At 47.4% G+C, this 72,089-nt stretch overlaps 1 long non-coding RNA gene across 2 annotated transcripts; it reads left to right on the top strand.

Moving 5' to 3' along the window:
• The first annotated feature begins 39,932 nt into the window (after positions 1-39,932).
• LOC135050649 (uncharacterized) lies at positions 39,933-60,573 on the top strand. 2 transcript variants are annotated; one of them, XR_010241720.1, is made up of 3 exons: positions 39,933-40,053; positions 58,047-58,092; positions 60,324-60,573. It is a non-coding gene; the product is annotated as an uncharacterized LOC135050649 (long non-coding RNA). The 2 variants fall into 2 exon arrangements; XR_010241719.1 differs by lacking the exon at positions 39,933-40,053 and adding an exon at positions 52,338-52,471.
• Positions 60,574-72,089: the final 11,516 nt, after the last annotated feature.

Below are 72,089 nucleotides of genomic sequence, written 5' to 3'. Positions count from 1 at the left end.
AAGGGTTCTCTAGTCAGGGGTCAATCAAGAGAGGGGAGGGCTCGTGTGCAGGCTCTGTGTGTCCCTCCCCCTCTCTCTCACCACGCATGCACCGATCTCTGTGAAAAAGGTGCAGGTGCCACTTTCCTGGTGACCGCAGTGCACATGCACAGATATCTGGAAACATGTTCCCACAGAGGTAAGATTTTGAATGAGTGCCCATGATAGTAGTGAACCATTGCAATATACCAGTGATCTCCAACCCGTAGCTCGTGAGCTACTGGTAGCTTGCCGTAGTATTTTCTAGAGATGAGCGGGTTCGGTTTCTCGGAAACCGAAGCCCCCCCGAACTTCACCCTTTTTACACGGGTCCGAGGCAGGTTCGAACCTTCCCGCCTTGCTCGGCTAACCCGAGCGCGCCCGAACGTCAACATCCCGCTGTCGGATTCTCGCGAGATTCGGATTCTATATAAGCAGCCGCGCGTCGCCGCCATTTTCACTCGTGCATTGGAGATGATAGGGAGAGGACGTGGCTGGCGTCCTCTCCGTTTATTGTTTAACTTGATTGCTTTATTGCTTAATTGTGGGGAGGACTGGGGAGCAGCTGTTAGGAGGAGTACAGTGCAGAGTTTTGCTGATAAGTGACCACCAGTTTTTATCCGTTCTCTGCCTGAAAAAAACGCTCCATGCCATATCTGTGCTCAGTGTGCTGCATTATATATCTGTGCTGAGTGCTCACACTGCTTAATTGTGGGGACTGGGGAGCAGCTGTATTATATAGCAGGAGTACAGTGCAGAGTTTTGCTGACAGTGACCACCAGTATACGTTGTCTGCCTGAAAAACACTCCATATCTGTGCTCAGTGTGCTGCTTTATTGTGGGGACTGGGGACCACCAGTATAATTAATATTATATAGAAGGAGTACAGTGCAGAGTTTTGCTGACACAGTGACCACCAGTATACTATATATAGCAGTACGGCAGGCCACTGCTGTACCTACCTCTGTGTCGTCATTCATTAAGTATACTATCCATCTACATTCTATACCTGTGGTGCATTTTAGTTTTGCAGTTTGCTGACACAGTGACCACAGTATACTATATATAGCAGTACGTTAGGCCACTGCTGTACCTACCTCTGTGTCGTCATTCATTAAGTATACTATCCATCTACATTCTATACCTGTGGTGCATTTTAGTTTTGCAGTTTGCTGACACAGTGACCACCAGTATACTATATATAGCAGTATGGTAGGCCACTGCTGTACCTACCTCTGTGTCGTCATCCATTAAGTATACTATCCATCTACATTCTATACCTGTGGTGCATTTTAGTTTTGCAGTTTGCTGACACAGTGACCACCAGTATACTATATATAGCAGTACGGTAGGCCACTGCTGTACCTACCTCTGTGTCGTCATTCATTAAGTATACTATCCATCTACATTCTATACCTGTGGTGCATTTTAGTTTTGCAGTTTGCTGACACAGTGACCACCAGTATACTATATATAGCAGTACGGTAGGCCACTGCTGTACCTACCTCTGTGTCGTCATTCATTAAGTATACTATCCATCTACATTCTATACCTGTGGTGCATTTTAGTTTTGCAGTTTGCTGACACAGTGACCACCAGTATACTATATATAGCAGTACGGTAGGCCACTGCTGTACCTACCTCTGTGTCGTCATTCATTAAGTATACTATCCATCTACATTCTATACCTGTGGTGCATTTTAGTTTTGCAGTTTGCTGACACAGTGACCACCAGTATACTATATATAGCAGTACGGTAGGCCACTGCTGTACCTACCTCTGTGTCGTCATTCATTAAGTATACTATCCATCTACATTCTATACCTGTGGTGCATTTTAGTTTTGCAGTTTGCTGACACAGTGACCACCAGTATACTATATATAGCAGTACGGTAGGCCACTGCTGTACCTACCTCTGTGTCGTCATTCATTAAGTATACTATCCATCTACATTCTATACCTGTGGTGCATTTTAGTTTTGCAGTTTGCTGACACAGTGACCACCAGTATACTATATATAGCAGTACGGTAGGCCACTGCTTTACCTACCTCTGTGTCGTCATTCATTAAGTATACTATCCATCTACATTCTATACCTGTGGTGCGCCTCTTTTTTTCTTTGCATCATGTGCTGTTTGGGGACAATTTTTTTGAAGTGCCATCCTGTCTTGATTGACACTGCAGTGCCACTCCTAGATGGGCCAGGTGTTTGTGTCGGCCACTTGTGTCGCTTAGCTTAGCCATCCAGCGACCTCGGTGCAAATTGTAGGACTAAAAATAATATTGTGAGGTGTGAGGTGTTCAGAATAGACTGGAAATGAGTGGAAATTATGGTAATTGAGGTTAATAATACTATGGGATCAAAATGACCCCCAAATTCTATGATTTAAGCTGTTTTTTAGGGTTTTTTGAAAAACACACCCGAATCCGACAAAATTTTTTCGGTGAGGTGTTGCCAAAACGCGTCCGAATCCAAAACACGGCCGCGGAACCGAATCCAAAACCAAAACACAAAACCCGAAAAATTTCCGGTGCACATCACTAGTTGTTTTTTTATTAAAATGATAGGATACAACAGGTTAATGCCATCTTCATAAATTTAGAAGTGTGTATAAAATCCAGAGAGATTATTTCTTGATGTTTTCACAAAACTTCTAAAGTTAATGGTATAGTTTCTTTCTTCTCTTCATTGTGTCTGTGTTTGGGAGTTTCCTGGCTACCTTGGACTTTTCCTGCAAAGTGGACAATACGTTCCGAAGTCTGCTTGCACAGTAATGACATAGGCTATATTCTCTTCTTCAGGCTTTATCTTATGCATTAGAGGACCTCTCACACCAGTAATCTGCATGGGTTCTATGTCTAGTTTCTCTGTTCTGTAGTTTCAGACTGTGGTCAGACTAGGTTGGACAAATAACAGGGGAAAGGTAGGGCAACACATTGAAGTTAGTAGGAGCATACAATGGTGAGTCGTTGGTGAGAATTGGTACTCAGTGATCCTGTGCCCAATGTATGGGCATACAAAATAAGATTTAGGGTGACTGAAGGAGAAAAGGAGACACAGGAGCAAGGCACTGGTGATATGAAGTGTACAAGGGGGGAACAGGAGGGTGACCATAAGAGCTTACATACTATGGGGAAGGAGTAAACAGTTGGAGAGGGAACAGGGAATGACATATGGTGTAAGGGTAGGGGAGAATAAGAAAGTTATCAGGAGGGCTGGTACACTTTAAAAAAAGGTACATTTTAAGGGCACTCTCGGAGCTGGGGATATTGGCTGAGAATGACTGGGTGAGGAGTTAGTTCAATATGATGCATTAAGAATAGATTAAAGTGGGGAAATCGGAGATAGGGAAAGACTGAAAGGAGGAGGTTACAGTAGTCAAAAAAGCAAATAATGAGAGCATGTATGACACATTTGGTGGCATCAAGATTAAGGGAGGACCTGATTCTGGTTATGTTCCGTAGCTGAGTTGGGAAATGGCCTGAATGTGGGGAGCGAAGAAGAGAGCAGAGTTGAGGAAATGATAAGATCAAGGCACTGGACATGGATGAGAGAAGAGAGGGTGATATGAACAAAGATGGAGGGATTCTTGAATTGGGAAAACAGTAAGTTCAGTATTGACCATGTTAAGATCAAAGAGGATGGAGAGAGAGAAGAAGCACATGGGCATGAGAAGATCACTGGTGATCTTTAGTGAGGCAATTTCAGTGGTATGGAGGGAACGGAAGCCAGATTGAAGCAGGATGGGAAGTGAGTGGGTGTACAGGAACAAATTGAGGTTGATATAGACAATCCTTTCAAGGAATTTGGAGGCATAGGTGAGAAGAGATATAGAGTAGTTAAAGAGAAAGTCAGGTCAAATGAGGGTTTACTAGGGATGGGTAAGATAAGGGCATTTTTGATAGATGTGGGGCGGAGTCAGAAGAGAGGGTTGTTGACTGCACCCACAGCAGCTGGGGACAATGCAGAAAGGGCAGGTAGGATGGTGGCAGAGAATAGGTGCGGGGAAAGGACATAGTGATGTCTACGGATGGCTAAGAATTTTGGTAGTAAAATGGGTGGCAAAGTCAAGGGCAGAAAGGGAGGAGGGCAACAAAGGAGCAGGGGACAGATGGGGGAGTTAAAGGTAGAAAATAGTCAATGTGGGTTGGAGTATTGGGTGGAGATAAGAGATTTGGAGTACGTTTATATAGCATGAGACAGAGCAGAGTTGTAGGAAGCGAGTATGAACTTGAAATTTAGGTAGTCAGCATTATTTTCTCTAATAACATTCAGCTGTCCTAAAGCATGTATGAAACTATTGTGTGAGTTTATAGTGGCAAGTTTTGGGAGCAGACCAGCAAAGGCTGAGGGGTATATTTACTAAAATTCGTATTTTTCAGAATGAGGTTAAAGTTCAAACACGAATGACATCGCAAGTGTAAATTTGCAACTTTGTGAATTTATTACGACTAATTTACTAAGCTGTCGTATTCTGCATTTTCGTGCTTTCCGATGTCGATGTCATTCGTATTTTTTGGCAGTGTTTTACGGGAGTGAATAGTAAAACACTGCCGACATTAACACAATGAATCTCGGCCGGATCTGTGAGATCCGTGCAGGGCTTCATTGTGCACCTTTCGTGTAAAAAATAACATTATTACAAATCATTAAAAAAAAAATGTGTTGGATCCCCCCCCCCCCCCTAAGCTAAACCAGCCTCGGGCTCTTTGAGCCGGTCCTGGTTGACAAAATATGGGAAAAAAAATGTCAGGGGTCCCCCCATATTTAATCAACCAGCACCGGGCTCTGCGCCTGGTCCTGGTTCCAAAAATACGGGGGACAAAAAGCGTAGGGGTCCTCCGTATTTTTGAAACCAGCACCGGGCTCCACTAGCCAGGTACATAATGCCAAAGCAGGGGGACACTTTTATCTAGGTCCCTGCGGCCCTGGCATTACATACCCAACTAGTCACCCCTGGCCGGGGTACCCTGGAGGAGTGGGAACCCCTTAAATCAAGGGGTCCCCCCCTCCAGCCACCCAAGGGCCAGGGGTGAAGCCCAAGGCTGCCCCCCCATCCAAGGTCGGCGGATGGGGGGCTGATAGCCTTTTGGAAAAAAATTTAATATTGTTTTTAGTAGCAGTACTACAAGTCCCAGCAAGCCTCCCCCGCAAGCTGTTACTTGGAGAACCACAAGTACCAGCATGCGGTGGAAAACAGGGCCCGCTGGTACCTGTAGTACTACTACTAAAAAAATACCCCCCAAAAAACAGGACACACACACCGTGACAGTATAAGTTTATTACATACATGCACACCTCCAAACATACATACTTACCTATGTTCACACGAGGCTCGGTCCTCTTCTCCATGTAGAATCTCCACGTAGCACTCTCCTGATTGGCTGTGTGCTCCTGTAGTGTCTGTCAGGCTGCACACTGCAGAGATACAATGTATGCGCTCCATTGTATCCAATGGTGAGAACTTTGCGGTCAGTGGTGAGGTTACTTTCGGTCAACCGCTGACCGCAAAGTTTCCACTATTGGATACAATGGAGCGCATAGGCGCTACATTGTATCTCTGCAGTGTGCAGCCTGACAGACACTACAGGAGCACACAGCCAATCAGGAGAGTGCTACGACGTGGCGCTCCCTGATTGGCTGAAGGGACCCTCTTTGACAGGAGTCAGGGGGGGTCCTAGCAGTCGGGGAAAGGGGTCCCATGTGTAAACATGGGACCCCTTTCAGTGCGTGGTCGGGTTTCCGTTTTTTTGTTTTGCCAAGTACGTGGATTATACAAAGAACAGAAGGTACACTGGATTATGTGAGTATAATTTTTTTCACAGGTACCCCTAGGGTTCTACATGGAGAAGAGGACCGAGCCTCGTGTGAACATAGGTAAGTATGTATGTTTGGAGGTGTGCATGTATGTAATAAACTTATACTGTCACAGTGGGGTATATTTACTAAGCTCCCGATTTTGACCGTGATGCCGTTTTTTCATCAAAGTGTCATCTCGGTAAATCTCGGTCATTTACTAAACACTAATCACGGCAGTGATGAGGGCATTCGTAATTTTTTGCTAGTTTAGGTAAAAAATTACGAATGAATACACCATCGGTCAAAACGCGGCTGTTTAAGTATGAATCTCGGTCATTTACTAAGAAGTGCAAAGCAAAAAAACACAAAACACTGCCGTGAAAAATTACAACTCGTAAAAAAGTCCTAAAAAAAAACAGACCTGCTTTTTTTATCCGTGATTTGAGATGCATGCAGGGATCCATGAGATCCGTGCATGTATATCAGTGGGAAGGGGTGTGAAAGTGCTTATTTTTGCTAAAAAAATTGCGTGGGGTCCCCCCTCCTAAGCATAACCAGCCTCGGGCTCTTTGAGCCGATCCTGGTTGCAGAAATATGGGAATAAAAATGACAGGGGTTCCCCCATATTTAAGCAACCAGCATCGGGCTCTGCGCCTGGTCCTGGTCCCAAAAATACGGGGGACAAAAAGAGTAGGGGTCCCCCGTATTTTTAAAACCAGCACCGGGCTCCACTAGCTGGACAGATAATGCCACAGCCGGGGGTCACTTTTATACAGCGCCCTGCGGCCGTGGCATCAAAAATCCAACTAGTCACCCCTGGCCGGGGTACCCTGGGGGAGTGGGGACCCCTTCAATCAAGGGGTCCCCCCCCCCCAGCCACCCAAGGGCCAGGGGTGAAGCCCGAGGCTGTCCCCCCCCATCCAATGGGCTGCGGATGGGAGGGCTGATAGCCTTTGTTGTAAAATAAAAGATATTGTTTTTAGTAGCAGTACTACAAGTCCCAGCAAGCCTCCCCCGCATGCTGGTACTTGGAGAACCACAAGTACCAGCATGCGGCGGAAAAACGGGCCCGCTGGTACCTGTAGTACTACTACTAAAAAAATACCCAAAAAAAGACAAGACACACACACCGTGAAAGTATAATTTTATTACATACATACACACATACATACATACTTACCTATGGCCCCACGCAGGTCGGTCCTCTTGTCCAGTAGAATCCAAGGGTACCTGTTGAATAAATTATACTCACGAGATCCAGGGGTCCAGGCTCCTCGGCAAATCCAGGGGTAATCCACGTACTTGACAAAAAAAACAAAACGGTGTCCCGACCACGAACTGAAAGGGGACCCATGTTTGCACATGGGTCACCTTTCCACGAATGCCAGAAAGCCACTCTGACTTCTGTCTAAGTGGGTTTCTTCAACCAATCAGGGAGTGCCACGTTGTAGCACTCTCCTGATCAGCTGTGTGGTCCTGTCCTCACTGACAGGCAGCACACGGCAGTGTTACAATGTAGCGCCTATGCGCTACATTGTAACCAATGCTGGGAACTTTCAGCTCAGCGGTGACGTCACTTTAGGTCAACCGCAGGGCAGAAAGTTCCCAGCATTGGTTACAATGTAGCGCATAGGCGCTACATTGTAACACTGCCGTGTGCTGCCTGTCAGTGAGGACAAGAGCACACAGCTGATCAGGAGAGTGCTACAACGTGGCACTCCCTGATTGGCTGAAGAAACCCACTTAGACAGAAGTCAAAGTGGGTTTCTGGCATTCGTGGGAAGGTGACCCATGTGCAAACATGGGTCCCCTTTCAGTTCGTGGTCGGGATACCGTTTTTTTATTTTTAACAAGTACGTGGATTAACCCTGGATTTGCCGAGGAGCCTGGACCCCTGGATCTCGTGAGTATAATTTATTCAACAGGTACCCTTGGATTCTACTGGACAAGAGGACCGACCTGCGTGGGGCCATAGGTAAGTATGTATGTATGTGTGTATGTATGTAATAAAATTATACTTTCACGGTGTGTGTGTCTTGTCTTTTTTTGGGTATTTTTTTAGTAGTAGTACTACAGGTACCAGCGGGCCCGTTTTTCCGCCGCATGCTGGTACTTGTGGTTCTCCAAGTACCAGCATGCGGGGGAGGCTTGCTGGGACTTGTAGTACTGCTACTAAAAACAATATCTTTTATTTTACAACAAAGGCTATCAGCCCTCCCATCCGCAGCCCATTGGATGGGGGGGGACAGCCTCGGGCTTCACCCCTGGCCCTTGGGTGGCTGGGGGGGGGGACCCCTTGATTGAAGGGGTCCCCACTCCCCCAGGGTACCCCGGCCAGGGGTGACTAGTTGGATTTTTGATGCCACGGCCGCAGGGCGCTGTATAAAAGTGACCCCCGGCTGTCGCATTATCTGTCCAGCTAGTGGAGCCCGGTGCTGGTTTTAAAAATACGGGGGACCCCTACTCTTTTTGTCCCCCGTATTTTTGGGACCAGGACCAGGCGCAGAGCCCGATGCTGGTTGCTTAAATATGGGGGAACCCCTGTCATTTTTTCCCCCCATATTTTTGCAACCAGGATCGGCTCAAAGAGCCCGAGGCTGGTTATGCTTAGGAGGGGGGACCCCACGCATTTTTTTTTTATTTTACATTGTTTAATTAAATTAAAAAAAAATAAGAACCCCAGCACGGATCACACAGATCCGGCCGAGATTGATTGTAAAAAAAAAACGGCAGTGTTTTGCTAATCACTGCCGTAAAATTAGGTAAAAAAACACGAATGACATCGACATCGGAAGAAAAGAAAAACCCGAATACGACAGCTTAGTAAATCCATCGTAATCAATTCAAAAAGTTGCAGTTTTACACTGTCGATGTCATTCGTGATTGAACTTTGACCTTTTTTCGGAAATTACGAATCTTAGTAAATTTACCCCAGTGTGTGTGTGTCCTGTTTTTTTGGGGGTATTTTTTTAGTAGTAGTACTACAGGTACCAGCGGGCTCGCTTTTCCACCGCATGCTGGTACTTGTGATTCTCCAAGTACCAGCTTGCGGGGGAGGCTTGCTGGGACTTGTAGTACTGCTACTAAAAACAATATTCACATTTTTTTTAAAAGGCTATCAGCCCCCCATCCGCCGCCCTTGGATGGGGGGGACAGCCTCGGGCTTCACCCCTGGCCCTTGGGTGGCCGGAGGGGGGGGGACCCCATTGATTTAAGGGGTTCCCACTCCTCCAGGGTACCCCGGCCAGGGGTGACTAGTTGGGTATGTAATGCCAGGGCCGCAGGGACCTAGATAAAAGTGTCCCCCGGCTGTGGCATTATGTACCTGGCTAGTGGAGCCCGGTGCTTTTTGTCCCCCGTATTTTTGGAACCTGGACCAGGCACAGAGCCCAGTGCTGGTTGATTAAATATGGGGGAACCCCTGACATTTTTCCCCCCATATTTTTTCAACCAGGTCCGGCTCAAAGAGCCCGAGGCTGGTTTTGCTTAGTGGGGGGGGGGGGGGGGCATGCATTTTTTTCCAGAAAATGTAACACTTTCCCACCCCTTCCCACTGATAAACATGCACGGATCTCATGGATCCGTGCATGCCTCTCAGAACACGGTAAAAAAAAGCAGGTCTGTTTTAAATTTGCTTTTTTTTACGATTTGTCTTTTTTCACGGCAGTGTTTGGCTATTGCCGGCAGTGTTCGTGAAATACACTTTTTAGTAAATTACAGAGTTGTATCAAAAAACAGTCGTATTTGACCGATGGTGTATTCATTCGTATTTTTTTTCTTTGACTTCCAAAAAAATACGAATGCCCTCATCACTGCCGAGATTTGAGTTTAGTAAATTCCCGAGATGACACTTTGAAGAAAAAACACCATCTCGGTCAAAATCGGGACCTTAGTAAATATACCCCTGAGAGTGATGGCTGGAGCAGCAGAGTAGCGTGCGGAGAGGAAGGTTGAGTTGTAGAGTGGGACCGCTTGGCCATGGAAGGAAAGGGTAGAGATGGGTGAGAATAGGGTGCCCAGAGGGGAGGGGAAGAGAGTGTGGTCAAGAACAGCAATGCTGCTTTTAGTGAGCATGACCTTGGGAGGGTGGAAAGGTGAAAGGGGGAGGGAGCGGCCAAAGGAGAGATAGTGATCAAAGAGAGGCAGGGAAAAATTAGTAGCATCAGAGATTGAGAGGGGGATGAGGTCTATTTAGTAAGGAGAGTGGGAGGAGATCCATTGGGTGAGGTCAAGGAAGGAGGTGAAGGAAAGCAGTTTGGAAGGAGCGTCATACTTGGGATTGTCGAGCAGAATATTGATGTCACTCAGGACAAGAGACGTAAGGTCAGAGGAGAAGAAGTGCCGAAGACAGGCAGCAAAGTTATATATGCAAAATTTTAAATAATAGAGGCAAACAATACAAGGAAATACGGTGGAAATCAAACACTATAAAATACAAAGCTAGGGAAAATACTGATAAATAATGGTAAAATAGTCCAGGGCCAGATACAGGGTTCAGGATTTTAGATGCAGGTGGTATAAGAAAGAGCAAAGGTCCAGAGTGATAGGGCTTGAGGGAGATCAGAAAAGGGAGTCCAGAGTCATGCAGGACAGATGCCAGGGGAGACAAGTCAGGATCCAAGTAAAGTGAAGGTTGGCTGAGGGCTTCTTGAACTTAGGGTCCATGGGAATCCAAGGTGGACATCAAATATTTGACAGGGCTGTCCAGTGGTGGGCACCAGGAGTCTGCAGGCAGACAGCATTGTGGAACCGGATACAGGGGAAAAGGAGGGGGGGGGGTCATCATCGGGATGCAGGAAATGTACAGGTGAAACTCAGAAAGTTAGAATATTGTGCAAACGTTCATTTATTTCAGTAAGATAACTTAAAAGGTGTAACTAATATATTATATAGACTCATTACATGCAAAGTGAGATATTTCAAGCCTTTATTTGTTATAATTTTGATGATTGTGGTTTACAGCTTAACCCCAACCCCCAAATCCAAAATCTCAGAAAATTAGACTGACCTGAACCCCATAGAGAATCTATGGGGCATTGCCAAGAGAAAGATGAGAGACATTAGACCGAACAATGCAGAAGAGCTGAAGGCAGCTATTGAAGCATCCCGGTCTTCCATAACACCTCAGCAGTGACACAGGCTGATAGAATCCATGCCATGCCGCATTGAGGCAGTAATTCATACAAAAGGGGCCCAAACCAAGTACTGAGTACATATGCATGATTATACTTTTCAGAGGGCCGACATTTCTGTATTTAAAATCCTTTTTTTTTTTAAATTGATTTTATGTATTATTCTAATTTTCTGAGATTTTGGATTTGGGGTTATCTTAAACTGTAAGCCACAATCATCAAAATTATAATAAATAAAGGCTTGAAATATCTCACTTTGCATGTAATGAGTCTATATAACATATTAGTTACACCTTTTAAGCTGAATTACTGAAATAAATTAACTTTTGCACGATATTCTAATTTTCTGAGTTTTACCTGTAAGATAGGCCAAAGCCGATGCCTGGAGTGTAGGTTCCAAAGGCAGGTCAAAGGTGGGCAATCCAGATTCTATGCAGGATCCAGTTAGACCAGCATGGGGAAGCTCCTGGGCTAGAGCTGCGGGCTCAAGTAGCTGGCTGGATTCAGTATCAGATACCATGTGCTTGATGTGAATCAGAAGAAGGAGAGCAGGAACTGTTCCCAAAAGCCACGGCCTCACTCACGAGAATGGATCTGGCAACAGAAGATGGCAATCAGGATTGGAGGAAGGCATCGGGCGTCCAGAGGGAAGGAGAATATTGGTGGGGACATCAGGTGGACCAGCAAGCAGAGGACCTGGGTTACTCCAGAGATTACAGAGTCCAACTGGTGATGGTAATAATAATCATTTTATGTATATAGCACTCTTTCTCCCATAGGACTCAAGGCGCTTAACAGATAAAATGAGACGAAATATAGTACCAAAACATAATATAGTACAGGAACAAAGATATACAGAATAAAGCTTATCATTAAATACAGAGAGCATGGAGCTAATGCAGTGGGTATGACAGTCATTTTGGGTCATCAGTTGCAGGATTATTCATCCTACCCATGCCGAGTCCAAGTGAGGCAGACATTTTAGGTGCACTATGTAGAATTACACTTGGCAGAGTAGGGAATGCCTGGAACTGATGACACACATTTGGAGAGATAAAATCCTTGTTGATATCACCAGGCAGGACAGCCATGTTGGGTGCACTGAATTGGCGACAATGATAACTTAAATAAATATAACAGCCTATGTGGAATAAGTTGCAAATGGCAGACCAAACAATGACATAAGGTTACATGCTAGGCCAGGTGTATAAAATAGAGTGTGTGTGGGGAGGAGCGGGGCTGGGGGCTTACACAGAGTGGAGTCTACCATGAGATGCCTATCTCCTTTCTCTAACTGGGACATGGCCACCCTGGCATCCACCTCAACTATGGCCTGCACAGCAGAAACTTTGTCCTTGGTGATAGCAGACACAGGTCGAGCAGCAACGCTCCTTGTACTCCAGAGACCGTCTCCGGTTCCAAAATACTGCAAACCACTCAGACACAGTGGCTTGGGGCAGTGCTTCCCCAAAAGCAGCTCGCAGTCGGACAAAATTCCTTTGCTGTTACAGACCACTCTTATGGTCATAGAGGATCCCGGCTCTCCAGTGAGCGCCAAAACGAGTTTGTGAAGGAAGTGAATATGCTGACTTCGTCTGAGTGCAGTACTGCTTATATACAGTTCTGTGCCGTGACATTTCACAAAAACTTTAGTCAGAGATTACAGTTCAATACCAGACAGTAGTAGTTTGTGTCTACTCTACCTATGGATCCGTAAACTTACAGCACACCTTTTGTATTTGTAATGTTACTGAGTAATGTTTTGAGATTAAGGGGCAGATTCAATTAGGCACTGGACTTAATGGGTGGCTGCAGCTCTGCACTGAGCTATACAATTACTGCCGCTACCCCGCGCAGTAAGCCACAAAGGGAGCTCTTAACGCGGATAAGTGCACCTACGGGGCTTGCTGTGCAGGGTAATTACATAGATCCGGGCACTTAACCTCAGAGCTATGAGTTAACGCGCATTAGCCGCAGGCTTACTGAGCGCGGAAATTGCAAAGTAATTCAAAAGCTCAGGGCGTTAAACGTAGGAGCTGCAGCCAAGTGCTAAGTACCATGGCTAATTGAATCCGCCCCTAAGGAGAAGATTTATCAAAGCTTCTAAAGAGAACAATTAGAGATGTTGCTTGTAGCAACCAATCAGATTTTAGCTGTTGTTATCTACTTTAGTTCTTTCTATGAAACGATTGCTAGAATCTGACTGGTTGCTGCACGTCCACTTGTCCTCTTTAGAAAGTTTGCTAAAACTCCCCCTATATAAGGAAATAGAAAATATTTAACTTTTATTACAATTGTAACCAGTGCCGGTGCGAGGTTTCGTGTCACCCTAGGCAAAACTTCAGCCTACTCCCCCCCACACACACACAGGTGGCATCTTATAAATACACCTGCCGCTTGCTTGCATGGAATACATCAATACCCTTTTTTTTTATTGCATTATTTTTATTACCTAAATATAAATAAACTAGGTGATTCATCGCGCCCTACGGGCGCTCTTCACACCGTCGTAAGGGGCTACGCCCCCGTAATCTTGACAGAAAAGTGAAGGTGTAGAATAGGTGTTGTATACTTTGTTGTGGAGGAATGGGAGGTTTGTTCGTGGGTAGATGTAGTATGACAAAAGGGAATGTGATGGTGAATGGGTGAACACTGTCTTCTGTGTAGGAATTTGGTCTAGGGGTGTGGGCTTGGTGAGGTTTTAGTAGGTGTGGTAGTTGGTGGAGTGGGATGTGTGTGCTGTAGGGTGAGTTTGTTGGAAGGTGGCATGGGTGTGTGTTTTATGTTTTGGGTGCTTTGTGTAGGGTATTGCGGTGTGTGGTGTGTGGGTGGGAGTTTGAGGGGGTGGGGGGGGAGCATGAATTGGAATGTTGGTGCTTGTGTATGTGACGGGTGCATTGTGGGAAAAGTGTTGTGGTGATGGGTTGACAGAATGCGTGGCCTGTATAGGGAGGGAGGTGGGTGTGTAGTAGGGGTAGTGTGGTGTTGCAGGATTGTGGAGGGTGTGGAAGGTAATGTGGGTGTTGGAGTGCAATTGTAGAGGGGTAAGTGGTTGTGTGTGTGGGTTACTAAAAAGGGTTGAGTAGTGATGTATGGTGTTTGCGGAATAGCGTGGGGGGTGGGTGGCTGCTGCTATACTGGATGTATTGGTCTAGGGGTGAGGGATGGGGGTGGTGACAGGACGTGCAGTGTGTGATGGAGTTGTGGTTGTGGGTGGTAGGGGGATGGAGGTGGAGGTGTGCATGGGTGGAGTGTGTTAATATGTGATGAATGGGTGGAGGGTATTTTTTTTTGGGGGGGTAGGGGTGTGTGCAGGGAAGGTGTGGCACTGGGCATTAGGTGAAGGTAGAGGTAATTGTATTTGTGGGGGGTGAATGCAAACCCCCCCTACACCAACTTCCACATGCAGACACTGATGGGCCAGACACCCCCCACCCCGACTGCTGCATAAGTGAGCAGCATACACTTGCCACCCTAACCCCATAGCACCAAAGCCACCTGGGTCACAATCCCAGCAACACCTCCCACATCCACCCGTGGTAGGGCGACGTACCAGGGGTGGGTAGACAGCAGTACCCACAGTACCCCTCCGGTCATCTGTACAAAGCCACAACGTAGCATACCCACCTTCGCGGCACAGACAGGCGCAAGCAAGAACGCTGCAAACCCCCCCACCATGTGTTGGCTTGCAGGTGCGCGGCGGACTCACAGTGTCGGCAACAGGGGCGCCACACTGACGGTTCCTGGGCTCCCCACTACCCCACCACAAACTATCATACAGGCGACTCCATCCGACACTGTATCGGGAGCCCCCTTCAGCACAACGGCGGGACCCAGTGCACTTCCACAGCACCGTCAGCCGCACGTGTGTGGTTGCGGGTGACAGGCCTGTTGGCAGTCCTGGCCCCAGCGGTAGATGTAAAAATAAGAATTTACTTACCGATAATTCTATTTCTCGTAGTCCGTAGTGGATGCTGGGGACTCCGTAAGGACCATGGGGAATAGCGGCTCCGCAGGAGACTGGGCACATCTAAAGAAAGCTTTAGGACTATCTGGTGTGCACTGGCTCCTCCCCCTATGACCCTCCTCCAAGCCTCAGTTAGGATACTGTGTCCGGACGAGCGTACACAATAAGGAAGGATTTTGAATCCCGGGTAAGACTCATACCAGCCACACCAATCACACCGTACAACTTGTGATCTGAACCCAGTTAACAGCATGATAACAGAGGAGCCTCTAGAAAAGATGGCTCACTACAGCAATAACCCGATTTTTTGGTAACAATAACTATGTACCAGTATTGCAGACAATCCGCACTTGGGATGGGCGCCCAGCATCCACTACGGACTACGAGAAATAGAATTATCGGTAAGTAAATTCTTATTTTCTCTAACGTCCTAAGTGGATGCTGGGGACTCCGTAAGGACCATGGGGATTATACCAAAGCTCCCAAACGGGCGGGAGAGTGCGGATGACTCTGCAGCACCAATTGAGAGAACTCCAGGTCCTCCTCAGCCAGGGTATCAATTTTGTAGAATTTTACAAACGTATTTGCTCCTGACCAAGTAGCTGCTCGGCAAAGTTGTAAAGCCGAGACCCCTCGGGCAGCCGCCCAAGATGAGCCCACCTTCCTTGTGGAGTGGGCATTTACAGATTTTGGCTGTGGCAGGCCTGCCACAGAATGTGCAAGCTGAATTGTACTACAAATCCAACGAGCAATAGTCTGCTTAGAAGCAGGAGCACCCAGCTTGTTGGGTGCATACAGGATAAACAGCGAGTCAGATTTTCTGACTCCAGCCGTCCTGGAAACATATATTTTCAGGGCCCTGACAACGTCTAGCAACTTGGAGTCCTCCAAGTCCCTAGTAGCCGCAGGCACCACAATAGGTTGGTTCAGGTGAAACGCTGAAACCACCTTAGGGAGAAACTGAGGACGAGTCCTCAATTCCGCCCTGTCCGAATGGAAAATCAGATAAGGGCTTTTACAGGATAAAGCCGCCAATTCTGACACGCGCCTGGCCCAGGCCAGGGCCAACAGCATGACCACTTTCCATGTGAGATATTTTTACTCCACAGATTTAAGTGGTTCAAACCAATGTGACTTTTGGAACCCAAAAAACTACATTGAGATCCCAAAGTGCCACTGGAGGCACAAAAGGAGGCTGTATATGCAGTACCCCTTTTACAAACGTCTGAACTTCAGGGACTGAAGCTAGTTCTTTTTGGAAGAAAATTGACAGGGCCGAAATTTGAACCTTAATGGACCCCAATTTCAGGCCCATAGACACTCCTGTTTGCAGGAAATGTAGGAATCGACCCAGTTGAATTTCCTCCGTTGGGCCTTACTGGCCTCGCACCACGCAACATATTTTCGCCAAATGCGGTGATAATGTTTTGCGGTTACATCCTTCCTGGCTTTGATCAGGATAGGGATGACTTCATCCGGAATGCCTTTTTTCCTTCAGGATCCGGCGTTCAACCGCCATGCCGTCAAACGCAGCCGCGGTAAGTCTTGGAACAGACAGGGTCCTTGTTGGAGCAGGTCCCTTCTTAGAGGTAGAGGCCACGGATCCTCCGTGAGCATCTCTTGAAGTTCCGGTTACCAAGTCCTTCTTGGCCAATCCGGAGCCACGAATATAGTGCTTACTCCTCTCCATCTTATCAATCTCAGTACCTTGGGTATGAGAGGCAGAGGAGGGAACACATACACTGACTGGTACACCCACGGTGTTACCAGAGCGTCTACAGCTATTGCCTGAGGGTCCCTTGACCTGGCGCAATACCTGTCGAGTTTTTCCCAACGGTTTATAATCATGTGGAAGACTTCTGGGTGAAGTCCCCACTCTCCCGGGTGGAGGTCGTGCTGAGGAAGTCTGCTTCCCAGTTGTCCACTCCCGGAATGAATACTGCTGACAGTGCTATCACATGATTTTCCGCCCAGCGAAGAATCCTTGCAGCTTCTGCCATTGCCCTCCTGCTTCTTGTGCCACCCTGTCTGTTTACGTGGGTGACTGCCGTGATGTTGTCCGACTGGATCAACACCGGCTGACCTTGAAGCAGAGGTCTTGCTAAGCTTAGAGCATTGTAAATGTCCCTTAGCTTCAGGATATTTATGTGAAGTGATGTCTCCAGGCTTGACCATAAGCCCTGGATATTCCTTCCCTGTGTGACTGCTCCCCAGCCTTGCAGGCTGGCATCCGTGGTCACCAGGACCCAGTCCTGAATGCCGAATCTGCGGCCCTCTAGAAGATGAGCACTCTGCAACCACCACAGGAGGGACACCCTTGTCCTTGGTGACAGGGTTATCCGCTGATGCATCTGAAGATGCGACCCGGACCATTTGTCCAGCAGGTCCCACTGGAAAGTTCTTGCGTGGAATCTGCCGAATGGGATTGCTTCGTAGGAAGCCACCATTTTACCCAGAACCCTTGTGCATTGATGCACTGAGACTTGGCTCGGTTTTAGGAGGTTCCTGACTAGCTCGGATAACTCCCTGGCTTTCCCCTCCGGGAGAAACACCTTTTTCTGGACTGTGTCCAGGATCATCCCTAGGAACAGAAGACAAGTCGTCGGAACCAGCTGCGATTTTGGAATATTGAGAATCCAATCGTGCTGCCGCAACACTACCTGAGATAGTGCTACACCGACCTCCAACTGTTCCCTGGATCTTACCCTTATCAGGGAATCGTCCAAGTAAGGGATAACTAAAATTCCCTTCCTTCGAAGGAATATCATAATTTCGGCCATTACCTTGGTAAAGACCTGGGGTGCCGTGGACCATCCATACGGCAGCGTCTGAACTGATAGTGACAGTTCTGTACCATAAACCTGAGGTACCCTTGGTGAGAAGGGTAAATTTTGACATGAAGGTAAGCATCCTTGATGTCCCGAGACATCATGTAGTCCCCTTCTTCCAGGTTCGCAATCACTGCTCTGAGTGACTCAATCTTGAATTTGAACCTCTGTATGTAAGTGTTCAAAGATTTTAGATTTAGAATCGGTCTCACCGAGCCGTCCGGCTTCGGTACCACAACAGTGTGGAATAATACCCCGTTCCCTGTTGCAGGAGGGGTACCTTGATTATCACCTGCTGGGAATACAGCTTGTGAATGGCTTCCAAAACTGTCTCCCTGTCAGAAGGAGACATCGGTAAAGCTGACTTTAGGAAAACGGCGAGGGGGAGACGTCTCGAATTCTAATTTGTACCCCTGAGATATCACCTGAAGGATCCAGGGGTCTACTTGCGAGTGAGCCCACTGCGCGCTGAAATTCATTGAGACGGGCCCCCCACCATGCCTGATTCTGCTTGTAAAGCCCCAGCGTACTGAGAGCTTGGCAGAGGCGGGAGAGGGTTTCTGTTCCTGGGAACTGGCTGATTTCTGCAGCCTTTTTCCTCTCCCTCTGTCACGGGGCAGAAATGAGGAACATTTTGCCCGCTTGTCCACGAAAAGACTGCGCCTGATAATACGGCGTCTTCTCATGTTGAGAGGCGACCTGGGGTACAAACGTGGATTTCCCAGCTGTTGCCGTGGCCACCAGGTCTGAAAGACCGACCCCAAATAACTCCTCCCCTTATTAAGGCAATACTTCCAAATGCCGTTTGGAATACGCATCACCTGACCACTGACGTGTCCATAACCCTCTACTGGTAGAAATGGACAACGCACTTAGACTTGATGCCAGTCGGCAAATATTCCGCTGTGCATCACGCATATATAGAAATGCATCTTTTAAATGCTCTATAGGCAAAAATATACTGTCCCTATCTAGGGTATCAATATTTTCAGTCAGGGAATCCGACCACGCCAACCCAGCACTGCACATCCAGGCTGAGGCGATTGCTGGTCGCAGTATAACACCAGTATGTGTGTAAATACATTTTAGGATACCCTCCTGCTTTCTATCAGCAGGATCCTTAAGGGCGGCCATCTCAGGAGAGGGTAGAGCCCTTACAAGCGTGTGAGCGCTTTATCCACCCTAGGGGGTGTTTCCCAACGCACCCTAACCTCTGGCGGGAAAGGATATAATGCCAATAACATTTTAGAAATTATCAGTTGTTATCGGGGGAAAACCACGCATCATCACACACCTCATTTAATTTCTCAGATTCAGGAAAACTACAGGTAGTTTTTCCTCACCGAACATAATACCCCTTTTTGGTGGTACTCGTATTATCAGAAATGTGTAAAACATTTTTCATTGCCTCAATCATGTAACGTGTGGCCCTACTGGAAGTCACATTTGTCTCTTCACCGTCGACACTGGAGTCAGTATCCGTGTCAGCGTCTATATCTGCCATCTGAGGTAACGGGCGCTTTAGAGCCCCTGACGGCCTATGAGACGTCTGGACAGGCACAAGCTGAGTAGCCGGCTGTCTCATGTCAACCACTGTCTTTTATACAGAGCTGACACTGTCACGTAATTCCTTCCAACAGTTCATCCACTCAGGTGTCGACCCCCTAGGGGGTGACATCACTATTACAGGCAATCTGCTCCGTCTCCACATCATTTTTCTCCTCATACATGTCGACACAAACGTACCGACATACAGCACACACACAGGGAATGCTCTGATAGAGGACAGGACCCCACTAGCCCTTTGGGGAGACAGAGGGAGAGTTTGCCAGCACACACCAAAGCGCTATATATATACAGGGATAACCTTATATAAGTGTTTTTCCCCTTATAGCTGCTGTATTGTTAATACTGCGCCTAATTAGTGCCCCCCTCTCTTTTTTAACCCTTTCTGTAGTGTAGTGACTGCAGGGGAGAGCCAGGGGAGCTTCCCTCCAACGGAGCTGTGAGGGAAAATGGCGCCAGTGTGCTGAGGAGATAGGCTCCGCCCCTTTTTCGCGGACTTTTCTCCTGCTTTTTTATGGATTCTGGCAGGGGTTAAAATTCATCCATATAGCCCTGGGGGCTATATGTGATGTATTTTCGCCAGCCAAGGTGTTTTTATTGCTGCTCAGGGCGCCCCCCCCTAGCGCCCTGCACCCTCAGTGACCGAAGTGTGAAGTGTGCTGAGGAGCAATGGCGCACAGCTGCAGTGCTGTGCGCTACCTTGGTGAAGACAGGATGTCTTCTGCCGCCGATTTTCCGGACCTCTTCTGTCTTCTGGCTCTGTAAGGGGGCCGGCGGCGCGGCTCTGGGACCCATCCATGGCTGGGCCTGTGATCGTCCCTCTGGAGCTAATGTCCAGTAGCCTAAGAAGCCCAATCCACTCTGCACGCAGGTGAGTTCGCTTCTTCTCCCCTTAGTCCCTCGATGCAGTGAGCCTGTTGCCAGCAGGTCTCACTGAAAATAAAAAACCTAAACTAAAACTTTCACTAAGAAGCTCAGGAGAGCCCCTAGTGTGCACCCTTCTCGTTCGGGCACAAAGATCTAACTGAGGCTTGGAGGAGGGTCATAGGGGGAGGAGCCAGTGCACACCAGATAGTCCTAAAGCTTTCTTTAGATGTGCCCAGTCTCCTGCGGAGCCGCTATTCCCCATGGTCCTTACGGAGTCCCCAGCATCCACTTAGGACGTTAGAGAAAAGAAATGGCTCCCCTCGCAGCAGTATCCATCTGCACCCCCAGGCAACAACTAAACGGGCAGACAATAATAGATGGGCACCCCCCCCCCCCCACAATATCAGCCATCCTCCTCCCCCAATATCAGGCATCCTCCCCCCCCCCCCCACATAATATAAGCCTCCCCCAAAATATCAGCCATTCCCTTCTCTTCTCCCCCCTCCCCGCAATATCAGCCATCCTGCCAAGGTAGTAAGGGGGGAGGGGGGGGGGGGCGCTGCTGCTGGCTCGTAAGCCAGAGATCTTATTGTGTGGCTGAGTAGTTGGTGGCTGGGTGGGGGTGCGGGTGGATGGTGGTGGGAGGGGAGGGGGTTGGTTGAAATTTGCGCTGGCGGATCCGGGAGTGGGGGGGAGCCCTGTCGTCCGCACCCAGACAGTTGCGGGTGACGGGCGTGTGGAAGTGCAGAGGGAGCGGGCGTTGTAGTGAGGGAGGCTGGCGGTAGACTCTCGGCCAGCTGCTTGACATAGTTTGTGCTGCGGTAGTGGGGAGGGGGGGAGCGGTCTGTGCGGGCGGTGCGCGGACGGCGTTTTGACGTGAGTGTGTGCCCGGGGGGGGGGGCGGCTTCAATCTGACGGATGGTAGGGAGGGTTAGCGGCGTCCTCGGTTGCGGCTGTATGTTCGCCCGTGGTGGGGAAGGTGTGTGCAGATGAGGGGAGGGGTGGTGTGGGGTGCGCCTGGCTGGGTGCCCATGCTAATCTGACGGATGGTAGGGAGGGTTATCGGCAGCCTCGGTTGCGGCTGTATGTCCCGCCGTGGTGGGGAAGGTGTGTGCAGATGAGGGGTTGTGTGGGGTGCGCCTGCCTGGGTGGCCATGCTTACCTGGCAGTGTGGGCCGTCTGTGCACTGGGAATGGTGGGTGCAATCTCTGGCTGGTGCTCCCTTCTGCTAGTGGTGTGCTGACACTGGGACAGGCCAGGAGCTGCTAAGTCCGCCCAGGTCTGTGACTCCACCCAGCGTTAGAAATGCAGGCACAGAGTCACAGGGCTAATATATAGGAGATGAGGGCAGTCAGGAAACAGCTTTTTTATGTGTGTAAATTGTGTCCAGTTCTATGAGTCCCACTTAGGGGTTAATCCAATTAGCCACGATGATATCGCAGGAGCAAATCATCACGGCAGCGGCCACACTTTACAGCGGACCGAACTCGCTGAAAATTGCTCGCTGCCCCATACGGTAATGAGCAATTTTGTGCGAATCCAGACTGGGTACTGTTGCCGGAGTTTAAACGCTGTGGCAACGGCACTTCGCAGCTAACTGGATTTACCCCAATGTCTGTTCTTATAGCTGCACAAAGAATGTATTTTACAATATTCTCCTTAAGTATTAGTGATTTAATGCCTAATTCAGCAGTTTTTACTGTGTGATTTATACTGAATTAGACACCATATATGCCTTAAATTTGATAATTTATGTGAGCATATTCGATTGGGTGTGCAAATTTTGCGTTAAAAATTACCACGGCTATCGCAACCTTTTTTTCATTGCCGCAGGTATGGAAAACCTTGATACCTGTGGTATCCAATTGAAAAAAAAACTTGTGGTAATATTTACAGCAAAAATCCATGGGGGAATTTTTTTTTTTTTTAAATCAGGCTGTACTTTCCTCACCCCAAAATAAATGAATAAAGAAAACATTGCTGCCCTCTCCTTGCTGACCCAGCTCCGTTTGATCCAATAATCAGATGCAGCACTGCCGGACCTGGAGAGGACCGATGCTGAATCCACCTGCGAGAGGAGGAATAGGGGAAGACAGCTGAGAGAGAGAGCAGGAATAGGGGGAGACGGGAGAGAGAAAGGAAAAATAGGGGGAGACAGGAAAAAGAGGAGGAATAGGGTGAGAAGGGAAAGAGAGGTGGATGAGGGAAATAGGAAAAAATAAGAATTTACTTACCGATAATTCTATTTCTCGGAGTCCGTAGTGGATGCTGGGGTTCCTGAAAGGACCATGGGGAATAGCGGCTCCGCAGGAGACAGGGCACAAAAAGTAAAGCTTTAGGATCAGGTGGTGTGCACTGGCTCCTCCCCCTATGACCCTCCTCCAAGCCTCAGTTAGGATACTGTGCCCGGACGAGCGTACACAATAAGGAAGGATTTTGAATCCCGGGTAAGACTCATACCAGCCACACCAATCACACTGTACAACCTGTGATCTGAACCCAGTTAACAGTATGATAACAGCGGAGCCTCTGAAAAGATGGCTCACAACAATAATAACCCGATTTTTGTAACTATGTACAAGTAATGCAGATAATCCGCACTTGGGATGGGCGCCCAGCATCCACTACGGACTCCGAGAAATAGAATTATCGGTAAGTAAATTCTTATTTTCTCTATCGTCCTAGTGGATGCTGGGGTTCCTGAAAGGACCATGGGGATTATACCAAAGCTCCCAAACGGGCGGGAGAGTGCGGATGACTCTGCAGCACCGAATGAGAGAACTCCAGGTCCTCCTTAGCCAGGGTATCAAATTTGTAGGATTTTACAAACGTGTTTGCCCCTGACTAAATAGCCGCTCGGCAAAGTTGTAAAGCCGAGACCCCTCGGGCAGCCGCCCAAGATGAGCCCACCTTCCTTGTGGAATGGGCATTTACATATTTTGGCTGTGGCAGGCCTGCCACAGAATGTGCAAGCTGAATTGTATTACACATCCAACTAGCAATAGTCTGCTTAGAAGCAAGAGCACCCAGTTTGTTGGGTGCATACAGGATAACAGCAAGTCAGTTTTCCTGACTCCAGCCGTCCTGGAACCTATACTTTCAAGGCCCTGACAACATCCAGCAACTTGGAGTCCTCCAAGTCCCTAGTAGGCGCAAGGCACCACAATAAGCTGGTTCAGGTGAAACACTGACACCACCTTAGGGAGAGAACTGGGGACGAGTCCGCAGCTCTGCCCTGTCCGAATGGACAAACAGATATGGGCTTTTTTGAGAAAAAAACCCACCAATTTGACACTCGCCTGGCCCAGGCCAGGGCCAAGAGCATGGTCACTTTTCATGTGAGATGTTTCAAATCCACAGATTTGACTGGTTTTAAACCAATGTGATTTGAGGAATCCCAGAACTACGTTAAGATCCCACAGTGCCACTGGAGGCACAAAAGGGGGTTGTATATGCAATACTCCCTTGACAAACTTCTGGACTTCAGGAACTGAAGCCAATTCTTTCTGGAAGAAAATCGACAGGGCCGAAATTTGAACCTTAATGGGCCCCAATTTGAGGCCCATAGACACTCCTGTTTGCAGGAAATGCAGGAATCGACCGAGTTGAAATTTCTTCGTGGGGCCTTCCTGGCCTCACACCACGCAACATATTTTCGCCACATGTGGTGATAATGTTGTGCGGTCACCTCCTTCCTGGCTTTGACCAGGGTAGGAATGACCTCTTCCGGAATGCCTTTTTCCCTTAGGATCCGGCGTTCCACCGCCATGCCGTCAAACGCAGCTGCGGTAAGTCTTGGAACAGACATGGTACTTGCTGAAGCAAGTCCCTTCTTAGCGGCAGAGGCCATAAGTCCTCTGTGAGCATCTCTTGAAGTTCCGGGTACCAAGTCCTTCTTGGCCAATCCGGAGCCATGAGTATAGTTCTTACTCCTCTACGTCTTATAATTCTCAGTACCTTAGGTATGAGAAGCAGAGGAGGGAACACATACACCGACTGGTACACCCACGGTGTTACCAGAACGTCCACAGCTATTGCCTGAGGGTCTCTTGACCTGGCGCAATACCTGTCCCGTTTTTTGTTCAGACGGGACGCCATCATGTCCACCTTTGGTATTTCCCAACGGTTCACAATCATGTGGAAAAACTTCCCGATGAAGTTTCCACTCTCCCGGGTGGAGGTCGTGCCTGCTGAGGAAGTCTGCTTCCCAGTTTCCACTCCCGGAATGAAACACTGCTGACAGTGCTATCACATGATTTTCCGCCCAGCGAAAAGTCCATTGCCCTCCTGCTTCTTGTGCCGCCCTGTCTGTTTACGTGGGCGACTGCCGTGATGTTTTTCCCACTGGATCAATACCGGCTGACCTTGAAGCAGAGGTCTTGCTAAGCTTAGAGCATTATAAATTTACCCTTAGCTCCAGTATATTTATGTGGAGAAAAGTCTCCAGACTTGATCACACTCCCTGGAAATTTTTTCCTTGTGTGACTGCTCCCCAGCCTCTCGGGCTGGCCTCCGTGGTCACCAGCATCCAATCCTGAATGCCGAATCTGCGGCCCTCTAGAAGATGAGCACTCTGTAACCACCACAGGAGAGACACCCTTGTCCTTGGATATAGGGTTATCCGCTGATGCATCTGAAGATGCGATCCGGACCATTTGTCCAGCAGATCCCACTGAAAAGTTCTTGCGTGAAATCTGCCGAATGGAATTGCTTCGTAGGAAGCCACCATTTTTACCAGGACCCTTGTGCAATGATGCACTGACACTTTTCCTGGTTTTAGGAGGTTCTTGACTAGCTCGGATAACTCCCTGGCTTTCTCTTCCGGGAGAAACACCTTTTTCTGGACTGTGTCCAGAATCATCCCTAGGCACAGCAGACGTGTCGTCAGGATCAGCTGCGATTTTGGAATATTTAGAATCCATCCGTGCTGTTGTAGCAGTATCCGAGATAGTGCTACTCCGACCTCCAACTGTTCCCTGGACTTTGCCCTTATCAGGAGATCGTCCAAGTAAGGGGTAATTAAGACGCCTTTTCTTCGAAGAAGAATCATCATTTCGGCCATTACCTTGGTAAAGACCCGGGGTGCCGTGGACAATCCAAACGGCAGCGTCTGAAACTGACAGTGACAGTTCTATACCACGAACCTGAGGTACCCTTAGTGAGAAGGGCAAATTTGGGACATGGAGGTAAGCATCCCTGATGTCCCGGGACACTATATAGTCCCCTTCTTCCTGGTTCGTTATCACTGCTCTGAGTGACTCCATCTTGATTTGAACCCTTGTAAGTGTTCAAATTTTTTTAGATTTAGAATAGGTCTCACCTAGCCTTCTGGCTTCAGTACCACAATATAGTGTGGAATAATACCCCTTTCCTTGTTGTAGGAGGGGTAATTTGATTATCACCTGCTGGGAATACAGCTTGTGAATTTTTTCCCATACTGCCTCCTTGTCGGAGGGATACCTTGGTAAAGCAGACTTCAGGAGCCTGCGAGGGGGAAACGTTTCGACATTCCAATCTGTACCCCTGGGATACTACTTGTAGGATCCAGGGGTCCTGTACGGTCCCAGCGTCATGCTGAGAGCTTGGCAGAAGCGGTGGAAGGCTTCTGTTCCTGGGAATGGGCTGCCTGCTGCAGTCTTCTTCCCTTTCCTCTATCCCTGGGCAAATATGACTCTTATAGGGACGAAAGGACTGAGGCTGAAAAGACGGTGTCTTTTTCTGCAGAGATGTGACTTAGGGTAAAAACGGTGGATTTTCCAGCAGTTGCCGTGGCCACCAGGTCCGATGGACCGACCCCAAATAACTCCTCTTCCTTTATACGGCAATACACCTTTGTGCCGTTTGGAATCTGCATCACCTGACCACTGTCGTGTCCATAAACATCTTCTGGCAGATATGGACATCGCACTTACTCTTGATGCCAGAGTGCAAATATCCCTCTGTGCATCTCGCATATATAGAAATGCATCCTTTAAATGCTCTATAGTCAATAAAATACTGTCCCTGTCAAGGGTATCAATATTTTTAGTCAGGGAATCCGACCAAGCCACTCCAGCTCTGCACATCCAGGCTGAGGCGATCGCTGGTCGCAGTATAACACCAGTATGTGTGTATATACTTTTATATGATATTTTTCAGCCTCCTGTCAGCTGGCTCCTTGAGGACGGCCCTATCTATAGACGGTACCGCCACTTGTTTTGATAAGCGTGTGAGCGCCTTATCCACCCTAAGGGGTGTTTCCCAACGCGCCCTAACTTCTGGCGGGAAAGGGTATACCGCCAATAATTTTCTATCGGGGGGAACCCACGCATCATCACACACTTCATTTAATTTATCTGATTCAGGAAAAACTACAGGTAGTTTTTTCACATCCCACATAATACCCTCTTTTGTGGTACTTGTAGTATCAGAAATATGTAACACCTCCTTCATTGCCCTTAACGTGTGGCCCTAATAAGGAATACGTTTGTTTATTCACCGTCGACACTGGATTCAGTGTCCGTGTCTGTGTCTGTGTCGACCGACTAAGGTAAACGGGCGTTTTAAAACCCCTGACGGTGTTTTTGAGACGTCTGGACCTGTACTAATTGTTTGTCGGCCGTCTCATGTCGTCAACCGACCTTGCAGCGTGTTGACATTATCACGTAATTCCCTAAATAAGCCATCCATTCCGGTGTCGACTCCCTAGAGAGTGACATCACCATTACAGGCAATTGCTCCGCCTCCTCACCAACATCGTCCTCATACATGTCGACACACACGTACCGACACACAGCACACACACAGGGAATGCTCTGATAGAGGACAGGACCCACTAGCCCTTTGGAGAGACAGAGGGAGAGTTTGCCAGCACACACCAAAAAACGCTATAATTATATAGGGACAACCTTATATAAGTGTTTTCCCTTATAGCATCTTTTTATATATTTCTAACGCCAAATTAGTGCCCCCCCTCTCTGTTTTAACCCTGTTTCTGTAGTGCAGTGCAGGGGAGAGCCTGGGAGCCTTCCCTCCAGCCTTTCTGTGAGGGAAAATGGCGCTGTGTGCTGAGGAGATAGGCCCCGCCCCTTTTTCGGCGGGCTCGTCTCCCGCTCTTCAACGGATTCTGGCAGGGGTTAAATATCTCCATATAGCCCCCGGAGGCTATATGTGAGGTATTTTTTGCCAAAAAATAGGTTTACATTGCCTCCCAGGGCGCCCCCCTCCCAGCGCCCTGCACCCTCAGTGACTGCCGTGTGAAGTGTGCTGAGAGCAATGGCGCACAGCTGCAGTGCTGTGCGCTACCTTAAGAAGACTGAGGAGTCTTCTGCCGCCGATTCTTTCAGCATCTGCAAGGGGGCCGGCGGCGAGGCTCCGGTGACCATCCAGGCTGTACCTGTGATCGTCCCTCTGGAGCTAATGTCCAGTAGCCAAAGAAGCCAATCCATCCTGCACGCAGGTGAGTTCACTTCTTCTCCCCTAAGTCCCTCGTTGCAGTGATCCTGTTGCCAGCAGGACTCACTGTAAAATAAAAAAACCTAAGCTAAACTTTTCTAAGCAGCTCTTTAGGAGAGCCACCTAGATTGCACCCTTCTCGGCCGGGCACAAAAATCTAACTGAGGCTTGGAGGAGGGTCATAGGGGGAGGAGCCAGTGCACACCACCTGATCCTAAAGCTTTACTTTTTGTGCCCTGTCTCCTGCGGAGCCACTATTCCCCATGGTCCTTTCAGGAACCCCAGCATCCACTAGGACGATAGAGAAAGAGGAGGAACAGGGGGAGAAGGGAAAGAGGAGGAATAGGGGGAGAAGGGAAAGAGAGGAGGAATAGGGGGAGACGGGAAAGAGAGGAGGAATAGGGGGAGATGGGAAAGAGATGAGGAATAGGGGGAGATGGGAGAGAAGTACAAGGAGGAGATGGCAGCGAGAGATACCCAGTCAGAGTAGAAGACAGGAAGGTATTTCTGTACCTTCCTGTCTTCTGTCTGTAGTGTATTTCTGTTTAAGTGTAATGCACAGATAATGAAGTTATGAAAGGTACTTATAGTACAGAGATGAGTCCCTAGGTAGCAGATGCTGTCTGGGATCCAAAACTCTCCTCCCTGCAGCTGCAGCCCCATCACTGCTGGGTGGCAATGTCCAGAAATCTGTGGAGCATCGATGGCTGTAACTGACGCAGTCGTGCTGGCCTCGGCAGCCATGTTTCAATGGACATTCTGCTCTGCCATAGGGGGTGTTGGTACGTTGATACTGCAATTTGCGTTGCGGATGGGTCTCGCAGTAGGAAACTATAGATTGTGTCATTGGCATAATGTTGCAGTGTATACATATGTACAGTACATATATGTACATAAGGCCATAGTATGTAAATAGTATGTACATTTTTCCCTATAACATCACGAGAAGGCCGGTCAATGAATATATATATATATATATATATATATATTTATTATATCTCTATCTAGATAGATAGATATACAGATACACACAGCATTAGCAGCTAACCTCCTATACCGCCGCCCCCCCCCCCCCAATACATATGAGCGGCTGGAACCCCCGTTTTCCCATCCACAACAGTGGCAAGAGACACCCCACATTACACAGGAGTGGGGGCAAACCCCTCCCCCCTTCCAGCAGCGGAATCTTCCTTGTCCCACCACACATGGGACATGAGCAGCAACGCCCAGGCACCCCCTCTCTCCACAGCTGCAGCGGCGGTGGCCAGCGCATCCCCCGTACCTGACAATACACGAGTACGCGGCGCTGGCACACTTCTCCGTCCCCAGGGACACGCTCAGCGGCATCTCTCTCCAACCAACCCCCCCCCCCGCAATACTTCCCACAAGCAGGGATCTAGTGACAGCGGTGGATGTGGATGGTCAGACCCACAGCCGTCGCTGGCAAGCGCGATCTGTGAAAGAGAGATTAATTTTTCAGTATGAAAGTTGTAGTGGCGCCCTCAAGTGGCCGGCGCCCATAGGCAGCTGCCTAAAGTTGCCTAGTGGTGGCGCCGGCCCTGATTGTAACTGAACACAAGGATGATGACTAATGGGATTCCATGGAGAATAAATTCAGTACAGTATTTCAAACCAAGAATTTTAGAGATAGATAATGGAGATGCTGATAGAGATAAAATAGCTTTTTCATACTTTACCATCCACTTGGACTACTATTGGGAATAGTAACCCACACTTGCGGACGACCGAGCTTATGCAGTACATTTACAGAAAAAGGAGGATCTACCTGGACTGCTCTGTTCACCCTGGAAACTACTGTAAATAAATACCCCTTTAATAGCTTAAACGACACTCCAGTTAATTGCAATTTGCCAAGCAGTATATTTATGGTATATTCTGCACAAATACTCAAGACAATTGAAGAAGGAATCAATACTATTGACTATTGCATCACATAAAGCACACATTGATTACTGTGCATGCAAATAAAGTTCTAAAATATTTGTTTTAATTAACAACAACCCTCCCACTTATAAACCAGGTATTTTATAAGCCTTGCACTGCAAGAGAATTTATTTAAAAAAAAATCTGAGTGAGTTTTAGTACAAAAAGAGTCAACATAAGGGCACGGAAATAGATCCAAACCCCCTACCCAAAAAGGTATTTTAAAGCTAAAATCTTAAATAAGTGAACACTTAAATAGCACAGATCTTTAAACTAGAACAGTGTTCTGCTTCTACTATTGTGACTCATACCCCTTTTCCAATAGCTAAAAAAAATACGGGTTTTTGCATGGGGGCGCGCATTTACCTGGGTTTTTTGGTAGTGGAAAAAGCTCCCTCTGAAAAAACCCGGGTTTTCCCGGCGCTTGGAGATGACGTCATCTCCAAGCGCCGGCCAGAAGACACTGCAGCCGGGTGCAGTGTAAATGGTGCAGGACCTGGATATTCCCAGGTTGGCGCCGTTGTGGAAAAGGGGTCCGTCTCAGGTATGACCTGGCTTGGAACCGTGTTCCAAATCCCGGGTCAGACACAAACTTCTAGTGGAAAAGGGGTATTAATTTACTTTGTTCATGCTGAATTAATTCACATCTAATTTATGTGAATGGCGTGCAATTACACAGGTTAATATAAGTACTGGTTGCTGGAAATGAAGAGGCAAATTTACCCCTCTGCATAGATGCCTGAGTTGTACACTATCCCGATATTCAGTGCCAGATTAATGTCCACATGGGCCTGGAGCTGAAATTTACAAAGGGCCTATTATATGCAGCCGCCAAGGGTGTGACTAGTGATGTGGAGGGGCATGACCAGTAGCACCCATTACTACACTCACAGCAGCACCCATTACTATACTCACACAGCTGCACAGATTATTACACTCACACCGCAGCACCCCTTACCACACTCGCTCCATTGCACCCCTTACTACACACACAGACTGCAGTACCCCTTACTACACACAAACCACAGCACCCCTTACACATACACAGCAGCACCCGATACTACACACACATCAGCACCCGAAACCACACTCACACCGCAGAACCCCTTACCACACTCTCTACGCAGCACCCCATACTGCACACATACCACAGCACCCCTTACTACACACACAGCAGCACCCGATACTACACACATACAGCAGCACCCCTTACTACACACAGAGCAGCACCCGTTAACTACCTTCACCTAGCACTCATAAGCCATTCATTGATAATTTCAACATCCCAATGCCCACTAAAACATTCACCTCCCCCCACCACACACAAACACACACACACACACACACACACACACACACACACACACACACACACACACCACACATAAAGTACACACCCACCCACATATACACACACATATAGTACACACAAACACAAAAGCACATATACACTACAGTACAAACTACACACACACACACACACACACACACACACACACACACACACACATAAAGTACACACAAACACCCCCACCACAACATATACACACAGACGCAGTTTACTTTTAACATATGGTATAATCCAATTTATTAGATATGAAGCATAAAAACTCTATATTATTTACAGTTTATATGGTTTATATAATGCTGATGGTCCTAATACTGGTATACATAGACAGTACAATACATGACAAAAAAACAAGAAACATTTAAAATGCCATTTGAATAATGCAGCAGCAAGAAGGAATATTTCTGCTGTCCTACAGTATTTGATTGGAGAAAAATCTGAATATAGGTAGATATGCCTTATGCAGTTTACTCTCCCTTCAGCGATTTTATACCTCTACAAACAGGTGAAAATGTATTCCTTAGGACAGTGGTTCCTAAACTTTTTTGAATCACGGCGCCCTAAAGTATCAGAATTTTTTTCACGGCACATCTAGGCCAAAAGTTTCTTATTGATAAATAAGATTCTTTTTTTTAAATAAACTAAATTGTGTTTATATGTCATCCCTAGTGTCAGTTATGTGCTGAGGGACAGGATTCGCTTCTGTTTGTCCACATAGTTTATGACTGGAAGCCACAAGCACTGGTTTTGCCTATTACATTGAGTATAAATTAGAGATGTGCAGCGGGCATTTTTCGTGTTTTGTGTTTTGGATTCGGGTCCGCGGTCGTGTTTTGGATTCGGACGCGTTTTGGCAAAACTACCCTTTCGTGTTTTGGATTCGGATGTGATTTGGATTCGGGTGATTTTTAAAAAAAACCCTCAAAAACAGCTAAAATCATAGAATTTGGGGGCAATTTTGATCCTATAGTATTATTAACCTCAATAACAACAATTTCCACTCATTTCCAGTCTATTCTGAACACCTCACAATATTATTTTTAGTTCCAAAAATTTGCACTGAGGTCGCTGGATGACTAAGCTAAGCGACCCATGTGGGCGGCACAAACACCTGGCCCATCTAGGAGTGGCACTGCAGTGTCAGACAGGATGGCACTTAAAAAAAATAGTCCCCAAACAGCACATGATGCACATAATAAATAAAAAAGTGGTGCAAGATGGAATTGTCCTTGGGCCCTCCCACCCACCCTTATGTTGTATAAACAGGACATGCACACTTTAACAAACCAATCATTTCAGCAACAGGGTCTGCCACACGACTGTTGCTGAAATGATTGGTTTGTTTGGGCCCCCACAAAAAAAGAAGAAATTAATCACCCCACCAAAAAAGAAGCAATTCATCTCTCCTTGCACAAACTGGCTCTACAGAGGCAGGATGTCGTCCTCATCCTCACCCTCAGATTCCTCACCCCTTTCAGGGTGTAGATCCTCCTCCTCATCATCACAGATTATTAATTCGTCCCCACTGGAATCCACCATCACAGGTCCCTGTGCACTTTCTGGAGGCAATTGCTGGTAAATGTCTCCAAGGAGGACTTTATCATTCATATTGATGAACATCATCTTCTCCACATTTAGTGGAAGTAACCTCCTACGCCGATCGCTGACAAGGTGACCGGCTGCACTAAACACTCTTTCGGAGTACACACTGGAGGGGGGGGGGGGGCGGCAACTTAGGTAAAATAAAGCCAGTTTGTGCAAGGGCCTCCATATTGCCTCTTTTTCCTGACAGTATACATACGGACAATCTGACATGCCTACAGTGATGCTGTCACCCATATAATCCTCCACCATTTGTTCAATGGCGACAGAATCATATGCAGTGACAGTAGACGACATGTCAGTAATCGTTGGCAGGTCCTTCAGTCCGGACCAGTTGTCAGCACTTGCTCCTGAATGCCCTGCATCACCGCCAGCAGGTGGATTTGGAAATGTTATCCTTTTTCTGGCAGCTCCAGTAGCGGTAGAAAATGAAGGAGGAGCTGTTGACGGGTCACGTTCCGCTTGAATTGCCAATTGTCTCACCAGCAGGTCTTTGAACATCTGCCGACTTGTGTCTGCCGGAAAGAGAGATACAACGTAGGCATTAAACCTAGGATCGAGCACGGTGGCCAAAATGTAGTGGTCTGATTTCAACAGACTGATCACCCGTAAATCCTGGTTAAGCGAATGAAGGGCTCCATCCACAAGTCCCACATGCCTAGCAAAATCGCTCCATCTTAGCTCCTCCTTCAATCTCTCCAGCTGCTTCTGCAAAAGCCTGATGAGGGGAATGACCTGACTTAGGCTGGCAGTGTCTGAACTGACTTCACGTGTGGCAAGTTCAAAGGGTTGGAGAACCTTGCACAAGACAGAAATCATTCTCCACTGCGCTTGAGTCAGGTGCATTCCCCCTCCTTTGCCTATATCGTAGACAGATGTATAGGCTTGAATGGCACTTTGCTGCTCCTCCATCCTCTGAAGCATATAGAGGGTTGAATTCCACCTCGTTACCACCTCTTGCTTCAGGTGATGGCAGGGAAGGTTCAGGAGTGTTTGCTGGCGCTCCAGTCTTTAGCACGCGGTGGCTGAATGCCGAAAGGGGCCTGCCAATTTTCGGGCCACTGACAGCATCTCCTGCACGCCCCTGACGTTTTTCCAAAAATTATGCACCACCAAATCAATTGTATGTGCAAAACATGGAACGTGATGGAATTTGCCCACATGTAATGCACGCACAATATTGGTGGCGTTGTCCGATATCACAAATCCCCAGGAGAGTCTAAGTGGGGTAAGCTAATGTGCGATGATGTCCCTCAGTTTCAATAACAGGTTGTCAGCGGTGTGCCTCTTACGGAAAGCGGTTATACAAAGCGTAGCCTGCCTAGGAACGAGTTTGCATTTGCGAGATGCTGCTACTGATGCCGCCGCTGTTGTCGCTGTTGTTGCTGCTACTGATGCCGTCGCTGTTGTTGCTGTCCACATGTCCGTGGTTAAGTGGACAGTGGGTACAACTGCATTTTTTAGGACACTGAGGACACTTTTTCTGACGTCTGTGTACATTCTCGGTATCGCCTGCCTACTGAAGTGGAACCTAGATAGGATTTGGTACCGGGGACACACTACCTCAAGCAATTCTCTAAGTCCCTGTGAACTAACGGTGGATACCGGACTCACGTCTAACAACAACATAGCTGTCAAGGCCTGAGTTATTCGCTTTGCAACAGGATGACTGCTGTGATATTTCATCTTCCTCGCAAAGGTCTGTTGGACAGTCAATTGCTTAATGGAAGTAGTACAAGTGGTCTTCCGACTTCCCCTATGGGATGACGATCGACTCCCAGCAGCATCAACAGCAGCAGCAGTAGGCGTTGCACTCAAGGATCCATCGGAGGAATCCCAGTTAGGTGAGGACTCGTCAGTCTTGCCAGTGACATGGCCTGCAGGACTATTGGCGTTCCTGTCTAAGGAGGAAATTGACATTGAGGGAGTTGGTGGTGTGGTTTGCAGGAGCTTGGGTACAGGAGGAAGAAGACATTTAGTGGTCAGTGGACTGCTTCCGCTGTTACCCAAAGTTTTTGAACTTGTCAATGTCAATGTCTGATGAATGCGCTCCATGTGACGTATAAGGGAGGATGTTCCTAGGTGGTTAATGTCCTTGCCCCTACTTATTACGGCTTGTCAAAGGCAACACACGGCTTGACACCAGTTGTCCGCATTTCTGTTGAAATAATTCCACACTGAAGAGGTGATTTTTTTGGTATTTTGACCAGGCATGTCAATGGCCTTATTCATCCCACGGACAACAACTGTCTCCCCGGGTTCCTGATAGTGATGAGCGAGGTTCGGTTTTACTCGGTTTTACTCGGTTTTACTCGGTTCTCAAAACGGCATCTTATTGGCTATCCAAAACACGTGACATCCGTGAGCCAATAAGATGCCGTTTTGAGAACCGAGTAAAACCGAGTAAAACCGAGTAAAACCGAATCCGCTCATCACTAGTTCCTGATTTAAACAAACCACATCACCATCAGAATCCTCCTCATCAACTTCCTCCTCAGCGCCAACAACACCCATATCCTCATCCTGGTGTACTTCAACAGTGACATCTTCAATTTGAATATCAGGAACTGGACTGTGGGTGCTCCTTCCAGCACTTTCAGGGGGCGTGCAAATGGTGAAAGGAGCCACCTCTTCCCGTCCAGTGTTGGGAAGGTCAGGCATCGCAACCGACACAATTGGACTCTCCTTGGGGATTTGTGATTTAGAACGCACAGTTCTTTGCTGTGCTTTTACCAGCTTAACTCTTTTCATTTTTCTAGCGGGAGCATGAGTGCTTCCGTCGTCATATGAAGCTGAACCACTAGTCATGAGGAACATAGGAGAGGGCCTTAGCCGTAACTTTCCACTCCCTGTCGTAAATGGCATATTGGCAAGTTTACACTTCTCCTCAGACGATTTTAATTTATATTTTTGGGTCATTTTACTGAACTTTTGCTTTTTGGATTTTACATGCTCTCTACTATGACATTGGACATCGGCCTTGGCAGACGACATTGATGGCATTTCATCATCTCTGCCATGACTAGTGGCAGCAGCTTCAGCACTAGGTGGAAGTGGATCTTGATCTTTCCATATTTTACCCTCCAAATTTTTGTTCTCCATTTTTTAATGTGTGGAATTATATGACAATAATATATCTGGAATTAGACGGCAGTAATGTCTGGAATTAGATACCACGAGATAGATACCAGATACCACTGTGACTGGAATGATGATGACCTATGCACAGTGACAGGACACTACCACAGCACCCTACAGCAGCAAGATGCAGCACAAGACACTGAGCACTGACCAGTGATACGAGCACTGATACTACTGAGCAGTGATACTGAGCACTGATGATACTACTGAGCAGTTATACTGAGCACTGATGATACTACTGAGCAGTGATACTGAGAACTGACACTGAGCAGCACGATGCAGCACAAGACACTGAGCACTGACCAGTGATACTGAGCACTGATGCTACTGAGTAGTGATACTGAGCACTGATACTACTGAGAACTGACACTGAGCAGCACGATGCAGCACAAGACACTGAGCACTGACCAGTCATACTGAGCACTGATGATACTACTGAGCTGTGATACTGAGCACTGATGATACTACTGAGCAGTGATACTGAGCACTGATGATACTACTGAGCAGTGATACTGAGAACTGACACTGAGCGGCACGATTCAGCACAAGACACTGAGCACTGACCAGTGATACTGAGCACTGATGATACTACTTAGCAGTTATACTGAGCACTGATACTACTGAGAACTGACACTGAGCAGCACAAGACACTGAGCACTGACCAGTGATACTGAGCACTGATGATACTACTGCCACAGCACCCTACAGCAGCAAGATGCATCACAAGACACTGTACTAGTATTAGTAATGTATTACTGAGCAGCACGATGCAGCACAAGACAATGAGCTGTGATACTGAGCACTGATGATACTACTGAGAACTGACACTGAGCAGCACGATGCAGCACAAGACACTGTACTAGTTTTAGTATTAGTGAGCAGCACAAAAGCACTCTGGAATTGTCACCCCCCCCAGATACCACTGTGATTGGAATGATGATGACCGATGCACAGTCACAGGACACTACTACCACAGCACCCTACAGCAGCAAGATGCAGCACAAGACACTGTACTAGTATTACTGAGCAGCACGATGCAGCACAAGACAATGAGCACTGATACTGAGAGCTGATACTGAGAACGGACACTGACAGAACGTAGCCACGTCCTCTCTGTACTCTTTACAATGCCCGAGTGAATCCGAATCCCGCGAGAATCCGACAGCGGGATGATGACGTTTTGACTCGTTCGGGTTTTCCGAGTCAGGCGGGAATAACCGAGCCGGGATCGGAACCGTGTTTGACACGTGGAGTTTGGTAGGGTTCGGTTCACGGCAAACCGAACCCACTCATCTCTAGTATAAATTATTAGAATTGCTCCAGGACTACCAACTCAAGGCACCCCTGCAAGTGTCCCGAGGCACTCCAGGGTGCCACGGCACACAGTTTGAGAACCCCTGCCTTAGGATGTATTCCTTACGAAAAATAGGGGAGAACAGGGATTTTGCTCCAATCAAATAAGACAGCAGAAATATTCCTTTTTGCCACTGCATTATTCAAATTGCATTTTAAATGTTTAAATGTTTCTTGTTTTTTGTCATGTATTGTACTGTCTATGTATACCGGTATTAGGACCATCAGCATTATATAAACCATATAAACTGTAAATAATACTGTGTTTTTATGCTTTCTATCCTAATAAATTGGATTATACCAAAATCTCCTATATAATAGCCCAGATCTGTGACTCTGTGCCTGTGTGACTAACGCTGGGCGTGGCTAGGAGCTCTCATTGGGTTAGTGGCAGGTCTCTCACACCCAGTCCACAGCTGATTGGGCGAGAAACATCCTCCCACACAGGTTACGTCCAATGGGAGGCTCTGCCCTTTGGCTGCTGTGTGTTCCCAGAGCAGGATTAACAATGGGGCTTATGGAGCTGCAGCTCCAGGTCCACACCCCAAAATAGGCCCACTGCACCTGCAGCAACATACCCTCCAACAATTTACACATAAAAATCGGTACAAATTTGAAAAGGGGGCGTGACCACGGGTAAAGTGGGGTGGCCCGCCCCTTTTCCTATACTTTCAATGGAAGTTTGGAGAGCCAAAAATAGACCATCAAAAAAAGGTACTGTACCTGCCAAAAAGGTACAGTTGGAGGGTATGCCACTGCATCTGCAGCAAGTCTCTGCGCTGTAGATAGGGGGGAAAAAATCCTTTTACTGCAGTATCCTATGTCCTGCTGCCAGTCCGCCTGCCCCCTCCGCCATCAACAATCCCCACTCCCTAGCTGCGGCACAGGTGGAACCAAAGCTGCTGCGGCCACCGGCATAGATGTGTATGAAAGTGGCGCAGCGAAGGCTTTCATAGCCCTCCCTGCATCGCATACTCTCTGAGTCCCAGAGCCTCCTCTGCGCATGATGTCACAGAAGTGCCTCCCCGCAACAGCCGCACCCAGATCCCCTGAGGCCCTGACTCCGCAACACAGCACCTGGACTGCCGGCCTGGAAGCCCCGAGATTGCTAATGTAACGGATAGAGTGGGTGATATCGCAGAGGGTAATGTCTGGACGCTGAATCAATGTAAAAGGTGACAGTACTGTGCAGTGCAGTGGGTGTGCAATGTCACTGACACTGCACAGCACTCTCACCTATTACATTGATTCAGCTAGTCAGTCAGTTCTGCCAGCCAGTCACTATTGTTAGTGCTGGTGTCCCAACGCGCTGCATTACAGGGAAGTAGACACCCTAAATAAATTACAGCTCCCAGCAGCCCTTAGCGCCGAAGCATTAGTTTATTGAGTGCATCTTCTTCCCTGTAATGCAGCATGTTGGGACACCGGCGCTAACAATAGTGACTGGCTGCTTGGCTGCTGTGCAAGTCTCCGGGAGATACACTGCCAAAGGGAGGACAGCTGCTTAGCTGCTTCCAGGAGGAGAAGCAGGAGAAGCAGTACCTCTGGGCCCCATCCGCGGCACCCCCACACCCCCCCTCCACCACCCGCGCTGGCTTTGGACCCTCTCCCCCACTCGCGGTGTGAAGAGCGCTCGTAGGGCGCGATGAATCACCTAGTGTGATAATTTTTGTTTAGGAGTGAACGCTGTGAGATATATATGCTAAGTATCCAATTTCTAAGGGCCAGTGGAACTCCTTCCCTGCTCAGCTGCTACTCCAGTGACGTGCGGTGAGGTCAGAGGCTGGGGAGGCACAAATGGTGGTGGCTCTCAGTGCCAGGAGCTGTCTCACCCCCTACATAATTTAACTCTTATGTCCCTGCATTACATCCATGCAAACACAGGGAGAACATACATACAGTAATAGCCAGGTTACAGCCATCACCCTAGTGTTGTGAGTAACCTCTGGGTGAGGTGCCCCCATTGCCCCCTCACCTGCAGAACACCGCTGGCCTGGTCCAGCAGGTTACACAGGACAATACAGTCATCAGTGATACAGTCAGCAGCACCTGGGGAGGGAGAGCAGAAACATATATGTACACTATGTCTCACTACTGTAGCCACACACATACAGAGTCCTGTCCCCGCACTCACTACAGATGCCACACACACCTGTCCCCGCACTCACTACAGATGCCACACACACACACACACACACACACACACACACACACACACACACCTGTCCCCGCACTCACTACAGATGCCACACACACACACCTGTCCCCGCACTCCCTACAGATGCCACACACACCTTTTCCCGCACTCACTACAGATGCCCCCCCCCACACACACACACGCAGAGTCCTGTCTACACACTCACTACAGATGCCACACACACACACACACGCACGCACACACACACACACACACACACACACACACTGACTACAGATGCCACACATACACAGTCCTGTCTACACACTCACTACAGATGCCACACACACAAGCATACACACACACACACACACACACACACACACGCAGAGTCCTGTTTCCACGCTCACTACAGATGCCACACATACACAGTCCTGTCTACACACTCAGTACAGATGACACACACACACACACACACACAGAGTCCTGTCCCCACACTCACTAGGGATGCCACACACACATATTCCTGATACACACACACACACACACACACACACACACACACACACACACACACAGTTCAGGTTCTTGCAGCTACTAACCTCAGTCACTGTGCACAGGAGCCTGCTGCTGGCACTGCGGGTCCCCATTTCCCTCCTCCCTTGCCATGCTGCTCAGTTTCGGTGTTCCTGGCTTCCTGGATTGGTCACATGACCCATCCAACCTGTCCATCAGAGCTGAAGCACGCCCCCACTGTGAGGCATGCCTCACATTTCTCTGTTCTATACAGTCTGATTGGCCGCTGTGTAGCCCCGTCCATCTGTACAGACAGTGTCCGACAGTGTGAGAGATGAGGCTGAGCTGCCGCTGCCTCATCTCTGTCTCTCCCAGCAGTTCCAGGAGCCCTGAAAGTCTGGTAAGTTTTATCTATAAAGATGATTGCATTAATACAAAGAAGATGCTTATAAATTATAAATACAGTATCTTCTTTGTGTTATCCCAATCATTTTTATAGTGAGAACTCTGAGAATGATAGGGAGCATGGCAGGTGAGGCCGCACCAAGGAAAGAGGTAAGAGGATCCCCCCAGGTGGGACCCACTGCAAATCGCGATCTGCCGCGGTCCTTAGGAGATGGGCTGCGCGCGCTGGCGTGGACACTGTGTTCGTACATGGACCCCACTAGACCACCAGGGCAGGGGCACAGGTCGGTTTAGATAAAAAAACGTTTTTATAATGGCCCACAGTACCCGGCAAGGGTATAAGGCTCTGACCTGTAGGCCCTCCCCCAGCCACAGGCGCCATTTACTGCAAATGTTCCCGCCCTTGAGCTGCTCCTCTCTGCCTCCCTCACCCCCTGTCAGCATTTGGGCGCCATTTCTCTCATGCTGCGCTGATCTTGGGACTGTTGGGCTCTGTCTCCTCTGTAAAGCCGCCTGCATCCAGTGCTGTGCATTTACAGGACACTTAAGTATTCTACATGTCTTTAGACAGCGTTAGTTAAGAAAGCGTGCATACATTCAGGGATTTTTAGTACAATTACCCTGTGATATACATCCAGTTTTACTGTGCATTGTTATATGTATTTTGCCATATACAGTAGCATTACTCTGTAGTACAGTTACTTAGTATTGCTAGTCCAGCGCAGTTTTATTGTTGTTTGTGATAATTTCTGCATTGTACATGTGACTGATTGTGTGTGCCAGTAGCTGCCTTCTGATTTCTATTCCGCTGCCTTCTGATTTCTACTCCATGTATCCCACAGGTTTTGCTATCCCTAAATTCTATACCCTGAGGGAGGCTATGTGCGTCAGGGTCATATAGATATAGTATTTCACAGGATATACTTGTTTGGTATCTTTCTCTGTGAAGTTACAGACAGTCACTGTATACCTCTTAAAATTCCCTATTTTGTGCTCTGCTTGCAGTTACACTGTGAGGGTTTTTTTTGCCAGGTATTCTGTCTGCTTAAATTGTACTTTTTGTCACCCTAGGGGTACGGTTACAAATAATGTCTGCTATCCAGGGTGATGACTAATGGGCTGATCCTGCACCAGACAGTGCTGACGCCATGGATGGTCCTGAGGAAAATGTAGCAGCTGAGGGTTCAGGTTCTGGGATCTCTGCACCCCAAGGTCAGTCGGCAGCACCAGGGGCAGATCAAGTCCCGCCGTGGGCTACCTTCACTAATTTACTGACTACACTGGTAACTAGACTTACACCCCCTATGGGACCTCCTGTGCCAGTACAGCCACTTATTGTCCCGCCATGGGCAGATACTGTGTCTACTCAGTTACAGCAATTAAATCAGTCTCTGGATAAACAAAAGGCTAATCCTCGCCTGACTAAGACCAAGGGGTCCTTAAACGGGCCATTACTTCCTCACAATCCACACATGTCCCGGATACTTTTTCCGATGAAGATGGCGCTTACACTAACCCCTCTGACACAGATCCAGATATTTCAGATGGGGAAACTCTGACACAAGTGGATGTTCCTGACATTTTGGAGGCCATCAGGCTCATTCTTCAAATTGAGGATGACGAGGAGCCTCCCACAACCTCTAAGAAACCAGATAAGTTTAAATGTCATAAGGTGACTAAATTGCTTCTACCCCATTCTGACCACCTAGTTGACATACGTCAGGAATCCTGGGAATCTCCAGGAATGAAATTTTCACTGTCAAAAAAGATGCTAGCTTGCTATCCCCTCGCGGCAGAGCTAAGTAAAATTTGGGAAATACCACCTCCAGTGGACTCTCATGTCGCAAGCCTGGTGGTGTCCTCGGCTCTGCCTGACACTACCGTCACCTTTCTTAAGGAACTGACGGATAAGCATGTGGAAGGTTGCTTGAAGTCCATTTACTCTCTTGCAGGAGCTGTGCATAGACCCACTATAGCAGCTGCCTGAGCGGCAAAAGCTATTGAAGCCTGGGTTCAGGAAGTTAAAGCGGAACTACCTTCTAATTTTTCTGACAATGCTAAACAGTGTCTTTCTTATATCATTACAGCCTCTCATTACATTCAAGAGGTGGCATCTGATGCCGGTGTCCTGGCGGCCAAGGCGTCTACTATGTCCATTCTGGCTCGCAGGATTCTCTGGTTGCGATCCTGGTCTGTTGACCTGGACTCTAAAAAGATCTTGGAGGTGATACCCTTTAAGGGGAACATACTTTTTGGGGAAGACCTCAACAAGATTGTTGCTGATTTAGCATCAGCTAAAACTGTCTGCCTAGTACTACTCCTTCGGCTCCAAAGGCTAAGAGTACTTCCTTTAATTTATTTCGACCTCCGGGTAAAGCAAAGGGTCAGGCGTACCCAAACAAGACATGCTCTTCCAAACCCGCCAAGCCCAAACCAAAATGTGCCTGGGCTGCCCATCAGCCTGCTTCCAAAATAGACAAGCCTGCCGCATGACGGGGCGGGCCTCCCCCTGGGAGATCCCAGGGTAGGAGGCCGACTTCTACGGTTTGCTCAGGTATGGTTAAAGACTATTTCGGATGCCTGGGTAAGGGAAGTCGTCACTCACGGTTACGCCATCTCTTTCAAGAAATGTCCCCCTCATCGGTTTTGGTCAACAAACATTCTGGATCCCTTCTGGATCCCCAACTGGGTCCTTCTGATGACGGATGCCAGTCTGAGGGGTTGGGGTGCGGTGTTGGAGCAACAATCTCTTCAGGGTCGGTGGACCAGGGAGGAGTCTCTCCTCCCGATAAACATTCTGGAACTGCAGGCAGTGTTCAATGCACTGACACTAGCCTATGCCTTGGATATAGAACAGGCCTGTTCAAGTACAGTCGGACAACACCACCACTGTGGCGTACATAAATCATCAAGGCAGCACTCGAAGACGCATGGCAATGAGGGAAGTGTCAAGGATACTTCAGTGGGCAGAACACCATCTGCCAGCCATTTCGGCTGTGTTCATTCCGGGAGTCCTCAATTGGGATGCAGACGTCGTCAGGACATACACGCCGGAGAGTGGAGCCTTCATCCAGAAGTATTTCAACTCCTAGTGGACAAATGGTGCATACCAGATGTAGACCTGATGGCGTCTCGACACAATCACAAGGTTCCGGTCTTCGGAGCAAGAACAAGGGATCCTCAAGCGGCGTTCGTGGACGCACTGGCAATACCATGGAATTTTTGGCTGCTGTACGTGTTCCCTCCGGTGTCACTCCTGCCCAGGGTGATAAGGAAGTTCAAGCAAGAAGGAGGATTACTACTTCTAATCGCTCCAGCGTAGCCCAGACGGCATTGGTTCTCAGACCTACATGGTCTCTCGATAGAGCGTCCTCTTCTACTTCCACAATGCCCAGACCTTCTCGTTCCTGTCTACCAGGATTTGGCCCGACTGGCTTTGACGGTGTGGCTCTTGAAGCCTCCATCCTAAGGGCCAAGGGTTTTTCTGAGGCAGTCATTCAAACTATGTTTAAGGCCCGTAAACCGGCTTCGGCTCGGATTTATTACAGGGTCTGGAATTCTTATTTCACATGGTGTGCTGCTAAGAATGTTGACGTTTTCAAATTCAGTACTGCCAATCTGTTGGCCTTTCTACAGGGCCTGGACTTAGGCTTGCGTCTGGCCTCGCTCAAGGTTCATATTTCAGCCTTGTCTATTTGGTTTTAGAGAACGATTGCGACTTTGCCTGATGTTCATACCTTCACTCAGGGTGTTCTACGAATTCAACCTCCCTACGTTCCTGCTGTGGCTCCTTGGGATTTGTCGGTTGTTCTGGACGCCTTGCAAGAGGCTCCTTTTGAGCCCCTAGTGTCAGTGGACCTTAAATGGATTACTCTTAAGGTCTCGTTTTTGCTTGCTGTTGTCTCTGCTAGATGGGTTTCAGATTTAGGTGCCTTATCCTGTCGGTCACCTTTTCTGATTTTTCACCGTGACCGGGCGGTTCTTCTGACCCGCCCTGGTTATCTGTCTAAGGTGGTGTCTTCTTTCCACCTTAACCAAGAAATTGTGGTTTCAGCATTTACCTCTCCAGGTTTGTCATCCAAAGAGAAGTCTTTGGATGTGGTTCGGGCTCTCCGTATTTATGTGAAAAGAACGGAGTCAGTTCGGAAATCTGACTCTCTGTTCTTTTTGTTTTTCACAAATGTGGCTGGCCTGCTAATAAGCAGACCTTCGCCAGATGGATTAGAATGGTGATTGCACATGCTTATGTACAGGCTGGCCTTCCAGCTCCTGATACCATTAAAGCCCATTCTACTCGGTCTGTTGGACATTCTTGAGTGGCCCGCCATGGTGCGACCCTTGTACAATTGTGCAAGGCGGCTACGTGGTCCTCAGTGAACACATTCATAAGGTTCTATGCCTTCGATACTTCCGCCTCCCAGGATGCTTCCTTTGGACGCCGGGTTCTTGTGCCCGCTACAGTGCATCCCCTCCCTTGAGGAACTGCTTTAGGACATACAGTGTACCCCGCTGCAGAAAAGGAGATTTATGGTAAGAACTTACCTTTGTTAAATCTCTTTCTGCAAGGTACACTGGATTCCACAGGGCGCCCACCCTGACGCACTTAGCTTCTTTGGGTTTGTATGGCATTAGTCGCTGGTACCTTCTCCTGTCGTGAGAATTAGAGATGAGCGCCTGAAATTTTTCGGGTTTTGTGTTTTGGTTTTGGGTTCGGTTCCGCGGCCGTGTTTTGGGTTCGAACGCGTTTTGGCAAAACCTCACCGAATTTTTTTTGTCGGATTCGGGTGTGTTTTGGATTCGGGTGTTTTTTTCCAAAAACACTAAAAAACAGCTTAAATCATAGAATTTGGGGGTCATTTTGATCCCAAAGTATTATTAACCTCAAAAACCATAATTTACACTCATTTTCAGTCTATTCTGAATACCTCACACCTCACAATATTATTTTTAGTCCTAAAATTTGCACCGAGGTCGCTGTGTGAGTAAGATAAGCGACCCTAGTGGCCGACACAAACACCGGGCCCATCTAGGAGTGGCACTGCAGTGTCACGCAGGATGTCCCTTCCAAAAAACCCTCCCCAAACAGCACATGACGCAAAGAAAAAAAGAGGCGCAATGAGGTAGCTGTGTGAGTAAGATTAGCAACCCTAGTGGCCGACACAAACACCGGGCCCATCTAGGAGTGGCACTGCAGTGTCACGCAGGATGGCCCTTCCAAAAAACCCTCCCCAAACAGCACATGACGCAAAGAAAAAAAGAGGCGCAATGAGGTAGCTGTGTGAGTAAGATTAGCGACCCTAGTGGCCGACACAAACACCGGGCCCATCTAGGAGTGGCACTGCAGTGTCACGCAGGATGGCCCTTCCAAAAAACCCTCCCCAAACAGCACATGACGCAAAGAAAAAAAGAGGCGCAATGAGGTAGCTGACTGTGTGAGTAAGATTAGCGACCCTAGTGGCCGACACAAACACCGGGCCCATCTAGGAGTGGCACTGCAGTGTCACGCAGGATGTCCCTTCCAAAAAACCCTCCCCAATCAGCACATGATGCAAAGAAAAAGAAAAGAAAAAAGAGGTGCAAGATGGAATTGTCCTTGGGCCCTCCCACCCACCCTTATGTTGTATAAACAAAACAGGACATGCACACTTTAACCAACCCATCATTTCAGTGACAGGGTCTGCCACACGACTGTGACTGATATGACGGGTTGGTTTGGACCCCCCCAAAAAAGAAGCAATTAATCTCTCCTTGCACAAACTGGCTCTACAGAGGCAAGATGTCCACCTCATCTTCACCCTCCGATATATCACCGTGTACATCCCCCTCCTCACAGATTATCAATTCGTCCCCACTGGAATCCACCATCTCAGCTCCCTGTGTACTTTGTGGAGGCAATTGCTGCTGGTCAATGTCTCCGCGGAGGAATTGATTATAATTCATTTTAATGAACATCATCTTCTCCACATTTTCTGGATGTAACCTCGTACGCCGATTGCTGACAAGGTGAGCGGCGGCACTAAACACTCTTTCGGAGTACACACTTGTGGGAGGGCAACTTAGGTAGAATAAAGCCAGTTTGTGCAAGGGCCTCCAAATTGCCTCTTTTTCCTGCCAGTATAAGTACGGACTGTGTGACGTGCCTACTTGGATGCGGTCACTCATATAATCCTCCACCATTCTATCAATGTTGAGAGAATCATATGCAGTGACAGTAGACGACATGTCCGTAATCGTTGTCAGGTCCTTCAGTCCGGACCAGATGTCAGCATCAGCAGTCGCTCCAGACTGCCCTGCATCACCGCCAGCGGGTGGGCTCGGAATTCTGAGCCTTTTCCTCGCACCCCCAGTTGCGGGAGAATGTGAAGGAGGAGATGTTGACAGGTCGCGTTCCGCTTGACTTGACAATTTTGTCACCAGCAGGTCTTTCAACCCCAGCAGACCTGTGTCTGCCGGAAAGAGAGATCCAAGGTAGGCTTTAAATCTAGGATCGAGCACGGTGGCCAAAATGTAGTGCTCTGATTTCAACAGATTGACCACCCGTGAATCCTTGTTAAGCGAATTAAGGGCTGCATCCACAAGTCCCACATGCCTAGCGGAATCGCTCCGTGTTAGCTCCTCCTTCAATGCCTCCAGCTTCTTCTGCAAAAGCCTGATGAGGGGAATGACCTGACTCAGGCTGGCAGTGTCTGAACTGACTTCACGTGTGGCAAGTTCAAAGGGCATCAGAACCTTGCACAACGTTGAAATCATTCTCCACTGCACTTGAGACAGGTGCATTCCACCTACTATATCGTGCTCAATTGTATAGGCTTGAATGGCCTTTTGCTGCTCCTCCAACCTCTGAAGCATATAGAGGGTTGAATTCCACCTCGTTACCACTTCTTGCTTCAGATGATGGCAGGGCAGGTTCAGTAGTTTTTGGTGGTGCTCCAGTTTTCTGTACGTGGTGCCTGTACGCCGAAAGTGTCCCGCAATTCTTCTGGCCACCGACAGCATCTCTTGCACGCCCCTGTCGTTTTTTAAAAAATTCTGCACCACCAAATTCAAGGTATGTGCAAAACATGGGACGTGCTGGAATTGGCCCAGATTTAATGCACACACAATATTGCTGGCGTTGTCCGATGCCACAAATCCACAGGAGAGTCCAATTGGGGTAAGCCATTCCGCGATGATCTTCCTCAGTTGCCGTAAGAGGTTTTCAGCTGTGTGCGTATTCTGGAAAGCGGTGATACAAAGCGTAGCCTGCCTAGGAAAGAGTTGGCGTTTGCGAGATGCTGCTACTGGTGCCGCCGCTGCTGTTCTTGCGGCGGGAGTCCATACATCTACCCAGTGGGCTGTCACAGTCATATAGTCCTGACCCTGCCCTGCTCCACTTGTCCACATGTCCGTGGTTAAGTGGACATTGGGTACAGCTGCATTTTTTAGGACACTGGTGACTCTTTTTCTGAGGTCTGTGTACATTTTCGGTATCGCCTGCCTAGAGAAATGGAACCTAGATGGTATTTGGTACCGGGGACACAGTACCTCCAACAAGTCTCTAGTTGGCTCTGCAGTAATGATGGATACCGGAACCACGTTTCTCACCACCCAGGATGCCAAGGCCTCAGTTATCCGCTTTGCAGTAGGATGACTGCTGTGATATTTCATCTTCCTCGCAAAGGACTGTTGAACAGTCAATTGCTTACTGGAAGTAGTACAAGTGGGCTTACGACTTCCCCTCTGGGATGACCATCGACTCCCAGCGGCAACAACAGCAGCGCCAGCAGCAGTAGGCGTTACACGCAAGGATGCATCGGAGGAATCCCAGGCAGGAGAGGACTCGTCAGAATTGCCAGTGACATGGCCTGCAGGACTATTGGCATTCCTGGGGAAGGAGGAAATTGACACTGAGGGAGTTGGTGGGGTGGTTTGCGTGAGCTTGGTTACAAGAGGAAGGGATTTACTGGTCAGTGGACTGCTTCCGCTGTCACCCAAAGTTTTTGAACTTGTCACTGACTTATTATGAATGCGCTGCAGGTGACGTATAAGGGAGGATGTTCCGAGGTGGTTAACGTCCTTACCCCTACTTATTACAGCTTGACAAAGGGAACACACGGCTTGACACCTGTTGTCCGCATTTCTGGTGAAATACCTCCACACCGAAGAGCTGATTTTTTTGGTATTTTCACCTGGCATGTCAACGGCCATATTCCTCCCACGGACAACAGGTGTCTCCCCGGGTGCCTGACTTAAACAAACCACCTCACCATCAGAATCCTCCTGGTCAATTTCCTCCCCAGCGCCAGCAACACCCATATCCTCCTCATCCTGGTGTACTTCAACACTGACATCTTCAATCTGACTATCAGGAACTGGACTGCGGGTGCTCCTTCCAGCACTTGCAGGGGGCGTGCAAATGGTGGAAGGCGCATGCTCTTCACGTCCAGTGTTGGGAAGGTCAGGCATCGCAACCGACACAATTGGACTCTCCTTGTGGATTTGGGATTTCGAAGAATGCACAGTTCTTTGCTGTGCTGCTTTTGCCAGCTTGAGTCTTTTCATTTTTCTAGCGAGAGGCTGAGTGCTTCCATCCTCATGTGAAGCTGAACCACTAGCCATGAACATAGGCCAGGGCCTCAGCCGTTCCTTGCCACTCCGTGTGGTAAATGGCATATTGGCAAGTTTACGCTTCTCCTCCGACAATTTTATTTTAGGTTTTGGAGTCCTTTTTTTACTGATATTTGGTGTTTTGGATTTGACATGCTCTGTACTATGACATTGGGCATCGGCCTTGGCAGACGACGTTGCTGGCATTTCATCGTCTCGGCCATGACTAGTGGCAGCAGCTTCAGCACGAGGTGGAAGTGGATCTTGATCTTTCCCTAATTTTGGAACCTCAACATTTTTGTTCTCCATATTTTAATAGGCACAACTAAAAGGCACCTCAGGTAAACAATGGAGATGGATGGATTGGATACTAGTATACAATTATGGACGGGCTGCCGAGTGCCGACACAGAGGTAGCCACAGCCGTGAACTACCGCACTGTACTGTGTCTGCTGCTAATATATAGACTGGTTGATAAAGAGATAGTATACTCGTAACTAGTATGTATGTATAAAGAAAGAAAGAAAAACCACGGTTAGGTGGTATATACAATTATGGACGGGCTGCCGAGTGCCGACACAGAGGTAGCCACAGCCGTGAACTACCGCACTGTACTGTGTCTGCTGCTAATATAGACTGGTTGATAAAGAGATAGTATACTCGTAACTAGTATGTATGTATAAAGAAAGAAAAAAAAACCACGGTTAGGTGGTATATACAATTATGGACGGGCTGCCGAGTGCCGACACAGAGGTAGCCACAGCCGTGAACTACCGCACTGTACTGTGTCTGCTGCTAATATATAGACTGGTTGATAAAGAGATAGTATACTCGTAACTAGTATGTATGTATAAAGAAAGAAAAAAAAACCACGGTTAGGTGGTATATACAATTATGGACGGGCTGCCGAGTGCCGACACAGAGGTAGCCACAGCCGTGAACTACCGCACTGTACTGTGTCTGCTGCTAATATATAGACTGGTTGATAAAGAGATAGTATACTCGTAACTAGTATGTATGTATAAAGAAAGAAAAAAAAACCACGGTTAGGTGGTATATACAATTATGGACGGGCTGCCGAGTGCCGACACAGAGGTAGCCACAGCCGTGAACTACCGCACTGTACTGTGTCTGCTGCTAATATAGACTGGTTGATAAAGAGATAGTATACTCGTAACTAGTATGTATGTATAAAGAAAGAAAAAAAAAACACGGTTAGGTGGTATATACAATTATGGACGGGCTGCCGAGTGCCGACACAGAGGTAGCCACAGCCGTGAACTACCGCACTGTACTGTGTCTGCTGCTAATATATAGACTGGTTGATAAAGAGATAGTATACTCGTAACTAGTATGTATGTATAAAGAAAGAAAAAAAAACCACGGTTAGGTGGTATATACAATTATGGACGGGCTGCCGAGTGCCGACACAGAGGTAGCCACAGCCGTGAACTACCGCACTGTACTGTGTCTGCTGCTAATATATAGACTGGTTGATAAAGAGATAGTATACTCGTAACTAGTATGTATGTATAAAGAAAGAAAAAAAAACCACGGTTAGGTGGTATATACAATTATGGACGGGCTGCCGAGTGCCGACACAGAGGTAGCCACAGCCGTGAACTACCGCACTGTACTGTGTCTGCTGCTAATATAGACTGGTTGATAAAGAGATAGTATACTACTAATATTATATACTGGTGGTCAGGTCACTGGTCACTAGTCACACTGGCAGTGGCACTCCTGCAGCAAAAGTGTGCACTGTTTAATTTTAATATAATATTATGTACTCCTGGCTCCTGCTATAACCTATAACTGGCACTGCAGTAGTGCTCCCCAGTCTCCCCCACAATTATAAGCTGTGTGAGCTGAGCAGTCAGACAGATATATAATATATATAGATGATGCAGCACACTGGCCTGAGCCTGAGCAGTGCACACAGATATGGTATGTGACTGACTGAGTCACTGTGTGTATCGCTTTTTTCAGGCAGAGAACGGATATATTAAATAAACTGCACTGTGTGTCTGGTGGTCACTCACTATATAATATATTATGTACTCCTGGCTCCTGCTATAACCTATAACTGGCACTGCAGTAGTGCTCCCCAGTCTCCCCCACAATTATAAGCTGTGTGAGCTGAGCAGTCAGACAGATATATATAATATTATATATAGATAATAGATGATGCAGCACACTGGCCTGAGCCTGAGCAGTGCACACAGATATGGTATGTGACTGAGTCACTGTGTGCTGTGTATCGCTTTTTTCAGGCAGAGAACGGATTATATTATGTACTCCTGGCTCCTGCTATAACCTATAACTGGCACTGCAGTAGTGCTCCCCAGTCTCCCCCACAATTATAAGCTGTGTGAGCTGAGCAGTCAGACAGATATATATAATATTATATATAGATAATAGATGATGCAGCACACTGGCCTGAGCCTGAGCAGTGCACACAGATATGGTATGTGACTGAGTCACTGTGTGCTGTGTATCGCTTTTTTCAGGCAGAGAACGGATTATAAATAAAAGTGGTGGTCACTGGTCACTATCAGCAAAACTCTGCACTGTACACTACTGAGTACTCCTAATGCTCCCCAAAATTAGTAAATCAAGTGTCTCTCTAATCTATTCTAATTCTAAACGGAGAGGACGCCAGCCACGTCCTCTCCCTATCAATCTCAATGCACGTGTGAAAATGGCGGCGACGCGCGGCTCCTTATATAGAATCCGAGTCTCGCGATAGAATCCGAGCCTCGCGAGAATCCGACAGCGTCATGATGACGTTCGGGCGCGCTCGGGTTAACCGAGCAAGGCGGGAAGATCCGAGTCGCTCGGACCCGTGAAAAAAAACATGAAGTTCTGGCGGGTTCGGATTCAGAGAAACCGAACCCGCTCATCTCTAGTGAGAATGTGGTTCTGTGTGGCTACTAACTGTTATTGTCTCTTTTCTACCTGCTACTGCATTGGACTGGTTAACAAAACTGAGCTCCTGTGCACGGAGGCGGGGTTATAGAGGAGGCGGTGCAAGGCATCCTGGAACAGTCAAAGCTTTAGCCTGTTGGTGCCTCGGATCAAGATCCTACTCTACACCCCGATGTTATTCCCTGTGAAATCCAGTGTACCTCGCAGAAAGAGATTTAACAAAGGTGTTCTTACCATAAATCTCCTTTTATATATATATATATATATATATATATATATATATACACACACACCACCGCCACCACATACACACAGTACACACTACACACACCACCACATATACATACACAGTACACACTATACACATAAAGTACACACATACAGTACACACTACACACAAAGTACACACACACACACACACACACACACACACACACACACACACACACACTACACCCCTCCCCACCACCACATATTCACACAGTACACACTACACACAAAGTACACACACACCTCTACATACTGTATACAAACAGTACACACTACACACACAAAGTACACACACCGCCACCACATATACACACACAGTACACACTACACACACACACACACACAAAGTACACACACATCCACTACCACACACACACACACACACACACACACACACACACACACACACACACACACACACACACAGTACACACAAACACACATACTGTATACACACATTAATCAAGAAAGCTATACACTTGCCAGGATTCCTGCAGCAGCAGCTGAGCTCCCCGTGCAGTCTAGGGGTGAAGCTTGGGCCTGTGAGTGACAGCAGGACCACGGAGAAGGAGAGACTGGAGATGGAGAGGCAGCCAGCACACTGCCTGCACGGCACTGTAACATCTCAGGTGAGAGTACTGGAGCTGGAGGAGGCGGGTTTTTTCCTGTCAAAGTTTTTTCCTATCAATGCTGCCAGTCTCCTGTGGGCCTATTTTCAATGGGTGGCCTGGAGCTGCAGCTCCATCCGCCCCATTGTTAATCCGACTCTGCCGATATTCATGCAATGTTTATTCTCCAGTACATGTATCTAAGATGCACCATTCATGCATCCTGATTTTAGTATGTACAGAGTCGCAATATGCATTTGGACGCACAATAGCAGAAATGTAAGGGACGATCCTGAACGGTGACTGGGAGGAAATGGGGGTGGGTAAATGGATGTACTGGGATGTTGTGCCTTATGGGTGTGTCTCAGGCATATCGCTGAGAGCAGTAATGTACAGAAACACACAGATGTAAACATAGGAAGCCATACTCAGATGGAGAAATTGCACCTACCACAGGGAAGATGCCAGTTTCGATGGTGCACCTAAAGGCACACCACATGTTAATGCAGCATCTAAAGACGCTGCAGGGGGGCATCTCATTCCTTGCACTTTCAGACACATGTATGTACCCAGAATAAAATCACAGCAAATAAGGTGCAAGGACTGCCGTGCCCGACTCAGAATCAATCCCAAAAAGTGGTCTCTCAAAATGGACAGCCAATCGGGAGCAGTCACTTGTAATGAGAAAGCACTCCTGACTGGTTGCCCATCTATAAAGTAGGCTAATTGTCTAGGGCTAATTGCCCTACTGTGCTGATTTGGGTGGAAGAGTCCTGACATCCTGCCTGCTAGGAAGTTTAGGGGTGCAAGTGGATTAAGGTATAATGGGTGTTTTTAGTTGAGAGGAGCAGAAGGAATGTGGTGTAGTGCTACTGAAATGCTAAACATTTGATGTGACATGCTCCTGTTGCTGCTTGACCACAAGTTCTTTTGTTCGTCTTTTTTGTAGGAAAATGTTGGGAGGTATGAGATACTGCACAATCACATATCAAAATATCTCAAACTATAGGCCTCAGATGACTTTGGCTGCTGAAGAAATATAGTAGAAGTTAGAGATGTGCACGGAGTCTCGTTTTTTTGTACTAATTTAATTGTCATGTTTTGGTGTTTCGTTTTGCAAAACCACCCTCAAGTGTTTTGGCTCTGAATTAGGATTGAAAATCCGAATTCTGGGTTTTGGATTTATTGAAAATGGATAATAACAGCTAAATTCATGTTATTTCCTTATTACTTATTACCAGGGGCATCAGAACGTTTTTCAGTTGGGGGGGCAAGATAAAATCTCAGTTTGGCGCCCCTAATTTATGGAAACCTTAGACGGGTCACTTGTACCTGTACAGAACTCTATGGAGCAGCTGGGAGCGAGTGACCACTTATATACATTATTTCTGGTAGAGCCTCTTACACACATTATGCCTGACAGAGCCCATTATATACATTGTAGAGCGCCCCCTCTCCTCATTCCTCTCTCCTCTCCTTCTCATTCCTGTGCTCCACTTCCCTACCCCTTCCCCACGTTCAATAACAATGCAGCTGAGAATTTTTTCTTTATTTTCTCTGGTGCACAAAATAGGGTCAGTCTTAACAATTAGTACATTTGTGGGGCGCTTCCCACACCCCAATGAGCAGTAACAAAAAGAATTGTGTATCAATTGTTCCAGGCGCACCCTTCTAAGATACACCCACAATATTGCATCAATAATACAGATAAATTGGGAAAACTTATTCAGGCATAAACAGACATAGGGGGTCATTCAGACCTGATCGCTCGCAAGTGTTTTTCGCTGCGATCAGGTCAGAACTGCGCATGCATATGCACCGCAATGCGCATGCATGGGTACAAAGCGGATCATTGCTGTGCGATGGGTTTTACGAAGAATCCATTCGCACAGCCGATCGCAAGGAGATTGACAGGAAGAAGGCGTTTGTGGGTGGCAACTGACCGTTTTCTGGGAGTGTTTGGAAAAATGCAGGCGTGTCCAAGCATTTGCAGGGCTTGTGTCTGACATCAATTCCGGCCCCCGGACAGGCTGAAGTGATCGCAGCGGCTGAGTAAGTCCTGGGCAACTCAGAAACTGCACAAACTGTTTTTGCAGAGCTCGGCTGAAAAGTCGTTCGCACACTTGCAAAGCGAAAATACACTCCCCCGTGGGCGGCGACTATGCGTTTGCACGGCTGCTAAAAGTAGCTAGCGAGTGATCAACTCGGAATGACCCCCTATGAGTGATACCTTTTTCGCAAGGAAAAAAGGTATCTGCATCAGAAGCTTAATGTTGGTATTACATGCAAAACAAAAAAGCTTATGACAAGAACATATATAATTACTGCATTAAGGGGGTCATTCCAACACGATCGCACGCTGCACTTCTTCGCAGCCATGCGATTGGGTCGGAACGGCTCATACTAATGAAGAAAGTGGTCGCAGCGGTGACCGCAAGAAGATTGACAGGAGGAAGGCGGTAACGGGCGTCAACTAACCATTTACTGGGCGTGGAGATCCAAATGCAGGCGTGTCGAGGCGTTTGGAAGGTGGATGTCTGACGTCAATTCCGGGACCTGCAACTCTGGATTGATCACACAGGGTAAGTAACTCTTACCCTGGTCTTGTTTTTTGCATAGCAGGGCTGCACAAGCGATTACAGCCTTGCTATGCAAAAAAACACTCCCCCATAGGTGGCATCTAGTTGATAGCATGGGCTTCAAAAAGTGGCAGCGTGCGATCAACTCGGAATGAGGGCCAATATCTGTTTATGCCTGAATAAGTTTGCCCAATTGACCTGTATTATTGATGCAATATTGTGGGTGTATCTTATATCCCTTTCACATCGGACAAATAAACCGGTATCGACACGCATATTACCGTGTCAACACGGGTCAGCGTGCGATGTAAAAGCACTTTGCCCGAATTAGCGGGTCGCCTAACCCGGTAATTCAACCCGGTATAGAAGAAAGGTTATTTCCGGGTTGAATACCGGGTCAGGCGCAGTGTGAATAGGAGCATTCACAGCATAGGGTGAGGCGGAGCAGGAGTTGAGCTCATCTCACAGCACCGCCTCCACCCCCGCCCCTTCTGCGCCCCCCCGCTGCTATAGCAACCGACCCGGTATATTCCCGGGTCGGAAAGCCAGCAAAGCAGAGCAAATGACGGATCCCACCCGGTAAGGACACGTTTCTCTTCCCGGGGGATCCGGCATTTGCAATCTGAAAGCGGTATTAGAAGGAAGCAACTGTGCAGCTGCTTACCTCCGTTGTCACCTCACTGGTAGCACGTCGCAGAGCTCCGACACTGGCGGAGACATCTTGGGGGGTAGAGAACACGTGGCAGGCAGCTTCAGCCCTGCCCGCGCTGTATTAGCACTGCTGCTATTATTTTACACAGCATGTAGCCAGGGCCGGCCCGATCCTATTTTTTTAGTAAGCAAATTAAAATTTCTGGGGCCCTTTGATGGGATAAACTTCTTTAATGGACAGCGTGTGCCATAAAAAGAGGTGTGGTCTCACAAGAAAAGGGCATGGCCAGATACTTTTACACCAATCTTCTGTGCCAGATTCACATATGCCCCCAGTGCCAGATTCACATATGCCCCCAGTACCAGATACACATGTGCCCCCAGTGCCAGATTTGCATATGCCCCCAGTGCCAGATTCGCATATGCCCCCAATGCCAGATTCGCATATGCCCCCAGTGCCAGATTCGCATATGCCCCCAGTGCCAGATTCACATATGCCCCCAGTGCCAGATTCGCATATGCTCCCAGTGCCAGATACGCATATGCTCCCAGTGCCAGATACGCATATGCTCCCAGTGCGATACGCATACGCTCCCAGTGCCAGATACGCATACGCTCCCAGTGCCAGATACGCATACGCTCCCAGTGCCAGATACGCATACGCTCCCAGTGCCAGATACGCATACGTCCCCACAGTGCCAGATACGCATACGTCCCCACAGTGCCAGATACGCAAACGCCCCCACAGTGCCAGATACACAGATGCCCCCACAGTGCCAGATATGCCCCTACAGAGCCAGATATGCAGATGCCCGCACAGAGCCAGATATGCAGATGCCCCCACAGTGTCAGATCTGCAGATGCTTCCACAGTGCCAGATACGCAGATGCCCCCACAGTGCCAGATATGCCCCCACAGAGCCAGATATGCCCCCACAGAGCCAGATAAGCAGATGCCCCCACACTGCCAGATACGCAGATGCACCCACAGTGCCAGATACGCAGATGTCCCCACACTGCCAGATATGCCCCCACAGTGCCAGATATGCCCCCACAGTGCCAGATATGCCCCCACAGAGCCAGATGCACAGATGCCCCCACAGAGCCAGATACGCAGATGCCCCCACAGTGCAAAAACACATACCTCCACATGATGCCTGGCGGGCGGGCAGGAGCAGGCGAGCGAGCGGACAGGCAGGACAAGTCTGTATTGACGGCCTCAGCACAGTTTGAGCATATGTAACGAGCGGCGTGACATCATGACGCTCCGCCGCTCATTACATATGCAAAATCGATGCAGCAGAGGTGGGGGGAGTCCGTGGAAGCACTGACTGTCACTGTCAATGACAGTGAAGTCAGTGAATCGAGGTACGCGGCCAGAGCGCCCTCAATTTGCGGCGCCTTACCCGGCCGCATACTGTATGTATTGGGCCGGCATTGTAGTGCTGGCGCTAGCATCGGCGGCAGCGGGCAATCGCGGATCCGGGTGGACGGCGCCTCTCTCCATATTTGGGGGGAGCGAGCTGCCCCCTTGCACCCACATTCCGACGCCTCTGCTTATTACTGTATATAGGTCACAGAAAATCCTACAGACACAGCAGGGGGGCACAGAGTATCCTGCATGGTGTGGTCAAGGGCCCTCATCCGAGTTGTTCGCTCGCTAGCTGCTTTTAGCAGCATTGCACACGCTAGGCCGCCGCCCTCTGGTAGTGTATCTTAGCATAGCAGAAAAGCAAACGAAAGATTAGCAGAACTGCTACTAAATATTTTCTTGCAGTTTCTGAGTAGCTCCAGACCTACTCACAGATTGCGATCAGCTCGGTCCGTTTAGTTCCTGGTTTGACGTCACAAACACGCCTTGCGTTTGGCCAGCCACTCCCCCATTTCTCCAGACACTCCCGCGTTTTTCCCTGACACGCCTGCGTTTTTTAGCACACTCCCGGAAAATGCTCAGTTAACTTCCAGAAACGCCCCTTTCCTGTCAATCATTCACCGATCAGCAGTGCGACTGAAAAGCGACGCACGAACACCAGCAAATCTACAAAGTTTTGTGTAAAATAACTTAGCGCATGCGCTCTGCGTACCATGCGCATGCGCATTTAGCAACAAATCGCAGCATAGCGAAAATCGGCAACGAGCGAACAACTCAGAATGACCACCAATGTTATAAGACATTTTCAGCTATCATGAAGACTACCAAGACTGCTAAACTTTATATCATCTACATATACACACCATACAAAATGATATGTAATGTGGAACGTGAACATGCATGTAGATGGTGACACTAAAACTATTGTATGATCATTGTGAATGTCTAAGGTATTGATACAATGTGAATTTGTTGACATATTGTTTCTTTTTCAGGTGGAACCATGGGTCATACACAAAGGAATCAATTCTTAAATAAAAGGTATTATTTTACATCTATTTTTTTTAATAATGTTGAAAATTACAGTAAAAATAAATGACAGTAAAAATGTATGCTAACCTAATTCTATAGAAATAAATTTTGCTCAAACTATTTTTTCTGATACTGTACTCCAACTATCCTTTAAATATACAAAAAAAAAACCTATCCAAATGCCAAATTTCACTTAGATCCAGGCCTTTGTGTGCTGCATTTATCTTCTTTTTATGTTTTCTTTATTGCTCCTTGAAAAAGCCCCTTAAACCTCTAGTCTTGGGGGTGAGCAGAAGGAACATTAATGTAATTGTCTCTGGAGACTGATAGAAGTGAATATGTAATAAACCGAGAGCTCAGCCTCAATGGGCAAAAGTGACTGCGGAAATATAGTCCGAACAACAAATCCCATAAATTGTCTCAGTTTCTGTGATGGCCCTGGGATAACCATCATATTTTACCAGCTCCAAGTAATACAAAATCATTCAGACATCTGCACATTTCAGGAGAGCCAAATCTTCTCCAAGAGGGATATTCAGATGGACCATTTTACTAGATAAGGAAGAGAAAGGCCTGCACCGCTAAATCCTTGACCTGCAATTTAGGAGGTCATATAGAGTTCAATGAGCTTCTTCAAGCCGATTTACTCAATTAAAAATATAGATATATATTTAAAATAACTGCTTAGACATAGCCTACGCATTCATCCATTAAAAGGCTTATGCTACATATTTAAATTTATAGCAAAAAGCAATTTCTGAGATTTAAATGACGTGACTAAATTAAATCATTGCCATTTCTCTCGTGAAAACATAGTGCATGTTTTATGGGCAAAACGAGCTTGATTTGGTTAATGCTTCTTTTCCCAGAAGTTAATATTATGATCTTTATTTATAAAGTGCTGCTATATTAAGGGGATTATGACAAAAGCACAGTACAGTACATACAGTATAATAACAAAATAGTGGGTAAAGATGGCCCGGTACAAATGAGCTAATAATCTAAGAGGTATTGGGGTCACGTGATATATAAGGTGAAAAAAATAACAATTGTTGCTAGGTAAAGTTTTATATTGTTCTTATTTTTAAGATCCATAAGATAAGGATTCAGTCTATACTTGCCGACTCTCCCAGAATGTCTGGGACACTGTCAAATATTTGGTGCGCCTCCTGAAAGGTTGTGTATTGCTTTACCGGCAGCCGGTATCCCGGCCACAGAATGCCGGCGGGCGAGTGCATCAAGCCCCTTGCGGGCTCGGTGGCAACCTGCGCTTGCCACGGGTTTTATTCCCGCTCTATGGGTGTCGTGGACACCAACAAGTGGGAATAGTCCCTGTTGGTTGGCATGCCTACCGTTGGGATAGTGAGGGGGCAGGATGTAGGGGGAGGTAATGTGTCAGGAGACCGCCGATCACGTAACTACTTTCCTCCTTAACACCCAGTAAAGTAAGCAAGCCTCCCAGGGTTCCCTGCTGCCAACCACTTCCCGAGTAAAGTGGGCAGACTGGATAGGTTTTTTTTTATATCCAGTTGTTTTCATGTTCTGATGTTTTTTTTGTAGAATTTTTTTTCCATTTTCACAGAAATTGTTTTGTTAAACATATGTTGGGTCTTTATAACAGGGATTTAATGTGTACTGTTAAAATATAAGGTCACTGTGATCAAAATATTAAGAAAGAAAAAAACATAGGCAGCATTTATTTTTAAGACTTTGTTTTTTTTTTTTGCTTGGTGGACTCCGTTATAATAAAACATAATGCAAAAACAATGGTAGGGCCATTCTCATTGGGACAAACTTTCCTTGTAGAATACTGACTTGACTTGACCATACAAACACCTATGAGCAAAGAACCTCTCGACCATGGGAGTACTCATGTTTTATCCAGCTAGGCAAGCTTTACCAGGTCTATACTGTATTTTTATTACAGGTGTCAAAATGAAAATAGTCATCTGTTTCTGCAAATAGTCAGAACAAAGCTGTGGTTCTTTCTAAATATAGAACAGAAACAAGATGTGTTTTATCTATAAATAGAAAAGCCTTTATTATGGGTAATTATGGGATCCATTTATTTGTTGAATGGAGCCTTGAGAACTGAAAAGGTATTTCTGACATTGGTTACATAAAGAAAGCAATCATCAAAGCTTTATAATCACTAACCTATACAAACATTTAAGGGACTTGGCATAACTGAGAAATGTATACAAGTGTTGTAATAACAAGCATTATGTTGCTTATTTCAGACTTTTCCCAGCATTATCAGCCCTTTGTGCTCTAGAAACAGCCAGCACTGTTAATTTGGGTGATTGAATAGAGGACAAAAGGACAAAGCACAAACACCCTCCATTCTAAAACTAAACAACGAAAAAAGCTGTAACGTGCCTCAATTCCCAGGCTGGTTGCTAAAAAGAAAATGAAGGGGGTAAAGAAAAAAAAAAGAGAGAAAAAAAAGCTAATTTGTGTATTTATTTCTTTACTCCTACCTTTTCTAGTGTAACGTAACCCCCACCCTCCTCACTACAGCAACTTCAATTAATCTCTGTCATAGTGTAATCAAAAGGAGAAGGGGTATGGACAAATATGGATGGATCCGCAATTAATCTAAATCAGTTTAATAGAAAGAGTTGGAAAGGAGGGGTGGTCCCTGGAGAGGTGTTAGTACTTACCTCGTTCCTCTAGCAAACTGTTAGCAGATGCTTGTATATGTTTTCATTGGATTACTTTATCATGGATAGAAACAAAACACAAAAACCGAAGACTCACCCTTTTTAATACAATCATTGCTATGACTGACGTTAAAATTATTAAATTGCACAAATGTTTCAACAATAGGAGTGTCTCATCCCCAAGCTCTGCAGTCACATGCTGGGCTGGGTGTCACATAAACTTACTATAATATTCTCCATTGTATGGGGATGGAGAGGCAAAATTAAATACCATCCCTGGTGTTAGAGTGTGATTGGGCAGCTACGGAAGGAGCCCATGTGGCATCTGCCCCAGCCCTAATTACATGCGGGGCAGGATAAAAGCCATGGATGTTGTCTGTATAATGAGAGTGCAGTCTGTATACTGTAAGCTCTGACAAGCAGGGCCTTCTCTACCCTTCGTCCCACCTCGGCACCTCCCTTATCTGTACTTGTTGCGATTTATGTATGATTGCATTTTGTGTGATTTGTAACTCCATCCTATAAGGATCTGGAGAGTTTTGTGTCACAATGCAACTAAACAATGGTGAGTGCTGGGACTGGTATTAAAGTGGGTCCACCACCTGTGGCTGTTTAATAAAAATGAAAATAATAAAATAATTATAAATATATGGTGCAGTAGATCAATGCCTTTTATTTGATTAATTGTTTTATTAATCTTTTTGAGATCACATCTTCTCATGCACCCCTGTGTAGGTTTATTTAATCCAACTTGTATCAGCTAGTTGTTTTACAGGGGTGGTATTCAGTATGCCGACTGACGGGATCCCGGCGCACAGTATACCGGCGCCGGGATCCCGACAGCCGGCATACCGACACTTATTCTCCCTCGTGGGGGTCCACGACCCCCCTGGAGGGAGAATAAAATAGCGTGCCGCGCCACCGTAGCGTGGCGAGCGCAGCGAGCCCGCAAGGGGCTCATTTGCGCTCGCCACACTGTCGGTAAGGCGGCGGTCGGGCTCCTGGCGCCGGTATGCTGGTCGCCGGGAGCCCGACCGCCGGCAGATCGTAGTGAACCCGTTTTACAGCATATTCTGTATGCTTGTTCTTCTCACCTTTAAAAGATAGTGTGCAGGTGAGCGAGCTCAGGCTCAGTCAGGACCCCGGAGAAGGAGAGACTGTATGTGTGTGGGTATTTTACGTGCTTATAACTTATAATCATGGCAATTACTATCACATCAGTACTAAGCTTAAAATATGCTAAGTTGCTACCTGCTTTTTATAACTGTGAGTGGGACTTACAGAGAAATGGGGTTCCTAGACAGGGCTGCAAGCTTAAATATATTGATCAATATAATATGTGAAACAAAACCCAATGTTTATTCTTGAGATATGGGGGTGTGTGTGTGTCATGCTTACCGGCTTTTCAGCTGCTCTCTCCGGGAGAGAGCAGCCAGGTCAGATCAGCAGGGGGTGGGGACAGGCAGTGATGAGGAGAGGGGGCGGAGCAGAGGTGGGACGGGGTGTGGCATAGGTGGAATGGGGGCGTGGCAGAGGCGGGTGGGGGGGGTGGCTGAGGTATCGCATCACTTAAGCCATGCCCCCATCGCATGATGCCGCTATTACAGGCATTATACTGTAGGGGGCGTGGCTATGATGGGCGGCCGGGCAGGGGTGAGCGCAGGAATCGGGAGACTTGCCTGCTTTTCCGGGGGGCCGGGAGGGCCACCCGATTTTCGGGAGCCTCCCGGCCATTCCGGCAGAGTAGGCAGGTATGGTGTGTGTGTGTGTGTGTGTGTGTGTGTGTGTGTGTGTGTGTGTGTGTGTGTGTGTGTGTGTGTGTGTGTGTGTGTGTGTGTGTGTGTGTGTGATGTATTAATAAAATAAATAATTCCTGGTGGAGGCCTGGAGTATTGTGGAGAGCATGAAGTAGCAATTTATAGAAAGCTCTGGCTGCTTGAGTAATAAAGCCTGCTCTCAGCAGCAGAACTGATACTACAGTACACTGGCTAGAATGAAGTGTGCAAGAATTCTTGGCAGCCACAACTACTGTACCTTATGTCCTGAGCACCTCCCAAACATTTTTGTAAATCAAGGCAGTAAGGCAGGAGATTGTTATCTATGGCTTGTTGCTACAGTTGAAATCTCTAAGAGATTCAATTTAAATATTAGATGGGAAAATCAAACAAGAAAGCAAGCTGATATGGAGCCACAGAAAAGAAAAATCAAACAAAAAAAATGATATAAATATTAGAGATGAGCGGGTTCGGTTTCTCTGAATCCGAACCCGCCCGAACTTCATGTTTTTTTTCACGGGTCCGAGCGACTCGGATCTTCCCGCCTTGCTCGGTTAACCCGAGCGCGCCCGAACGTCATCATGACGCTGTCGGATTCTCGCGAGGCTCGGATTCTATCGCGAGACTCGGATTCTATATAAGGAGCCGCGCGTCGCCGCCATTTTCACACGTGCATTGAGATTGATAGGGAGAGGACGTGGCTGGCGTCCTCTCCATTTAGATTATAAGAGAGAGAGATTTACTGGAGCTTAGGACTAGGAGGAGTACTGTAGAAGTGTAGAGAGTGCAGAGAGTTTACTAGTGAGTGACCACCAGACAGTGCAGTTTATTTAATATATCCGTTCTCTGCCTGAAAAAAGCGATACACACAGTGACTCAGTCACATACCATATCTGTGTGCACTGCTCAGGCTCAGCCCAGTGTGCTGCATCATCTATATATATTATATATCTGTCTGACTGCTCAGCTCACACAGCTTATAATTGTGGGGGAGACTGGGGAGCACTGCAGTGCCAGTTATAGGTTATAGCAGGAGCCAGGAGTACATAATATTATATAGTGAGTGACCACCAGACAGTGCAGTTTATTTAATATATCCGTTCTCTGCCTGAAAAAAGCGATACACACAGTGACTCAGTCACATACCATATCTGTGTGCACTGCTCAGGCTCAGCCCAGTGTGCTGCATCATCTATATATATTATATATCTGTCTGACTGCTCAGCTCACACAGCTTATAATTGTGGGGGAGACTGGGGAGCACTGCAGTGCCAGTTATAGGTTATAGCAGGAGCCAGGAGTACATAATATTATATTAAAATTAAACAGTGCACACTTTTGCTGCAGGAGTGCCACTGCCAGTGTGACTGACCAGTGACCTGACCACACTGACCACCAGTATAGTTAGTAGTATACTTATATTGTGATTGCCTGAAAAAGTTAAACACTCGTCGTGTGACTTCACTTGTGTGTTGTTGTTTTTTTTATTCTATAAAAATAAAACTCATTCTGCTGACAGACAGTGTCCAGCAGGTCCGTCATTATATAATATATAATATATACCTGTCCGCCTGCAGTAGTGATATATATATTTTTTTTATATCATTTATCATCCAGTAGCAGCAGACACAGTACGGTAGTTCACGGCTGTGGCTACCTCTGTGTCTGCACTCGGCAGGCAGTCCGTCCATAATTGTATACCACCTAACCGTGGTTTTTTTTTCTTCTTTATACATACATACTACTACGACATCTCTTTATCAACCAGTCTATATTAGCAGCAGACACAGTACAGTACGGTAGTTCACGGCTGTGGCTACCTCTGTGTCTGCACTCGGCAGGCAGTCCGTCCATAATTGTATACCACCTAACCGTGGTTTTTTTTTCTTTCTTCTTTATACATACATAGTTACATAGACATCTCTTTATCAACCAGTCTATATTAGCAGCAGACACAGTACAGTACGGTAGTTCACGGCTGTGGCTACCTCTGTGTCTGCACTCGGCAGGCAGTCCGTCCATAATTGTATACCACCTAACAATGGTTTTTTTTTCTTTCTTCTTTATACATACATACTACTACGACATCTCTTTATCAACCAGTCTATATTAGCAGCAGACACAGTACAGTACGGTAGTTCACGGCTGTGGCTACCTCTGTGTCTGCACTCGGCAGGCAGTCCGTCCATAATTGTATACCACCTAACCGTGGTTTTTTTTTCTTTCTTCTTTATACATACATACTACTACGACATCTCTTTATCAACCAGTCTATATTATTAGCAGCAGACACAGTACAGTACGGTAGTTCACGGCTGTGGCTACCTCTGTGTCTGCACTCGGCAGGCAGTCCGTCCATAATTGTATACCACCTAACCGTGGTTTTTTTTTCTTTCTTCTTTATACATACATAGTTACATAGACATCTCTTTATCAACCAGTCTATATTAGCAGCAGACACAGTACAGTACGGTAGTTCACGGCTGTGGCTACCTCTGTGTCTGCACTCGGCAGGCAGTCCATAATTGTATACTAGTATCCATCTCCATTGTTTACCTGAGGTGCCTTTTAGTTGTGCCTATTAAAATATGGAGAACAAAAATGTTGAGGTTCCAAAATTAGGGAAAGATCAAGATCCACTTCCACCTCGTGCTGAAGCTGCTGCCACTAGTCATGGCCGAGACGATGAAATGCCAGCAACGTCGTCTGCCAAGGCCGATGCCCAATGTCATAGTACAGAGCATGTCAAATCCAAAACACCAAATATCAGTAAAAAAAGGACTCCAAAACCTAAAATAAAATTGTCGGAGGAGAAGCGTAAACTTGCCAATATGCCATTTACCACACGGAGTGGCAAGGAACGGCTGAGGCCCTGGCCTATGTTCATGGCTAGTGGTTCAGCTTCACATGAGGATGGAAGCACTCAGCCTCTCGCTAGAAAACTGAAAAGACTCAAGCTGGCAAAAGCACCGCAAAGAACTGTGCGTTCTTCGAAATCCCAAATCCACAAGGAGAGTCCAATTGTGTCGGTTGCGATGCCTGACCTTCCCAACACTGGACGTGAAGAGCATGCGCCTTCCACCATTTGCACGCCCCCTGCAAGTGCTGGAAGGAGCACCCGCAGTCCAGTTCCTGATAGTCAGATTGAAGATGAAGATGTTGAAGTACACCAGGATGAGGAGGATATGGGTGTTGCTGGCGCTGGGGAGGAAATTGACCAGGAGGATTCTGATGGTGAGGTGGTTTGTTTAAGTCAGGCACCCGGGGAGACACCTGTTGTCCGTGGGAGGAATATGGCCGTTGACATGCCTGGTGAAAATACCAAAAAAATCAGCTCTTCAGTGTGGAGGTATTTCAACAGAAAAGCGGACAACAGGTGTCAAGCCGTGTGTTGCCTTTGTCAAGCTGTAATAAGTAGGGGTAAGGACGTTAACCACCTCGGAACATCCTCCCTTATACGTCACCTGCAGCGCATTCATAATAAGTCAGTGACAAGTTCAAAAACTTTGGGCGACAGCGGAAGCAGTCCACTGACCAGTAAATCCCTTCCTCTTGTAACCAAGCTCACGCAAACCACCCCACCAACTCCCTCAGTGTCAATTTCCTCCTTCCCCAGGAATGCCAATAGTCCTGCAGGCCATGTCACTGGCAATTCTGACGAGTCCTCTCCTGCCTGGGATTCCTCCGATGCATCCTTGCGTGTAACGCCTACTGCTGCTGGCGCTGCTGTTGTTGCTGCTGGGAGTCGATGGTCATCCCAGAGGGGAAGTCGTAAGCCCACTTGTACTACTTCCAGTAAGCAATTGACTGTCCAACAGTCCTTTGCGAGGAAGATGAAATATCACAGCAGTCATCCTGCTGCAAAGCGGATAACTGAGGCCTTGACAACTATGTTGGTGTTAGACGTGCGTCCGGTATCCGCCGTTAGTTCACAGGGAACTAGACAATTTATTGAGGCAGTGTGCCCCCGTTACCAAATACCATCTAGGTTCCACTTCTCTAGGCAGGCGATACCGAGAATGTACACGGACGTCAGAAAAAGACTCACCAGTGTCCTAAAAAATGCAGTTGTACCCAATGTCCACTTAACCACGGACATGTGGACAAGTGGAGCAGGGCAGGGTCAGGACTATATGACTGTGACAGCCCACTGGGTAGATGTATGGACTCCCGCCGCAAGAACAGCAGCGGCGGCACCAGTAGCAGCATCTCGCAAACGCCAACTCTTTCCTAGGCAGGCTACGCTTTGTATCACCGCTTTCCAGAATACGCACACAGCTGAAAACCTCTTACGGCAACTGAGGAAGATCATCGCGGAATGACTTACCCCAATTGGACTCTCCTGTGGATTTGTGGCATCGGACAACGCCAGCAATATTGTGTGTGCATTAAATATGGGCAAATTCCAGCACGTCCCATGTTTTGCACATACCTTGAATTTGGTGGTGCAGAATTATTTAAAAAACGACAGGGGCGTGCAAGAGATGCTGTCGGTGGCCAGAAGAATTGCGGGACACTTTCGGCGTACAGGCACCACGTACAGAAGACTGGAGCACCACCAAAAACTACTGAACCTGCCCTGCCATCATCTGAAGCAAGAAGTGGTAACGAGGTGGAATTCAACCCTCTATATGCTTCAGAGGTTGGAGGAGCAGCAAAAGGCCATTCAAGCCTATACAATTGAGCACGATATAGTAGGTGGAATGCACCTGTCTCAAGCGCAGTGGAGAATGATTTCAACGTTGTGCAAGGTTCTGATGCCCTTTGAACTTGCCACACGTGAAGTCAGTTCAGACACTGCCAGCCTGAGTCAGGTCATTCCCCTCATCAGGCTTTTGCAGAAGAAGCTGGAGACATTGAAGGAGGAGCTAACACGGAGCGATTCCGCTAGGCATGTGGGACTTGTGGATGGAGCCCTTAATTCGCTTAACAAGGATTCACGGGTGGTCAATCTGTTGAAATCAGAGCACTACATTTTGGCCACCGTGCTCGATCCTAGATTTAAAGCCTACCTTGGATCTCTCTTTCCGGCAGACACAAGTCTGCTGGGGTTGAAAGACCTGCTGGTGACAAAATTGTCAAGTCAAGCGGAACGCGACCTGTCAACATCTCCTCCTTCACATTCTCCCGCAACTGGGGGTGCGAGGAAAAGGCTCAGAATTCCGAGCCCACCCGCTGGCGGTGATGCAGGGCAGTCTGGAGCGACTGCTGATGCTGACATCTGGTCCGGACTGAAGGACCTGACAACGATTACGGACATGTCGTCTACTGTCACTGCATATGATTCTCTCAACATTGATAGAATGGTGGAGGATTATATGAGTGACCGCATCCAAGTAGGCACGACACACAGTCCGTACTTATACTGGCAGGAAAAAGAGGCAATTTGGAGGCCCTTGCACAAACTGGCTTTATTCTACCTAAGTTGCCCTCCCACAAGTGTGTACTTCGAAAGAGTGTTTAGTGCCGCCGCTCACCTTGTCAGCAATCGGCGTACGAGGTTACATCCAGAAAATGTGGAGAAGATGATGTTCATTAAAATGAATTATAATCAATTCCTCCGCGGAGACATTGACCAGCAGCAATTGCCTCCACAAAGTACACAGGGAGCTGAGATGGTGGATTCCAGTGGGGACGAATTGATAATCTGTGAGGAGGGGGATGTACACGGTGATATATCGGAGGGTGATGATGAGGTGGACATCTTGCCTCTGTAGAGCCAGTTTGTGCAAGGAGAGATTAATTGCTTCTTTTTTGGGGGGGGGTCCAAACCAACCCGTCATATCAGTCACAGTCGTGTGGCAGACCCTGTCACTGAAATGATGGGTTGGTTAAAGTGTGCATGTCCTGTTTTGTTTATACAACATAAGGGTGGGTGGGAGGGCCCAAGGACAATTCCATCTTGCACCTCTTTTTTCTTTTCTTTTTCTTTGCATCATGTGCTGATTGGGGAGGGTTTTTTGGAAGGGACATCCTGCGTGACACTGCAGTGCCACTCCTAAATGGGCCCGGTGTTTGTGTCGGCCACTAGGGTCGCTAATCTTACTCACACAGTCAGCTACCTCATTGCGCCTCTTTTTTTCTTTGCGTCATGTGCTGTTTGGGGAGGGTTTTTTGGAAGGGCCATCCTGCGTGACACTGCAGTGCCACTCCTAGATGGGCCCGGTGTTTGTGTCGGCCACTAGGGTCGCTAATCTTACTCACACAGCTACCTCATTGCGCCTCTTTTTTTCTTTGCGTCATGTGCTGTTTGGGGAGGGTTTTTTTGGAAGGGACATCCTGCGTGACACTGCAGTGCCACTCCTAGATGGGCCCGGTGTTTGTGTCGGCCACTAGGGTCGCTTATCTTACTCACACAGCGACCTCGGTGCAAATTTTAGGACTAAAAATAATATTGTGAGGTGTGAGGTATTCAGAATAGACTGAAAATTAGTGTAAATTATGGTTTTTGAGGTTAATAATACTTTGGGATCAAAATGACCCCCAAATTCTATGATTTAAGCTGTTTTTTAGTGTTTTTTGAAAAAAACACCCGAATCCAAAACACACCCGAATCCGACAAAAAAATTCGGTGAGGTTTTGCCAAAACGCGTTCGAACCCAAAACACGGCCGCGGAACCGAACCCAAAACCAAAACACAAAACCCGAAAAATTTCAGGCGCTCATCTCTAATAAATATATGTAGAATAAAGGCCCATACACACTAGAAGACTTGAACAATGTGAAAGATGAGCAATTTCCCTTTATTAATTCCCTGACAAATGAGATCGTACCTGTCCCCAAGCAGCTTGTAACGCACAATCTGACATACTGTATTGTAAATAGTGCTTAAAATCCTCCAGGGTCAGATAAGCTTTAAATCTACATATTTAAGATTTCCTTTACCAGTGAGGAATTCTCATAACTTATCCTAGGAGACACAGAAGTGATCCTGTCAGTTATGTTACAGTAGGAAGTGAGACCGCCCTTAACACTAATGGGGTCAGGCACCTACTTGTGTCCCAGATAACCATTACCTCTGTTAAAAACACATTTGGCTGGGATCCATGGACTTTCCTGGCCGCCGCCTCTAACAAGACATATGCTTTCCTCTACTGATTAAGTCTGTAAGTCTCTTAAAATAGATTGTTTCGTAGATTTTTTTTTTCCTATTAAAAAAACCTGTTATCGGCCGCCCATGGACGTAACAGATATAAATCTTCACTTGATGTTAAGTATATGATACCCGTCCTGCATAAAGTTAATGCGCTTCATGAATTACTGATTAGCGTGAGGTTGTACATAACATATTTCATATGTTTGCCCAATTTCCCTTCTGCACCTTATTGAAATGTGTATATTTAGATACAATATTTGATGGACCACTCTAGAGCACAGGTTCTCAAGCTCGGTCCTTAGGACCCCACACAGTGCATGTTTTGCAGGTCTCCTCGCAGAATCGCAAGTGAAATAATTAGCTCCACCTGTGGACCTTTTAAAATGTGTCAGTGACTAATTAATACACCTGTGCACCTGCTGGGTTACCTGCAAAACATGCACTGTGTGGGGTCCTGAGGACTGAGTTTGAGAACCTATGCTCTAGAGCAGTGGTTCTCAAACTCGGTCCTCAGGACCCCACACAGTGCATGTTTTGCAGGTAACCCAGCAGGTGCACAGGTGTATTAATTAACAACTGACACATTTTTAAAGGTCCACAGGTGAAGTTAATTATGTAACTTGTGATTTTGTGAGGAGACCTGCAAAACATGCACCGTGTGGGGTCCTGAGGACCGAGTTTGAGAACCTGTGATCTAGAGAGATAATGACTTTAAATATCTTGGCGTCAAATAACCAGGATAGTTATAAATATGTTTATCATACTATCCCTTTAAACCAACACTCATGAATTACACAGGTTCTGTGGCTTGCTTAATTCAAGCCTGCATTTCACCTGGTTTTAATCAGCCATAGTACCTGTGTAATTCATGAGTGTCCCGGTTTAAAGGGATAGTATGGTAAGTGTAGTTATCATAGTTAATCTGTATATAGCTCAAGCTTTTCTCTTATGCTTTTTACACTCCAGAAAAATTGAGTAGTGTGATGGAAAGACAACTTTCCAAAAGACTTGGATCACTTAGGAGTGAAAGAATGGAGAGAGAGACAGGGAAGGCAAACTCCATCCCTAAGTACTTTTGGTATCACTGGCTTCGCAGCCAGACAGCAGGCTAATTAGCAGCTACACCTGTAAGTCCCATTTCTCTGACGTCCTAAGTGGATGCTGGGGACTCCGTCAGGACCATGGGGAATAGCGGCTCCGCAGGAGACAGGGCACAAAATTAAAAGTTTGACCACTAGGTGGTGTGCACTGGCTCCTCCCCCCATGACCCTCCTCCAAGCCTCAGTTAGGTTTTTGTGCCCGGCCGAGAAGGGTGCAATCTAGGTGGCTCTCCTAAAGAGCTGCTTAGAATAAAAGTTTGTTAGGTTTTTTATTTTCAGTGAGTCCTGCTGGCAACAGGCTCACTGCAACGCGGGACTAAGGGGAGAAGAAGCGAACTCACCTGCGTGCAGGATGGATTGGCTTCTTAGGCTACTGGACACTAGCTCCAGAGGGACGATCACAGGTACAGCATGGATGGGTCACCGGAGCCGCGCCGCCGGCCCCCTTACAGATGCTGAAGAGAGAAGAGGTCCAGAAATCGGCGGCTGAAGACGTCCCAGTCTTCTTAAGGTAGCGCACAGCACTGCAGCTGTGCGCCATTGCTCTCAGCACACTTCACACCGCGGTCACTGAGGGTGCAGGGCGCTGGGGGGGGGCGCCCTGGGCAGCAATGTAATTACCTTTACTGGCTAAAAATACATCACATATAGCCCCTGGGCTATATGGATGTATTTAACCCCCGCCAGGATTACAGAAAAAAACGGGAGAAGAGCCCGCCGTGAAGGGGGCGGGGCCTATCTCCTCAGCACACAGCGCCATTTTTCCCACACAGATCCGCTGGTGGGAAGGCTCCCAGGCTCTCCCCTGCACTGCACTACAGAAACAGGGTTAAAACAGAGAGGGGGGGCATATTTTGGCGATATTAATATATATTAAGCTGCTATAAGGGAAAACACTTACTATAAGGTTGTCCCTGTATAATTATAGCGCCTTGGTGTGTGCTGGCAAACTCTCCCTCTGTCTCCCCAAAGGGCTAGTGGGGTCCTGTCCTCTATCAGAGCATTCCCTGTGTGTGTGCTGTGTGTCGGTACGTGTGTGTCGACAGGTATGAGGACGATGTTAGTGGAGGCGGAGCAAATTGCCTGTAATGGGATGTCACCCCCTAGGGAGTCGACACCGGAATGGATGGCTTTATTTATGGAATTACGTGATAGTGTCAACACGCTACAAGGTCGGTTGACGATATGAGACGGCCGGCAAACCAATTAGTACCTGTCCAGGCGTCTCAAACACCGTCAGGGGCTTTAAAACGCCCATTACCTCAGTCGGTCGACATAGACACAGACACGGACACTGACTCCAGTGTCGACGGTGAAGAAACAAACGTATTTTCCAGTAGGGTCACACGTTACATAATCACGGCAATGAAGG

This window comes from Pseudophryne corroboree, chromosome 2, assembly GCF_028390025.1.
Source record: "Pseudophryne corroboree isolate aPseCor3 chromosome 2, aPseCor3.hap2, whole genome shotgun sequence".
Lineage (NCBI taxonomy): Eukaryota > Metazoa > Chordata > Amphibia > Anura > Myobatrachidae > Pseudophryne > Pseudophryne corroboree.
Note: the sequence above shows the minus strand (reverse complement) of the source record. Positions and strands in the feature narration are given on the sequence as shown.